Below are 72,089 nucleotides of genomic sequence, written 5' to 3'. Positions count from 1 at the left end.
AACACCTTGAACAGCAACAGCTCGACCAAACAACTGGGCACCATAACCTAAACAAGTTGGCTTATAAAATTAACTATCACAATCTCTTAAGTAGCCAGAGCTTTCTGTGTGACTTAACTGAAGTCTTTGGTTAAATTATTGTTTTACATTTTTCAGCAGTAGTTCCAAACAAAGTCAAATATCCCTCAGGGACTTTTTCAGTAAAATGTAACAAGTGAAGTTAGCCAGAAAAAAGAAACAGACCAAAAGTTATGTTTTTACTGTTTGCAGAGACACTGCTCAAAACTCTACTGATCTTCAAAGGATTGATTGCGTGATATTCGCTAAAGTAAACAACACTCCAGTCAGCCTAATTATTGCTGTCACCATAATAGGCAGGATGCCAGCAAAGATGGTGAATTTTCACAGGATGCTGGCTCCTTCAGCAAAATCAGACCCAAAGAAACTATATATTCTTCTATAGAAGAATATATAGACTTTAGGAATTAAAGAGGAGAAAGAAGGAGGCTAAAAAGGAAGAGGAGATGAAGAAAAAGGAGGAAGAGAGGGGAGGGGAGTAGAGGAGGAAGAAAGGGGGAGGAGCAGAGCAGAAGAGAAGAAACCCCTTGGGAGATGGAAGACTATTTTGAACTGGTGTGTGTGCGTGTGTGTGTGTGTGTGTGTGTGTGTTTTGGCCAATGCACTGAGTAATGGCTACAGCCTCGGTGGAGGGTGGCTGGCACTGTGAAAAGATCAGTTGGAGAAAAGCAGAGTAAGTTCTGCTCTTGCCTTTCCCCCTCCATTATCTTAGGACAATTATTGCCTGTGGGATTCCTCTCTGCAGAAATCTGCAACAATGGCAAGAGCATGGATGCAGGAGCCTTTGGAAATAAAATCACAGCAGAGCACAAGCCCATCTGGGGTGAGAAGGTGAAGAAAACGGATGTAACTAAATGGCTTCAGGAATCCACCATACCCACTGCAGGCACCCAGTTCTGGTGTTTTAAAACCCCGCCTCTCCCCACCCTTTCTCTTTGAGGGTTTGAAAACAAAGCCCTCATGGTTATTGATGAGTTACTGAAGGGTTGCTGGTGGGTGATTCCAAAGGAAATGGGTTAACTCTGATTTTTTAAATCCTAGGGCTCATATCCTTCTCTTCTTGAACTTACCACTGACTAGAACAGAGTTTCTCGAGTAATTACCGCACAAAAAGAAGAGGAATAACACCCTTTATTTGCCAATAAAAAACAAGGATCAAAAGAGTAAGGCAAATTGAAATCACACATGGGTTGTGTATTTTCTTAAAATTTGGATGTAAGTTGAAACAACTACTGGAAAGGTCAGAGAGTTCCCATCTATGGCATGATCAGCTTATTAGAAAAACAACCTGCAGCAGCTGAGGGAGAAAGAGAGAGAGAGGTGAACATCTAGAATTTTTTTAACCTCATAGTAAGAGGTACGCATGGAACCAAAAGGAATGGGAATGACTGTTGGGCGGACCAAACAACAGTGATAACCACATAGCATGTCTACTGTGGTGCCTTTGATGATGGAGAGAGGAGAAAGGGGCTAAGAAGAGCAGAGACAGTAAGGGGTCAGGGCTGCAAGCACTTGCCCTTGAACCCAGGTCTGTCTTACTCCAAAGTCAGGATCCCAGTGGCTATGTGGCTGAAGGGTGTGAACAGAGCACAAGATTTAGAAGAAGAAGGAGGAGAAGGAGGAAAGCAGAGAAAAGAGAAATTTGCGAAGTTAGAGGCCAGAACATGAGACACATCATTATCAACAAATTTCCCTAGAAGATTAAAATGGAAAAGTAAAACCATACTTGACAGTTTTGAAGATTATTGTATGTATATAGTTTTTTAAATTAATATAATTTTGCCACATGAAAATGAATTGTTAAGGCAGCATTTTCTTCTACTCCTGAAATCACACAGAGAAAAGAGGAGGAGGAGAAAGGACAACAAGAATAACAACAACAAAAGTATCTTTTCAGTAGAACTAAGAGATTTTAAAACACTCCATATGTGTAGGGTCTTGAAATATGCATGAGGTCGGTAAGAAGTCACACAAAAGGAAACAAAGAATTGTAGGAAGGCTGATCAGTGGCAGATCTTAGAATGTGCCAGCAAATAAATTTTCTAAAAGAGAAGGGTTCACTTTGAAAGGCAGAAGCTATATCCCTTGTTTTCAACAAGATTTGAGGGATAAATAGATATAGAAATAGGAGAAGGAAATCCGAAGAAGACAGGAACAATGGATCAGAACAAATATTTACAAAGATATATTATAAAAACTATAATTAAAAAAAATTCCTGAAATTAAAGAAGTTCCAAATCTTCATATTGAAAGAACACCATATGCCCTGGAAAATGACTCAGAATTTATTTGGATGTGAAGACATATCCTAATAAAGTTATTGTACTTGAAAGATAAACATCCCTTCAGACATCCCAGCCAAGATCAAGTTCCTAAGAGAGAAAAAAATCAGTTTGGACTTAAATTTGTCCATAGCGACATTCAACTCCAGAATAGGGTAGAGCAAGATGGCAAGATGTTTAAGAAAACGGGAACCAAAATTTTTATAACCATTCAAACTTTCCTTCCAAATAAGAAGGGGTGTTTGACATACAAAATAAGAAAAAGTACAGAAACAATAAGACAATCATAAAAAATTTTTTTTGCTGAAGTTAATACAAATAAATTTGCAAACATGGCTGAAATGAGTATTTTTTTCTAGGAAAATTTAAATATAATTTAAAATATAATTTAGGAAATTGATAGGTATGCATACAGCAAGCAGAGAAGAACTGCTCTACCTTTCATCCCAAAATACACCAGGATCAGACATTTCACAGGGTACAATGATTTTAAAGAGCAGGGTATTTCAATGTTACTTGTCTCAGAGCACAGAGAGGGAAGGGAAGCTCTCATATTCTTTTTATGAAATGCATGTAACCTCAATACAAAAACTTGATAAACACCTCCTGACTGACCTCCTCCTCTGTCTCCTCCTTCTTCTGCCTTTCTCCCTCCCGTCTCTCTCTCTTTCCTCTTGCTCCCCCCTCCCCAATTCTGACATGCATCCACACCACAATATTCAAACTCAGTAATGAATATTGGGGGGAAATTCTAAAAACAAATGTTGGCAAAGCAAATCCAGCAGCATACTGCAAGAATAATACCAAGAGTACCAAATAGTTTTTATTCCAGCTATGTAAGAATAGTTTGATGATGAAATCTATTAATTTAATTTATCAGACTGTGAGATCACACTAATGAAGGGTTTTTAATAGATCACATTAATAGGTCATATCATCTCTGTAGACACTAAAGGGCATTTGACAAATTCAGTAACCTTTCTTTATTAAAAATAATAATGGGAAAAGATGAATTATTCCTCAACACGATAAAAGAAAATCTATCTCAGGCCAACTAGTATCATGCTTATTGTAAGGAAAACACTGGAGAACTTCCTACAAGAGTCAGCAAGTGGACAAGAATGTCTTCCTTCACCACTAGAGGTACCAGTAAATCCATGATACAAGGAAAAATTACAGACAATTTAGAAAGCAGGAGGTAAAACTATAGTCACTTGCAGATAATATCATTGTAAATATTAAAAAACCTAAGAGAATAAATTGAAAAGCAAATGCATGCTTAAGAATAAGAAATGAGGGACTTCCCTGGTGACACAGTGGTTAAGAATCTGCCTGCCAATACAGAGGACACAGGTTCGAGCCCTGGTCCCGGAAGATCCCACATGCCACGGAGCAACTAAGCCCATGTGCCACAACTACTGAGCCTGCGCTCTAGAGCCCGCAAGCCACAACTACTGAGCTCGCATGCCACAACTACTGAAGCCTGCGCGCCCTAGAGCCTGTGCTTCGCAACAAGAGAAGCCACCGCAATGAGAAGCCTGCGCGCTGCAGTGAAGAACAGCCCCCGCTCGCCACAACTAGAGGAAGCCCGTGCACAGCCTCGAAGACCCAACGTGGCCATAAATAAGTAAATAAATAAATAAAAGTTTAAAAACTAAAAGAATAAGAAATAAGAATTCAGTACAGCGATGGGTATGCATTTGTTTAAAAATCAGTATCTTTCACCAATACAAACAAGACTCATAGAAAGATATAAAGAGAGGCAGAAAAAACATTAAAAGTAGCAAAAGAAATGGTAAAATAGGAATAAGATTACAAGAATCGTGTATGATCTTGTCAACAAAATAATTCATCAGTCGCCAATCTAAGAAAGAAATGAAACATTTGATTTGAGCCAACCTGAGGATTATAACCCAGGAGACAGTCTCTCAGAGAGCTCTGAGAACTGTTCTGAAGAGGTAAAAGGCGGGCCAGTAAATATGTGATTTTAGTGAAGGGGTGCATGAGTCAAGCACACATCTCAGTAGAAAGTTACTGCTCTTCTCAAGGAACAGATACCTTGGTTAATGGTTTTAGTGCTTTTCTGAGCATGGGAAGATGCAAGAAACGGGGTTTACAAAATCTTCTAGAAATATCTAATTATCTAAGTAACAGTTCTGTCAGTTTTCCCAGAGAACAATGTACCTCATCTTGATCTTTGCCCTGAATTCCTGTTAGGGTATATGGTAGGTCAGCAACTCAGTGGCTAATGAATCATCTTGTAGAACTGGACAGTGGCAAACATTCTTTATTCTACGATCCCTTCTGTTTCTGTCTTAATTTCAACCAAAGTTTGAGAGGCATTTTGTAACCAATTTGTCCCACGGAGCTAGGAATGTGCATTCCCAGGTCAGGTGAGGGTTTCATTGATAGGCCACTCACTGTGCACTCTGGTCTAGACCCTGTTAACAGCAACCAAATGCCTCTGGGCCACCTGTCTTACTAGTCTATTATGGTCCAAGAAACGGTTTCCTCTTGTTGCTTCTTCCCATATTTAGAGTTACACTATTATAATCATTAATCTTATAGAACTATATTTTTGATCAATTGTATCAAGTCATCACTGATTTTATCTGAGGCTCAGTCACACACTTGGTAATGCAAGAAACAATAATCTTATAAAATAGGCAGAGTACATTTATAAGGTCACAAGTAAGTATTTAAGCTAAGAACTTCCATTAGGTGCTGCACAGTTTCTTCCCAGGTAGTCTGACCCATCTGTTCTGCACCAACTGCTTTTTTTGTTTTTTTTTTTTTGGCGGTACGCGGGCCTCTCACTGTTGTGGCCTCTCCCGTTGCGGAGCACAGGCTCCAGATGCGCAGGCTCAGCGGCCATGGCTCACGGGCCCAGCCGCTCCGCTGCATGTGGGATTCTCCCGGACCGGGGCACAAACCCGTGTGCCCTGCATCGGCAGGCGGACTCTCAACCACTGCGCCGCCAGGGAAGCCCCCAATTGTTATCTTTAAGGGGAATGATGGCATTGTGCATAAAGTTCACTGAAGATGTCTGCACATACATCTTTGGTGAACTTTATGTAGATGAGGACAGGGTCATCCTGCCTTAAAAGACTGAGAAAGGAATGTTATCTTCTAAGGAGTTACATGGTCGGCGCCAGAAGAAGAAAAATTGACCTTTATGGTTGAGTAGGTATTTCTGCCATCGGGGAGGTCTGGTTAACACGTAATGCAGATGCACGATGCACACTAGAGGGGAAGAAAGAGGCCAAAAGGCAGAGAAAAAAGCTTTATGTTTAAATGTTTCTTGTCTTGCCTTAAAATGTGAATTTTTATTTCATCAATTCTTTGTAAAGAGAGATGTAAAACACTGGAAAGACATACCATTGGGCAGGAAGAAACATTCCTCTACCCTTCTAGGTTCTTCTGGCTGGTCTAAGAATTAAACTGATGAGAGACAGATTAACAGGAGAAAATCAAACAAAAGACCCAGTAAAATGGAGTAACTCACCAAAATGGCTGAAACCCTCACCTGAAATACCATCTTCCGCTAAAGACAAAAGGGAACCTTGGGGGCAGTGGTTTAGGACATCACAGAGGAGGAAGGTAATTCACATGGAGAGGGAAGAAGAAAAGTTTGGTAAAAAAGTGTTTGCTGGGCCTGCAGAGACAGTAGGACATAGAGTGAACTAGAAGACTGAAGTTTCTTCCTGAGTCTTTTGGGCCTTGATTGTTTTCAGCTCAGATAATCCACATACCAAAGAGACATTTTGGGGTGGCAAATTTTGTCCTCCTACACCATGTTCTTAATAGAAAGGTTCAACATAATAAAGATATCTGTTCTAATTAAGCTAATTTATAAATTTATTGTAGTAGCAGAAAATAAAACCAACGGGGTTTGGGGGAGACTGAAGGGACCCAGAACAAATCATTTGAAAGTTTATAAAGAAAGATAAACAAACAAGACTGATTAAAAATTCTTTGGGGGAAAAAAAAAAGAGTAGCAATGAGAGGTGACTAGCCCTACCAGATAATAAAACATATCACGAAGCTCCAATAACTAACAGGTACTAAATAGGCTGACAGGCAAATAAAAGAAATAATGAATTCAACAAGTGGAGTCCAGATAACTGCATTGCTATTGGGAAAAAACTATAATTGGCTTCACCTCTCACAAAATGTCAGTGTATATTATATGTATATATGTATAAAATATTAAACCACAAATGGCCTCAAGAAACAAGAATTCTTTATCACCTTAGGGTAGTGGAGAAGGCCTTTATTATTTGACTCAAAATCAAAAAACCATTAAAAAATGAAGTTCAATTCTTTAAAAAAAAATTAATGACTTTACTTGGGTAAAACTCACCATAAACAAATCAAAAAATAAATTAACAAGCTGGGAAAACTATTAACAATTCATCCCAGCAAAAGACTAATCACTCTAAAATATATAATCCCCAGAGATTTCTAAGAAAGAGAACAACAACACAAGAGAAAATGGATAAAGAATACAAACAGTTTATGGGAATAAAGATACAAATAACTTTCAAGCCTATGAAAGAATACATAACCTCACTCATAATAAAAGAATAGTATATTAAAACTACACTGAGGGCTTCCCTGGTGGCACAGTGGTTGAGAGTCCGCCTGCCGATGCAGGGGACACGGGTTCGTGCCCCGGTGCGGGAGGATCCCACATGCCGCGGAGCGGCTGGGCCCGTGAGCCATGGCCGCTGAGCCTGCGCGTCCGGAGCCTGCGCTCCGCAACGGGAGAGGCCACAACAGTGAGAGGCCCGCGTACTGCAAAAAACAAAACCAAAAAAATCCAAAACCAACAAAAAAACATGAGGTCCTGGATTAACTTATCACCATCATCGTCATCATCTAGTATAACTGATATCCAATAAACTACACATATTTAAAGTATAAAATTCAATAAATTTTGACATATGTATACACCTATGAAACCAGTCCCGCAACCAAAGGTACTGAACATATTCATCATTCCTAAAAGTCTCCTCGTGCCCCTTAGTGATCCATCTTTGCAGCCACTCTTCCTCCCCCAAACAACTGCAGTCATATGAATTTCTGTCATATGAATTCACTTACATTTCCTGGAATTTTATATACATGGAACCATATAGTACACATTATTTTGGTCTGGCTTCCTTTACTCAGCATAATTATTTTAAGATTCATCTTTGTTGTTCTATGCATCGAGTTCATTTTTGCTTATTGCTGAGTTGTAGTCCATTGCATGGAGGCTTTCTTAAACATTTTCTAAAACAAGATTTTCAGAGTTCACAGGAATGAAAGAAAAGTTCACACCAGCTCTGCATGAAGATATGCAAAATAGACCTCAGCAAAATTTGAAATAGATGCTTCACTCAAGTTCCTAAAAATCAGCAGAGCTGTTTATGTTGTGTTTATCCAAATGATTAATGAAGAATATGGATCACAACAATTCCTAAGCAGTGTCCCCTAACTGCGTTTCTGCTACTCAGCAGGAGACAGCTCCCAGTGGCTCTGAGGACCCAGAGGGTGGGAGGGAAGCAGAAGGGAAAAGCAGGAAGAGCACGGGTCTTTGAGTTCTAACCCAGCTGTGTGACCCCAGGAAAGTTACTTCCCATCTCTGAGCCTCAGTTTCCTTATTCATAAAATAGGGAAACTGGACAGTGGTGTCTCAGCCTTAGCATTTGTAGAATCTCTGAGCTTGACAGTGTCAGCATGTGAGCTATCTTCCCTAGGCGATGCTGGATCTCAGGCAGATCAAACCCACTGCCAAGCATGGGTCACTCTTCCTTTTCACCTCATGACAAGGAACTCAAACTGCCTAGTGAAGGTTGACTTCTTTTCAGTTACTGTCCAACTCCAAGGGGCTTCTTCTTTCAAAAGCCTTTTGCGGCCAAATTCCACTTATCCAGCAGGCTGCAGCTCCTGGCTTGGAGCCGGTCCTTGGTACAGAAAGAAGAGCCCTCTCCTGGCGTGTCTCAGATTGACACGACTTCTGACTCTGGCACAAATACTACTGCTCCGGCTACTTCTGCAAACTGCGCTACCCTGGGGCCAGCTTCCTCCGCTCCTGGTCCCTCTAAAGCTCGCCTCTCTTCCTATATTCTCCTGAGATTCAGCAGGGCAGCAAGAGCCAGGGCATGCAGAGGAGGGGAATACAAGTAACAGAAGGTATGGAGCTCAAGAGGCAGGGGCTGGATGGAGGTAGCCCTCCATCCATGGAGGAGTGTGGTCGTGGCAGAGATGGAGGGAGATGGCAGCCATAGCACCTTGGTGCCTCCCAGCTGCCGAAGGTCCACATCGTCCCACACCCACTCAGCAACTCGCTGCCCTATCTCATTGGGGCATCCCAGCAGCCTGAGGAAGTAGGCAATGCCAGTTATTATTACTCCAACCTCCACCCATTTCACAGAGAGAGAAACTGATGTTCAGCATGATTCAATGATTTCTCCCCAAACAGAAAATCAGGCAGCTCAACCTCAGGCTCTTCAGCCTCCAAGCCCTGGAGCCTCCCCTCCAGAGACATTTATTGAGCATTTTTCAAGTGCAAGATCCTTGAAGGAATCAAAGATCTGTAAGACATGACCTCTTCTTTCAGAGACCTTTCTCCCCGGCAGAGAAGGCAACTGCTTTGCTGGAAGGCAGAAAGTAAAGTCACTGTAAGAGGCACCAAAGAAACCCTCTAGGCGTGAGAAGGGGAAGCAAGGAAAACCTCGCTTTTCCTCTGGCCCCGGGGCAGTTCTGTGCTCTGTGAAGAGAGACAACTTGAGTTTCTCTTCTTGTTTTGAGTAGTGATCAAAAGGAATAGAAAAAAGAAATAAGCAAAAGATATTTAGAAGGAGGAAATGCTCTTGGGCCTTTGTCCAGAGAACTTCTGTTCACACGAACTTCCTTTCATTTTAATGCATTCATTCAATGCAAACCACTTAATGCATCCCAGCTGAAAGGGAGAAGGAGAGAAAAAAAGATACTGAATGACTGACTTTCCGTTTGGCAACCAAAAAAAGGGTTAACTTTGATTATATCTGTGGTGGAAGTAAGTTCATTGAATGGGGATGGTTGTTACTTTTTACCTTACACTGTTCTCTAGGTTTGAAATTTTTCCATGACCATGTGTTACTTTTATGTTGAAAGAGAAATCTATGTCTTAGTCTCCACCTCTCTCTCAGCTTGTTCTGCTGCGGGCTTATCATCTCACACTTGCAATTATTACCCTTTTGTAACAACTTCTAACAAAAGAGCTACTATTTACAGTTTTTGCTATGTGGCACACAGAGTGCTAAATTCTCTAAATATCCTCCTTATTCCTCACCATAATTCTACAAGTAGGTATTATCACCCTGTTTTTCCAGATGAAGAATCTGAGCCTTAGATGCAGTAATCTGCTCAAACACACAAAGTTCCTAAATGGTGGAGGCAGGATTAGAACCCAGGCAGAACTTGCAACTGTCCTAACTGGAATCACCACTACCATTCCCTGCTGCCACTTACCTTCTTCCACCAGATCTGATCACATCACCCCTTTGCTTAAGGTCTGTGGAACTCTCACCCCTGTCCCCCACCATCGCCTAAAGAATACAACCTAAGCTCATTAGCATGTCATTTCCAAGTCCAGTTTTCAATTCATCCATGTACTCATTATAAATCAACAAATAATAGCAAGGCCTAATGTTCATTTCAAAGCAATTTTCCATACCATCTCCCAAATCCCTGTGACATAGGCAAACGAGCAAGTGGTTCGAAGCAGCTTCAATAGCTTGTCAAGTGGTGAGACAACACGCCTTGACGTTCCTTCCTGGGTCACCCAGTGCTTGGAGCTTCCCACCATGTTTCTGGCATATCCTGTTATTTCATCCCTCTCTGATTTACGTGCTGTTTCTTCTTCCAGGTATGCCCTTTACCCCGCCCAGGGAATGCATACAAATTTTTCATGATTTCTAGTGTTCAGAGGACCTGTCTTTCTTTGGGCTCCCTTAACAACCTGTTAACACACCCCCAGTGTAGCACTAACTACATTAGATTAGATGCATTTGCTTGCCTGATTCTCCTTCCCAGTAGACTGTGAACTTCTCTAGAACAGAGATTATGGGTTGTGGGCATGGCCTTAGTTAGGAAGCTAGGATGGACTAGTGATGGAAGATGGAATGAATGAAGAAAAACTTGATTAATGGCAAATCTGTGTTTCTACTGCTTCCAGGATTCACACAACACTGAACCAGTATTTATCAAGAACGAGGCATAGTACTAGGGGCACAGATGAATGTTAAACAGGACTGAAATAGTAGTGTGTGTGTGTAGTTAGAGAGAGGAGTATATATATATATATATATATATATATATATACACACACACATATCCGTATATATACACATATACCTGAATATACATATGTATATATATACATATACACATATATCTGTATATATACATATGCATATTACATACCCATATATAATATATGGTAGATGTACGTATATAATGTCTCTATATATGTACACATATATGTCACATTTGAACATGTATTATATAGTGTATATACATATTATGGGTACATATATACATGTATAGGGTGTATAAAGTATGTTTGTACATATATAGTGTTCATACATATACTGTGTATGTTCACATACACATATATACTGGGCAAATGCATGTCTGCGTCCATATAACAGTGTGTGGACATATAGTTTGTACGTGGTAGGTACATAGACAGTGTGTATACATATGTCGTGCACTTATACACATTCACATGGCCTGTGCACGTAGAAGTGCCCACGTGTGCACTGGAATGCAATGCCAGCAGAGATTTAGAGGGTGCACCAGAAGATGGTAGGAAGGATCGTCATTACACACAACATAGATATTTTTTAATAAAATGAGAAGCACCTTGAGGCTGGCCTCCCTGCTGAGGAGAGCGTGCAGCCACTGAAGGAAGGAGAAACAGCTGGAGAATTGGGAAGGAAAACAACATAGAGAAGCATCACTAAAACCAAGCAAGAGCCACATTCTAAGAGGCTGGTGAGCAGAAACAAATACCTTAAAAACAAAGCCAAGGGGCTTCCCTGGTGGCGCAGTGGTTGAGAGTCCGCCTGCCGATGCAGGGGTCATGGGTTCGTGCCCTGGTCCGGGAAGATCCCACATGCCGCGGAGCGGCTGGGCCCGTGAGCCATGGCCGCTGGGCCTGCGCGTCTGGAGCCTGTGCTCCGCAACGGGAGAGGCCACAACAGTGAGAGGCCCGCGTACCGCAAAAAAAAAAAAAAGTCAAGGAGATGGAAAATCAAGCGTGGGAAATCTTTGGATTTGATCATTGGGAAGATAGCAGTGAATAGGGAGTGAAAGTCTCAGGAAGAGGTGGGAGTGGGATGACTCAGAGGTGAGGAAACAGAATCAGACAAACACAGACTTCTGGCTCTTTCCAACACTTTTTTTGGTTCCCTGTAGACAGGAGAGCTCAAACATCTGTGTGGACAGAAGGTTACGATCCTGGTACAGTCCCGGAGCTCACATCGTGAAGCATCATTTGTAGCAAACACAAATACAGTCCAGACCTCCAACCCACCTAGCACTCACACAGAGTAGCTCAAAATCTCTCACAATAGCTCTAGGAGGTAGGTTCTATAATTAACTACATTTTACAGATGAGGAAGCCAAGCACAGAGAGGTTAAGTAACTTGTCCAGTCACTCAGCTAGTTAAGTCCCAAGTCAAGTTTCCCCCCACACCCCTCCTGGGGCAATCTGGCTTCAGCATGTGTACTCTTCCCTGATGTGCAACGAGGGGTACAGAAAACAGAGCCTCTGACCTGCTTCATGGTTTCCCAAGCCCTGCTGAGATTAATCTGGCTTTCTCCCCTGCCAAGCAGAGGCTTTGAACTCATGGCGGACGCTGTGTTTGACAGGGGAGGAATAGCAGAGGGAGGCCATTTGCTGGTGTTGCAGGGTTTGTAGCTCACTGGCAGTTGTGAAGATTACCATAAGCGCCACCCAAAGACAGGTACAGTATACACTACAAGACCTAAGTTCAAGAACCAGCTCCAAATCCTAGTACTTTATCATCCGGAGCAAGTCACTTGACTGGTGCAGATACCAAGTCTCCATCCATAACATGAAAAAATAATGATAATTAAAATTAAAACTATAATAACTATTCTACGTCCCTTAGAGTGTAAGGAACAAGTGAAACAATGTGAGAAAGTTCGTGCAAATGTGCATTATTTTGTTATTATCATTGTTCTTCTTCTCTCAAAACTATCCAAGAAATTGCTCATCCTCTCCACCCCCCCCCCCAGTTCCACCCCCCAAGGTATGGAAAACTGCTAAGACATCCAACTCTGAGAAAGTGTTCTGAACCCAAGTAATTCCCACGTGTACAATTTGTCCTAAATGGGAAATTCCCTTACACAGTGAGGCATTATGACCCATTTCAAAAATTCTCTGGAAGGGAGCTGTAACAAATCGTCATTATCCAAGATTTGCAGACTGCTTTTGCATGCCTAAAGCTGCTCAAAGCAACTAATAGAATATATTCTACCCCAGCCTGTTCATCCCCCTTTTCTTTCTCTGCTCACCGTTTGGCTCACGATAATAACACACTACCTCCAGTGAGGCATTCTCCCCTCACTACCTGCGCTTGCGAATTTCACTTTTTATTCTTGATATAATCTTTAAGTCCCAGCATGGTCCTGCTGTGGACAGAGGAGGAGGTGACTTCAGCAGAAGCCAAGAGGGCACGCCCATTGGGAGGGAATGTGAGAAAATCAGAGGGGCAGCCAGGCACTCTGATTGCATCTTGCAAAGGTTTGGAGCACCGCAACATATTTCTAGGGAGGTTCATTTGGCAGAGTATGGATAATATCAAGTCTTTAGATGGGTTTTTTTTCATCTTTAAACAAGATAGTTTGGTGCATATGTTATGAGCCTAGAATTCCATGCAAAGCTGCCTTTCTTTAGATCTTTTGTCTAAAGTGTCTTGATTTTTTAACTTTACCCTATCTATCTAAACGGTGTTCCAAAGATAAAATTAAAACAATTATGCAGCAGCAGAATGGGGTACATGATGGGTGACAGGTGTGCAGTCAGTTATAGGCACATTTACTGTCACAAGTAATCTATGAGAACATCTGGGACACAATCAATCTCCTTTTGCAGGTGAGGAACTAGGGATCCAGGGCCAAATTTCACTTTTCTCTTTCTTTGAGAAACGAGTATGCAGTTTGCATGTAAGTCTTCATAAAGAAAAGTGAACATACAAAAATCGCAGATTGCAGAGACAATGTGTGATGGTCATTTGTATTAGATGGCTTTATGAAAAGGGGGGGCTCACTCATAATCCCTCCCCTACCTATCAGCCCCTTTAAAGCACACACTTGACTTACCAGTTGTGCAAAGCAAGGCACTTCACTAATTCTACTCATCCCCCAACACCACCTTTTCCCCCCCAAATAATGCAATGGTGGCCCAGCCCAGTGTTAATCTCTCTGTAAAACTTAACAGAGTAAGTTTTATCAGTTTTCTGTTACACAGAAATCAACTAAAACACATCCAGAACAACAGTGTTTTTCCCTCTGTGAAATCTCTAGACCCAAACCAACAAACAGATCCCTTCTCTGACCTCCTTTCCTACAAGCTTCCCCTCCCCCAAACCTGCCACCACCAGATTCCTCTTTCCACAGCTGGGCTGATGTAGACTCTGAAGAGCACCTGCCATCCCAGCTCCCTCTTCTCATTCCAGTTTCTATCAGTCAAAATGCCAGAAGCCAGTACTTGTTTGGTTTATGTCCTTTTTTTTTTACTTTTTTTCAAGCATAAATAACGTTTCCTTCGATATAAATATACAGCTCTATGAAAACAAAGAAAAAAAGGTACAATAATCTTAGCCACTGTCCAGCAGGAACATGTTTCATTGTTTACAGAGTCACAGATCAGATTCTCCATAAAAATATATTATTTTAGCCTAGTTCTAGGACACCTTCAAACAGAGTAAAACTCCTTGTTCTACAAACAAAACCTTTCAGAGATTATTTAAATACGCCAGTGATTTTGGATACTTTGTAACCAGATATCAAGGCTATTGAAGGAGGCTAAAATTCCACATCAAGAATATAATTGTTGGTATACAAACATTACATAAATTACTAGATTGTGAAAAATACATCAGATTTTCTCTGTAAGTTTCCAGCAAATAAAACGGAAAAGCAACCTCAAGGGTGTCTCTCCCGATTCAAGGGTGAAATGCACAATGTCTGAGGTACACCCACCCCTCACCACAGCACCCACTACTACGCCGGGAGGGGTGCCTGCATGTCACTTGGCGCGAGCAGACCGCAGAGTTCCCAGTATTTTGTCCCAGTGTGTGAAGTAAGGGGCGAAGTTGCAGGTAAACTGGGAGTGATGCAGGTCGTGGTGTTCCACGCCCCCATACCACCCGAAAGGTACCAGTTTGTGCGTGGACCAGGGGAAGTCGTAGCCCGAGTGGTCCTCCACCGACAGCCAGATGTTGACCACGTGGAAGGTCAGGACAGTGAGCGGGTGGCACTGGAGCAGCAAGACGTTCATCGTGTCAAAGAAACCCAAGGAAAACAGCTCCCCGACGCTCATGTATTGCGTGGCCAGCGCGAACGGGGCCGAGTTCTGGTGGTGCATCTTGTGGAAGGTCCGGTACAGCCAGGGCACCTTGTGGTGCAGCACGTGCCACACGAAGAACTCGGTGTCAAAGAGTAGCAGGCAAAGCACGACGTGGCGGACCAGCTGGAGCAGCTCGGGGGCTTCGGGGGGCAGGAGAGCGGGGCTGGCCGCCCAGTGCAGCAGTGTCATGGGGAACACGAACACCACGTGCTGGTAGAGCGTCTGCCCCAGACAGGGCAGCAGCTGCCAAGCCGACGGCGAGAAGTCCGGGTGGATCTTGTAGCGCCGTAGCGCGGGCACCCAGGGGCACAGGACGTCCAGCACCACGAAGGGCAGGCAGAAGCCCACGTAGATGGTGATGGAGAAGAAGACGGGGAAGAAGGGCGACTGGATGAGGGCCTCCCAGGTCCTGAGGCGGTCCCAGAGGGGCTGCAAGAACAGCTGGCCGGAGCTGCAGAGGACGTGGAGCTCGGAGCCGTTGTGGCTGCTCATGATGAGGTGGTGTCTGGCAGCGCCTGCCGCTCGGGTCCTACCGACTTTTCTTGGGGCTTTCGGCCCCGCCCCGAGTGATGTCAGCCGCCGTTTTTCTCCCCTTCCCGGCTTCGGGGAGCTTGCATAATTAAATAATCCAACAGAGTTGCGCTTAGTTGCTATAAATACTCATCTACAGCTGCATTTAATCGGCATTCGTGTATGCAGTTACGCAACGGCACGCAGTACTTTCTACGCATGCAAGATTACGTTCTGATTTTCTAACTGACGTACAATTTACACTCGATACCATGCACAGATCTTCAGTGTAGAGTTTCTACGAGTTCTGACAGCTCAATTCATGGATCATCACCATTCCCAAACAAGATGAAGAATATTTCCATCATCACCGGAAAGAGCTCCTTTGCAACCAGTGCAGAATTACTGGTGTTTTTTCATGCATACGTTAAATTGCGTCTATGTGTTTTAATAAAGATTCAAGTGTAACTGCATTAAAAAACAAAAACCTTTTAAGAGCCACGTATCTTTCGTATTTCGGATCTTTTCTTTCTGCTCTCGCCGTATTGATCTAACCAGCAGTGATCAGCAAACTACCCTTTTGCAGTTAACCGCGGGTCTTGGGCGGCGCGCGGCGGCGAGCAGCGCAGGAAATCAGATTGGCGGGACGGGAACCTCCTCCAGTTTCAGTGTCTCCGGTGAGGAGCTATGCCCGCCAGCTCGCGGACTGCTCCAGATCCCACCTCACGCAGACTCCCCCGGAGGAGCCCCCAAACCTGGCGGGCGGGTCGTCCCTTCGCGGCGCGCCGGGGTCGCCCAGACCAGCGACGAGAACCTGGAGGCACGGATGGAAGAGAGGGGACCGCGACTGTTATCCTTCACTTTACAAAAAAAAAAAAAGAAAAAAATAAGTCAAGGGCTGGATTTAACATCCAGAGCCTGCCCAGATCTGGCTAAAAGCCGCTGCATCTCAATTTGGGGTGGAAGCAGTGAAATCAGTAAACCACCCACTTTGAGAATCAAGGGAATGTTTTTGCATTCTGGAAGCCTCCGGGGAGGCTGTTGATTGAACAGATGATGTCACGCCCTCCCTACCTTTCCCTTGCTGGCTTCGCGACGCCAACTTACCCCACGTCCTTGACGCCTATTCCCCCAAACCATCCCAGGCTCAGGGAGCCCACCGGCGAGGCCACGCTCACCTCTGCGTTTCTCCACCATCAGCTGGAGTCGACTGGCCTGGACTGAGCCTGAGGAAGTCGGTATTAAGAGAGCTCTGCTGGGTCGGGGCGGGGGCAGGGGGTGACCCCAGAACTTGCATGAAAAGCAACCTCCGCGTTTGACCCGGGGGCCAGACACAAGGGACGCCTAGAGGATAGAAGTTTGGGACGGAAACTTCGAAGCCAGGGATCGCTCCTAACCCTAGCTTTGCCTCTTCTTGCCTCACAGACAATGAGGATGGGGCCAGCGACTCTCTCCATGAAGCTTTGCGTATTCTTATCACCCCTTCGTTTCCAAAGGGAAATAACAATAGTAGCCACCGCATGAAGCTACTGCAAGCATTAAATGAGAAAACAATAACAATAATGTTAAAGTTACTATGTAACGTCTGCCAGGCATTAACTAAGTGTTTTACTTGAAGTGATTTCATCCAGTCCTTAGAAGAGCAGGGTTTGCCACACCGCCAAGATTATTATTGCCATGGTCTTACAGAAGGAAAAGTATAGTGCCTGGAACAGAGTTACAGAATGAGACATATTATTTTAAATGTGTACTCCACATTTTACCTAAAGAATAATTGAGGAAGTTTTCATTTAACATCAAATAAAGTTATGTAAAGAGAAATAAAAGATAAAAAGCCATATACTATGAGGAAATAAGTACAACAAAAATATAGACCAATATATGGGCCTAAAATAGATGATACGTAATAGTCCAATTCATAACATATATATTAATATATGATATATATGGGATGTTTTATGTGTATGTATACACACACACACCCCTATAATAGGTCAATTCATAATTCAGAACCTCCTTGAACTGCCACTAATGGAATATGGATATTCCTTAGATGCCCATTCTCTGGAACCCCCAGCCTCTGGCCCTACTGCAGCCTTTTTTATTTTTTTTAAACTCAGTTGGCCATAAGAATATTACGATATTCTGCTTGTGTCTTGATCAGATAAATGTTCAGAAGCAGCTCTGAGCTTCTTGACAGCCAATGCGAAAAAGGAAAGGGGGTGAATTTTCTAATGTTGCTTGGATATCTGGATGGTAGCAGAGACAGGTACCATGCAGGGCCTTGGCTTCCCTGCTGGGGGGGTTTCTCCCAGTTAGACAGCCTGTCCTTTCTAGGCTTCTCTTCAATCTTCCCCCTCCTCCACTGCTCTTTGCAGTTCACCTTTAGGACAACCCAGGCACTTTCTCCTTTCCCATTCCTGGCAGACATCACCCTACCTTTGAATTTTGTGTAACTTATGCAGCAACTGAGAGAGAAGAGGAGGGCTTTTTCTCCTTTACTTTTTTGGGGGGATGTTGGGGGGGGGGTGATTTTTTAAGAAGAAGTTTGAGAATTACACCACACTATTGAATGTCTCTTATGCCATTTCCTAAGCCTTCACTCTTGGGCTCCTCAGTGCTCCAGAGGGACCATCAAAGCTCACTTTCCCACACTTACAAATGAATTCTGCTCAGAAGTACGATGTCACTCAGATTTGCCCTCCACAGACATTAAGTCAACCTTCAAATTTCCGTTCAGCACATGCTGTTCTTTTCTTTGGCTTCAGCTCTCGTGCTTGAATGCTTTGGAATCTCTCAGATTTAAGTGGGTGGCTTCATTTGCTTAATTTGGATTTAGCTAATAGATTGCTATCAGGACTGCCTCCTCTGAGGCCCCAGCCTCAACCATCACGTTCTTTTCCTTACTTGGTTCTTCCATCCTCTATCCCTAAGCCTGTTAGAATATGCTCCATAAAACCCTGAGCAGCAAGACCTGAAGCCACAGCTTCAGCCTGCTTGGCCCAGGCTCTCCCCTCTTACTCGCAGCAGCACTTTGAAGAATAGCCACCAGCTTCTCTGCCTTTCCAGCCCATGAAGCGCCCCCACCCCAGGACAGAAGTCTGTGTCCTCCTATCTACAAATGCAATTGTCTTGGGGAAAGTGGTCAGTTAAAATCTCATCAGTTGTCCACTCTCTCGTGGAGGATGCTGAAACAGTAGGCACAACATTTTGACCGATCAAAACCAGCACCACTTAATGGACCCAAATAAAACTGAGCCCTATTTAGCCTTGGGTTAAGTGGTGCCATTTCCTGCATTGGCAAACATGCACCTTTAAACACTTTAAACTTACACAAAATTTAGTTAATGGCTTGCTAGATGAATAGGTCTTTTTAGGGCACAGGGTCTATGGTCTAGGATTTTTTTCCCACAGTGGCAAGCATCATATGAGGTTCAAAAGATATCTGTGTGAACTCAATGCTCATTTTAGAAGATATTGGCTTTAAATAGAGGCTTAAAAAGGAATCATTTTTTTCTGGGGCACTGGCTGATATCATTTAAGTCTATTTACTTACTGGGATTACTGGGGTGGTTTTCCATAGAAGGGGGTGTTTACTGACTTGTGATGGTATTAGGATTTTGGCCGCACTATTTCTTGTGCTTCTCCAGTTGGTTTCGACTTCTGTGTGTTTTTATCTTGGCATGGTCTTTCGGACAGAGATCCAATCACTTTTCTGAGAGTACACCAATCGGGTCTGTGCATATTTAACACAATCTCAAAGCTATTTGGTACCAACTCACCAAAAGACAACGTGTAATGCCCCCACCTCCCCACAAGAAAAAAAATAGAGGATGTAGTTGGAAAAACCCTTTACCAATGACACGATTTCTCTTTTTGCATGGCCTTTACGATTATTTTTTCTTTCCATAATTAGGTGAGACTGTGTTGGCATCTATCTAACCGAAACGATTATTCCTGGGTATCAGAGATGAGAAGTGTTTTAACATTTTACAGCTGTAACACGTAAAACTCATAGAGGGTGGCGCAAACTCAAAGATCAAAATCTAATCCCTCCTTGTAAACATGAAGACTCAGTCTCAGAAAAGCCAAGACTAGCTAGGGTTCAATAGGAAGTAAGAGCCAAACTGAGAGCAGAACTTGGTCAGTGTCAATTTCAAGGTAGGTACCTCTACAGGAGGAGTTTGGTGTTGGAGTGCGGCATCGAAGTTCCATTTATAGGGCAGTTTACAAAAGACTCAGAAAACAATAATTATCAACACCAAAACAGTAGGGGATGCTGATGAACTTGGTGGGGGGAGGGTATAAACTCCCCCAAGAGAGTCCTTGATGGCCTTATTTGACACAGATGCTGATACATACTTGGTTTTAAAAGTGTTCTCTTTATATTTTGATCCATCTGTGTCACATGTAAGTGGGTGCTTCTACTGACATTGTTGGAACTCTCAACAACCTGCTTAAAATACTTAAAGCATATAAAATCATCCCCATTAAAAGGCATACCGTTGCCTGTAAAGCAGAGAAAATACTCACCTTACCCGCCAAAGGGGTGCTGTAAAGATCAAAGCCTTATGAGAAGGCTTCAAAACCCCGGAAGGCACAGTGTAAAAATGCAAAGTATTTGTTTTAGTACTACTAAACCAAGTTGGTAGAGAAGGTTTTACTTGTTTAGTTTGGAATTGATCTTGAAATCTGTACCTTGCACAGTACAATAAATAATAAATACTCTTGAATGAATCACTGACAAACTTTTTAAAATCAGAATTATGATAATCTGATGTTGCCTTTCAGGGGTCACATTTTGAAAATCTCTCCATATATCAAAAAAAAAGAGTTAAAATTACAGGATACTTTAAAGGCATACATTTAACAAATCAACACGTTTCATACCCACAAACACAAAATAATCATTGTTTGGAGATAATATCAACAGTCTTAATAAGTGTGAAGCCTTGGTTAAAGCATTCCCCACTTCCTCCTCATGTCTGAGGTCCTGACCACTCTTAGCTATTAGGCAAGTTTTTATTTTCATGTCCCATTTGGGGCACAGTTATTCTTTGAGAACATTTTTCAGATATTACGAATTAGGCAAGAATTAGTTATAATCCTGGACAGAAATGACCACAGACATGGTTGGTCTTATCAGTCCTCAAATTACCAGTTGCCTCCTAAATCAGCAAAGTTCTCTGCCTAGCCCAGAAAAGGTTAAGAAGCAGACCCAAGCGCGCCCCCTTATGGCGAATGAAAAAAATGACTTCATTCTCAATTGTGACTTCATGTAGTGGCTTTACGCAAGTAAACACAAGATCTTGGAGTTCCAAGTTGACGGAATATTAACTAGAATTCTCCTTGCCCTAGAGGTCTGTGGAGATCTCTGTGCTATGCTCAAAAGAATATATAGCAAACCCAGTGGAAAAGAAGAGAGTCAGAAGTCCTCCCAACCTGTTACAGGACTTCTCAAGGTACAAGGTCCAATCTTGTTCTGCACTGTCAGTCAACGGTGAAACAAAGCTACATGAATGCAGCTAGGGTTGTAAGGATATAAGAGCCTACACAGCTGCATCAGGAGCAAGAGGCCAGCAACAAAGGCAAATGCGCCGTGTAGCCCAACTATAGCAAAAACCACCATGCAACATCTCCACCTCTGGACTGGCCCACAGACTGAAGAAAAATCCCCAAGGAAGAGTTTGGGAAGGAGGTGAAGAGAAAGACACTCCAACAACAGGTGGACTCTATAGAATGTAGCCACTGCTCATTCATTCCCGTGGTCTGAGTGGCAGATTTACTGACCACAAGTTCTCAAGGGCATCTGAAGGAGACTCCATGGCAGCAACCAAAGAAGGGAAACCAAGTCACCTAGGACACAGAAGCCATTCTCTGACGAGCTCTCTCCCACTACTGCTGGAAAACAACAAACAAAAACAGCCACTCACTGTCCTGTTCTTTCTGGCCCTGACCCAAGAATCTTGTACCTGGTTGGCCAAACCAGTTTGCCTTGGTCAAAGGAGAAAGCATTGTTCTTTCTTGAGGGGGACATAAGGCCAGTGGGGAGAATGGCATCCTCCTGGGGACGTATATCCTTCGCATCTAGTACAATTTTACTCTTTTCTTTACAATTTCACTTTAGTTGCCATGAAAAATCAGAATCCACTTCAGACCCTCCCAGATGTTACTTGTGCATCTAATTTCATATAGCTAAATGACAAAGTCCATCGCTTGTCACACATTCTGTCAGTCCGCATATATTTATTAACTCACTAATATTCCAGGTATTGTGTTAGATTCTGGGCATACAGAGATAAGTAAGATATATCTTCAAGCTTACAGAGTAGTGGGAGAGATCACATTAGACTCCTAAATCTATGTTTTGGGGGCCCTATGGCATTGTCTCCGCCAGCTTTGGTTGCTTCATTCGTCCAAGGAGAGCATTTGATGGACAGTCCTTGAATCCAGGGTCGCAGCTGCAGCCACTACCTGCAAATGGGGTTAATCAGGGCTCAGTCTCCACTCACAGCCTCGCTCAGTGGAAACTGCGGATTTCCAAACCATCACCCACCCCCCCTCAGGTTTAAGACCACTCTCCTCCCCACGGGAGAGGATCAAAGGTTGGCGGGCAGTTTGTTTGATTAAACAAAAAAAGCAAAAGCGTTTCTTATCCTAACTGGAGAGAACTGGGCATCTTCAACGGCATAATTTTCTTGAATATAAAAATACAAAACGCCTGGGAAAGGAAAACACGTATATTTAGAGAAATTAAGCAAACAGATTTAACATGACTTGACAGTAAATGTCTCCAGTCTGGCGTTCACTGATACTTCCTCATTAGATTTATCATTTCATTATAGAGCCGCCACGGGGCATCCAAGCCCCAGATGAAGTCAAGATGCTCCCACTCAGGAATGTGCTTGTGGTACACCAAGTTGGAGATCTGGGTCAGTAAGACACTGACGTCGCTGACGTCCGCGAGCCAGTCCTGCCCCCCACTCCAGACGGCGGTCCGCACCAGCATGTCTCTCACATTGTAAGAGGGAGGGTAACTCTGTAATGAAAACCCATAGAAAGCTTTGTCTTTGTTGTTTTAATTGACAAAAATACAATCCCCAGTAAACACTGATCAGTAAATCTGATCTGAGAATCAAAGACTAAAGTTTGAAGATCACTCTATTTCCTTTTCAAGTTGCTATTACCAGAACAAAAAGAAGCCTAACCCACAAGAAAAGAATGCTAGCCGTCGAGCTGTTACCCTGTGTTGGGCAAGGTAACGAGTTTCATCCCCTGGGAGGAAGGCGTCATTCTCCCAGGTAGTTGATGCCAAGCTGTAGAACCAAACCAAGTGGTTGGGAAGGGGCTTTGGAGTCATATCCACACCTCCCTTCCCTCTGGGGTGTGACCCAAGTCACAGAAATTCCCTAAGCCTCTGTTTCTTCCTCTTTAATCATCATCACATCTATGTCACAGGGATATTCTGAGAATTAAATAAGAAAAACATGAGCAGAGTGCCTCCCATTTTAGAGCCCTTAGCACCCAAAAAGTGGTCAATTCATGTGTATATGGAAGAAAAGGTTTAGGCAACGTAATTTGGCCAAGGCCCCCCAGCCACCAGGTAACAGCCCTATGGGCTTGTCTGACTCTTAAGGTCTGTGTGCCTGATCACTATCCATGACCGATGACAGAGATGACTATACAGAGCCAGGGAAAGGACAAGGTCCAAAGCACGAACCAGGATGCTTAGGTTGTTCTAGAACTGACTGGGGGAAAACAAAGGCTACCTAGTCAACCCTCCCGACCATTTCCCCTGGCACCTGAACCCAGCCAGAATCCTCATAACTCAGGCTGGCTTCCTTGATGAGTTTTCAGGGCCCATTTTAATTCTAAAGACTCTGAAGACTTTACCTGGTTGTAATGAAAATAATTCTTGGCACTACTTCCCCAGTCGAAGGCTTGAAACTTCTGCAATTTAATAAGCTAGACAGAAGATAATTGGAGAAATAAAGTTATCTAACACAGAAATCTGATATAGCATCACAGGTTGCAAGAGTTAGCTACCCCCTCAGATACCAAGTTTATACCGATACCCAGATTCACTCTTAATTCCCAAACTGCAATTTAAAATAAAACGGCATAATTTTGCTCTCCTTTCCTAAATGACTCAATTTCTCACTGTGTGATTGGAAAGTAGCTATTACATGACACAATAAAGCAGCTACACATATGTGCTGTAAATGATCCTGGATCAGCATTGCACCCGTTGGATAAACTTTACGCTGATGTTTTTTTTTTGGAATTTGAATCTTAAACTTTTCCAAAGAGTTCACTATCTCACTTGGGAAAGAAATACATATTACATTTAACAAGTGATTAATATATTAATGTGTATTTATATGGATAAATATATTTATATTAGTATGTAAATACATTAATTGTATATATAATTATATTACATATAATCTCCATCATATTTCCTATATATCCATCCGATTTGACTAGTTATATTATTTAATATTTTACGAATTTAATTCGTTTAACACTTTTTCTTGAGTACCAGTACCAGTAAAATCACCAAATTGTACTGTACACTGAACAATTCCGATCAGTTGAGGATACTAGAGCCATGAAATGATATTGTATATGAAATTTAAATGTATGCTTATTTAGGATAGCATGATAGAAAAATATGAACAAAAAGTCACTTATTCATAAATTTTTAAATAATGCAAATCCATACCTCCTCTATATCCCCCAATTAAAAATATGTCAAGAATTAAATCCAAAATTGGCGAACCAAATGAATTGGAAACTGTTTAATAAGCTTTGGCCAGAGGGTGGCGTCTGGTAAACAGGAAAAACCTAGGCATTCTTTGTCAGAACTGCCTTTGGCTTCAGTTCTTATCAATTGCATAAAATTCTACTGGTTTATACAATAAACAACAGTGTGAGATGAGGTACTACAGGGGGAATGTTTAGCATCCGCATTTGCCATTGCAAATGACAGATATTAATACCTGCAGCACATTTAACAAGCAGAATAAGGTATGAATTTACAGCACCTGTTAGTGCATCTCTTCCCTAGCTCTAAATGCCAGTGAAAATATATCAATGCAAGTTGTTCTGCCCCCATAGACAGACACCAGCTTGTCACTTTCTCACGTATGTCTTTGGCTTTTATATAAAGCACCCAGAGTGAGTGGAGAAACAAAGGAAAGACGTGCCGAGTGTTCAGGCTAAACTTCCGATTTGACTTTGGCGCTCAGCGTCATAGGACTTCAAACTACGCCCTTGAAAGGGCATCTCAGAAGGAGGGAAATGTGAAGAAGACTATTCATAGCAACAAAATCCTGCGAATAAGCTAACATCCAATGACAGATACTTGGTTAAATACATTATATCAATATACACATGGTATGCCACTGTCGTAAATACAAATATAATACAATAGAAAGAAAAACTGTTTATAAATAATACTAAGTGGAGAAAAGTCAGAAAGTAAAATTGAACATGCACTATGGCTATACTTAAGTGGTAATCTTATGTGGATAAAGGTCAGGTGGAAATGCTCATAATATTAGGAGAGACTTTAAAAACTGTCTCTCCTAGTATTATAAGCATTTTCACCTGACCTTTATCCACATATGAATATTTTAAGTTTAAGTTAATTTTAAACTATTTAAAAAATTATTTTAACATCTTGTTGGTAATGAAAATGTAAATAGGTTCAACCTTTCTAAAGTACCATACATATTTGGAAGTCTTAAAGAGATGCTTACCCTCTGATCACTAAGTCTACTAAGACTGTATCCTAAGGAAGTCATCTGCCTAATGTACAAGGACAGATCTCTAATTCAAGAATATTTATCCCAGAATGTTTTATTGCCAAAAACCCTATCATAGTAATAATAATAATAAATTCGAACAATAAAAAGTTGTCCTCAGTTACAAATATTTTTAAGTGTAGTTATTGACCTGGAAAAGCATTTCTGATTAAGGCAGAGGCTGCTATTTGCCCCCCAGTACCCATTCCTGCCTTCTTCCTTTCAGTAATAAAATTTCTAAAGTTTTTGCTAAGCACATGGCTGCCAGGGTAGGAACCATATCCCTCATGTGCCTTCTTCCTGGAGGCTGGAACTGCCATGAACGTGACCCAGTTTCAACCAGGCAGAAGAGGCCAGCGCCCCAGAGATGGCCAAGCTATAGTGCAGAGGGGACGGGGTCACTGCATGACTTCCCACAGCAGTCACAACTCCTCCACGACTGTGTGCCACTGATGTCTGGACTGGATTCTGAGGAAGGAAACTATTTATTTAGATGCTGCATTTTAGGGTCTTTTTTTTTTTTTTTTTTTTTTTAATTTGTTTATTTATTTATTTATGGCTGTGTTGGGTCTTCGTTTCTGTGCATGGGCTTTCTCTAGTGTGGCAAGCGGGGCCCACTCTTCATCGTGGTGCGCAGGCCTCTCACTATCGCGGCCTCTGTTGTTGCGGAGCACAGGCTCCAGACGCGCAGGCTCAGTTAATTGTGGCTCATGGGCCCAGTCACTCCGCAGCATGTGGGATCTTCCCAGACCAGGGCTCGAACCCATGTCCCCTGCATTGGCAGGTGGATTCTGAACCACTGCGCCACCAAGGAAGCCCCATTTTAGGGTCTTTGATACAGCAACTTAGCCTGCACCTCAGAAATACAATGCTGTTTAATCAAATAAAAAATAAAATTATTAAAAAGTGCATGTAGCATAATCCTCCTTCTGTAATGGAAACAATTATACCAAAAAAATGATAAGATTACAGTGTAAGCATTCAGGACATGCCACCCCAAAATATGCCGCTTTGGCATAATGACTATTTTGAGTTAAAGGCACTTGAGAAACAGAAGATATGAAGAGGACGCTGACCTTCCTTTTTCTTTCTAAAAGGAGAACACAAAACTCCCATGTGAAAGAAGCCCTCCCTATACCAGGAGGAAGAAACGTGCTCATCACCAGAGTCTAAAAGAGGAGGCTGACAGAAATTATACAAAAAGACCTTGTGAAAATAACTCTCATGTCTTGTAAGTCTCCCCATATATTTTAGTTACTTTTCTAAAACTGCTACCCTTTGTTCAACCTAGTATCTAAGCACTTAGGCCTAGTTACTTCTTTGGGTCTTCATTTTTGTGAGGGCTCCCATGTACACGTAAATGAAATCCATATGCTTTTCTCCAGTTAATTTGTCCTATGTCAGTCCCAGTCAGAAACCCGAAGAGAGTAAAGGAAAAATTTTACCTCCCCTATAATACGCAAATACTAATCGTAGTTATCCCTGGTGGTAGACATACAGGTAATGTATTTTCTTCTTGTACTCACATATTTTTAAAATTTCATAATGAACATATATGTATAACAAAAATTTTACTAAGTGTCTCTTGCAGTGTTTTGGAGAGCCTAGCTAACGTATATTTTGCATTTTTTTTTTTTAAGCAGCAGGATTCAAACAATAGAGAACATCAGATCTTACAAGGTGCTTATTAAAATACAGATCCCAGAGCCATACCCTCAGGAATTCTGATTCTCAACAAGTCTTGGGTAGACCCAAGAAACTGTATTTTTTTATAGCACCCTAAGTAATTCTGAACAGCTCTGTAAAGATATGTTAGGACCGGCCTTCTTCAAACAGGAGCAAGTAGCTGGGCTCTGGGCATAGCTGGCAAGGGGGCTAGAGATTCCGGAGGGTCTCTGAAACGTGTGAGGCTTATAAAGAGAAGAAGATGATTTGTAAGCTAAATTAAAAAAAAACAGTGAAGAACTAGGTTTTAGAACTTCGAGAACTGAATGCTAATTACTTATACAAAAGATCCATTTCAAAATTTACTATGAATAGAATGGCCTTTAAGGGCACCCCCAAACTCCTGCCACGGAAACCTCCCAACTTCACATCTGAATTGTAGCCCTCAAGCCTGCCAGGATTCAGGCCCCGCACACCCTCAGTGGAAGCCTCTCCCAGCAGGGACCAGGGCTGCTGCCCCAGCACGTCCTGCGCAGGCAGAGAGTGGCAGTCCCTGGCTGGCAGCCCTTGGCCAACAGCCCAGAGGAGGGAGAGTCAAGAAGATCCTATGAAACAGCTGCACAAAGCAACCATTTTCTTAACAAAGGGATGACACAGGGAGCACAAGAACAAAGGGCAGGGCTGACTTCTGCAGGGAATCTGGCCTTCAGAAACGTTCGTGGTGCACATTGCAATGCAGTGAGGACCTAAAACCACGTGGTCACCACCGGGCCTGAGAGCGGTGCTCCGATCCACAGCCAGCAGCCCCTGACCAGTCAGCTGCTTGACAAAAGGGCTGGAATGGGCTTCCCTGGTGGCGCAGTGGTTGAGAGTCCGCCTGCCGATGCAGGGGACGTGGGTTCGTGCCCCGGTCCGGGAAGATCCCACATGCCACGGAGCGGCTGGGCCCGTGAGCCGTGGCCGCTGAGCCTGCACGCCCGGAGCCTGTGCTCCGCAACGGGAGAGGCCACAACAGTGAGAGGCCTGCGTACCACAAAAAAAAAAAGGGCTGGAACAAGAGCAGGGGCCTGGATTGCAGCCAAGCCAAGAGCTCTAGGCAAACCCAACGCCAGTGCGGGCCTGCAGCACAAAAGGCTGGAGGACTACCGTGCTGTGACATGCAACAGGGTAGTCTGACAGCTTTGGCCACCACATTCCCAAGGGTACCTGAAAGGCTAGGGCTGGCGGTCACCTGTGCTCTGCTGAGGCATGGGGCTGCCAGCGTGGGCCGCTCAGCATCAGCCTCCAGCTCGGCTCAGTCGTCCTCCACACAGGGGAGCACTGACTCTTGAGGTGACAGAAACTGGACCTTACTGAAAAATGTCCATTAGGTAAGAGGGTAAAAATGCTCAGAAAGATAAGGCTCTTCTGATGGCAGGGCATACAGAGAAACAAGCGGCTCTAGATGGAGAAGTGCCTGGGGAGAAAAGTAGGGGACTGAGTGGACGCTTGGGGGTGAACATCTGAGGACTCCTGAAGGTTTCGGGACATCCCTTCAGAGGTAAAGGTGTGCTCCTCAGCACGTCATGAGCTACCTGCCTTCCAGATGCCCCTCTTCTAGGCCAAACTCTGGTACTGAGTCCCTGACGCTTAACACTAGGCCTTACAGTCACTAATGGGGCTAAAAGCCTCAGGCCGGGTCCTGCCTGGTTCCATAGGGATAAGCCCAAGGAGAGGTAACTGATAGCACTCGCAACTGACAACGTTCCTGGGACAACTGAGGAAGGATACCAGTGATGTCCCGGGTCAGAGGTTCCCAAATCCAGTTGGGCAGAAGAATCTAATGGGCAGAATTTTTTAAAAATATAAATTCTCACCACTCAGCACCAGAAAGAAATGAAGTACTGATGCACATGACAACTTGGGTGAATCTCAAAATAATGATGCTGAGAGAAGCCAGACAAAAACAAATATATACTGTATGATTATATTTAGACAAAACTCTGGAAAATTCAAAGTAACCTACAGTGACAGAAAGCAGATGGGTCGCTGCAGATGGGAGAGGGTGGAGGGGTTCTCCCATCAAGGGGGGCTTCTGGGGGTGACAGATACGTTCACTGGTTTGATTGTGGTGATGGCTTTGCAGGTGTATATCTATGGCAAAACATACTACCTTGTACACTTCAAATATTGTAGGTCACTTATACCTCGACAAAGATGTTTAAAAAAAATAAAGGTATACACACTGCAGTCCAAATGAATTAGAATCTCTAGGGATGGGACACAGGAGGCTTTGTGTTTAAAAGCCTGGATTGTAGCTAATCCAACAGCTCTACCACAAACTCAATATCCCTTACTTTTTAAAAATAATATTATATTAAAAAGTGTACTTTTAAAGGCAACTCACATGATTCTGATACAGGCAGTGACTGCCAGTCGTTTGAAGATTGCTGCCCAAGGCACTCACTGCATCTTGGTTTGACGCTTAAATGATGAGTTATTTCATATTTAAAAAGAATTTTGGGGGAAAAATTATACAAAAACATGTCCTGAGGTAGAAAAAGTCCCTGACATATTGTCAGGTGAAAAAAAAAACAGCTATAAAAGAGTAAGAAGAAAAGTAAACAATCTATTTCTACAATTATGATTTCTATCTATATCCTTAACCACTTCTTTCTGAAATGATACGCAGCAAGAGATACGGAGTAGAATGCAGAGACATTTTCTATCCCTGGTACACATTCTCTATCTCTGTGTGGGATTACAGAACAATTTTATTTTTCACCTTATGAGAATTTTTATTATTATACTCGTATGTAATTTATAAATTTTGTAGAATGAACATGCATACTTTCGTGATGTGTGATCATACACTCAAAACTCTATTTTAAAATTTAGTGTCTCTTACTTATATCCTTGACTGATTTAGCTCTGTTTCTCCACTGATGTTTCAGGCATACAATGTTCATAGGTTAATGCTGAAATAGCAGCTTCTATCTCCAAAGCTGCTCTAAAATCTTGCTTTCTGGAGCAACACAGAAATAAAATAAATCTGGGACTCAGTGAAAAACTGACAGAGGGGAGGGGGAAGAAAAGAACAAACAAGTCAACCCCAATAGCTGTTTGGTGAACTCACACCGTAGTACAGTCTGCCCCAGGGAGGATAACACAAGCGACATAAAGATAGTGACGGGAGCCCAGGACTCAGGAAGGAAAGCAGCTCAGATGTGTAAGCAGACTACCTTTCTATTTGCTTCATGGAATGCACAGAACTTTCTAAGGCCGATGTTCCACAAACCCCCCACTGTACTCCTGGAATGCGTACCTGGCTCCAGTGTAACATATTTTGCACAGAAGTTCCGGCAGGAGAGTGTGTGCCATACACAGCCACTCTAGACTGCAAAATAAACATGTGGAAATAAAGAATGAAAACAGCCTGAAGGAGGCATTGATAATAAACACAGTTTGCACCTTGAAGCATTAAAAACTACAGAGCCACAATCTCAAATACGTGAGATTAAGAGCAGGAAAAAAAGTTCTTTGACTACAAATACGTCCTGTAAAAATATGAATAACCACACATACACACACAGAATACACATGAAGGATATACAGCAACATGGTAACCGTGGGGCTGTATTGGTTGAGATTACTGCTCATTTCTATTTTCTTCTTATTTTTCTGAATTTCCAAAATTTTATATAACAATCATACCTTGCTTTTATTCATCAGAAACAAGAAAAATTAACATCCCTTAAAAATTCCCTAGAGCCTTCGTTCCAGAATTTTAAGACCTGTTTTCAAAATACAACATGACAAACTACGAATGTATTTAGAAACACCAGCACATTGCTGGCCAAGGGTTTACATTTTATAAAATAAATAAATAAATGTATATATACATGGGTGGGTATGTGCCTGTGTGTGTGTACAAATGGCCATTCCAAATTTAAACACATTTATAGTAATTATTTTGAAGAAAAAGATCACTATAATAAATATAAATATTGCAATTTAAATGATGACCGATCTCCCTCATTCCATAGTTTCCGCATAGGTACAATGTAGGAAGCTGACAACGGCTGGCCTGAGGTTAGCTGCAAATGGTGTTCCAGGTACCTGCCAAGGTTGATTCTTATACCCGTTAAATGAAAGAGCCTTTAGAGCTCTAATGAGGTCATTCCTGCCTCTCCCACACCCTCCAACACAAAGAAGCACATTCACAGATAAAATAAAATCACTGACAGTTTAAAGAAAGTGTTATTGTAAACATACATACCATATTTAAATTTCTCTCATTAAATCCACACATAACAAAAAAGACATTTCCGCAAAGCTCCTCCAGAATGACATGAGTACAAACATGTGTACTCAGCCACTTCACAAACGTACTCTGGGGAAGAAATTCTTTAACCCCAAATAAGTCCTGCAAAATAAAAAGAATATCTCAGCATTTCCTTCTGGTGTATGGCCTCCACGTCCCACCTCACAAGCAGACACATGCCAACCGTGTCCACGGATGGCCTCAGAAGAGAAATGGCAACCAGTGGGCATTCAAACTAGGACACCTGTGTGATACGTTTACTAAGGCAATAGCAGATATTACAGATGTGTATTTAAAGTCTCAAACGAAAAAAAGAAGGCAAAAAATCACATAGGTCCACAGAAGACTTTTACAGTGGGAGGGGGCCTGAATGATCCCTGATCCCAGGGCCATCCCCAAAGTTTCATCTGACTTTGATGGATTGCTAGTGACTTCTGAGAAAGAGTTGAAACTGTGGTCGGTCAGCAATGTGTCTGCTTAGGACACATACATCTGATCCGATGCTATTGGCCAGTGGGCCAAATCCTGCCCACTGCCTTTTGGGGTTTTTTAATACTTAATACAAAATTTACCATTTTAACCATTTTTAAGTGTTCAGATCAGCAGCATTAGTACATTCACATTGTTCTGCAACCATCACTACTATCCATCCATCTCCAGAACTCTTTCAACATCTCAGACTGAAACTCTGTACCCATTTGAACAATAACTCCCCATGCCTCCTCTGCCAGCACTGCCTGTTTTTATAAAGTTTACTGGAACACGGCCATGCTTTTCTCTATACACATTGTCTCTGACTGTTTTCACAAGACAAAGGCAGAGAACTTCCCTGGTGGCACAGTTATTAAGAATCCACCTGCCAATGCAGGGGACATGGGTTCGAGCCCTGGTCCGGGAAGATCCCACATGCCACGGAGCAACTAAGCCTGTGCACCACAACTACTGAAGCCCACGTGCTCTAGGGCCCGCGAGCCACAACTACTGAGCACATGTGCCACAACTACTGAAGCCACGCGCCTACAGCCCGTGCTCCGCAACAAGAGAAGCCACCGCGATGAAAAGCCCGGGCACCGCAACGAAAAATAGTCCCCGCTCACCGCAACTAGAGAAAGCCCACGCACAGCAACGGAGACCCATCGCAGCCAAAAAAAAAAAAAAGACAAAGGCAGAGTTCAGTAGTTGAAACAGAAACCATATGACCCACAAAGCCAAAAATATTTATTATCTGGACCTTTAACAGAAAACATGTGCTGACTCCTGGTGTACATCAGACCTGACCAATGGCCCCTGGACCTGTGCTCAAGTATTCCTGGGGCAATCATTATGCCCTCAAGGCAGATCGTCGTGTACATGTGTAATAGGAAATAGGAAAAAGATCTTCTTTATAGTGAACCCAAATTTGTCTCCTTATAATTTACCCTTTCGTTGATGCCTACCCTCTGGAGGGACAAGCAGAGTGAAAAATTCAAATGCCTACAAAGGCGGTTTTATGGGTTGAATTGTGTCCCTCCCGAAAAAGATATGTTGAAGTCCTAATTCCCTGTATCTCAGCATGTGATATTATTTGGAAATAGGGTCTTTATCAAGGTACTCAAGTTACATAGTTGGATACTGTCTACACTGAAACAAAACAATACATTTCTCTCTGGACCTATATAGGTATACAAATTCACACACAAGGTCTATAGGAAAAGACCCCAGGCTGAGCACGGTGCTTAATTCTGAGGAAGGTGCTAGGAGAAGCCTTGGTAGTTGAAGGGTACTTTATTTGTAATCTCTGAATTGTTTATAATGAAAATCGAAGGTTCTGTTATCCAAGGTATTTAAAATACATGTGGTTAGAGGGGCCCACATCTTACCTGCCTGTCTGATCACTGGTACAGAGAATCCCATCTTAGGTGAGAGTCAGATTCTGAGGTCAGAGTATAGTCTATATGTCCTGTGAACATACTTCTTAAATGGCCAAGAGACATGTGTAAGTATATATTTCTGTACAGGATTTCATATGTGTGTGTACACACCTATCATACATAAAACATAGATAGTGCGTGCGTAACAGACCATCTGGCCTTAGCTGGCTCTCAACTCCTCATAAAAACTGCTTCCTGGGCTTCCCTGGTGGCGCAGTGGTTGAGAGTCTGCCTGCTGATGCAGGGGACACAGGTTCGTGCCCCGGTCCAGGAAGACCCCACATGCCGCAGAGCGGCTGGGCCCGTGAGCCATGGCCACTGAGCCTGCGCGTCCGGAGCCTGTGCTCCGCAATGGGACAGGCCACAACAGTGAGAGGCCCGCGTACCACACAAAAACAAAGAAAACAAAAAAAACCTGCTTCCTCCTTGAGCAAATCCTGGAGGGTTCACACATTGAGCTCCGATGAAGTTACTGGCCTCTGCTTAGGGGCCATATAATAAAATATAATAGATCACCCTCAGTGTGGTCAGGGTTGGGCATGTGGAATAGCACATCGCCTGTCTCCCATCTGCTGCCTACTCCTAGGCACAGACCCACCCTATGGAATAAAGGGCAACTTCAGGGAGGTTTAAGGTTTAAGCTATGCTCTCCTTGTAAGGTGGGTGGGGATTTGCACTGACGTGTTAGCCATGAGAACAGGGAGTTCCAGTGTGGAGTTAAGGACACCTTCCCTGGCTCCCCCGGATCTGGAAGTAGGGGTGAAAGGGGAAAGAAAAACCACGGAGAGAGGAAAACCCACTGTTCCACTGATAGCAAAACACAGGGGAGGAAGACACACCTTCTTCCTCTATAGGCCAATTCTTCAGAAACAAAAAGGAAATCTGTGAGGGAAGGGAGTGGAGGTGGGGGGAATCCAAGTACCTTAATGAGAAGATCTGAAAATCGTCCTAATTTAACTAGCGGGCTAGTAGCGAACTGGGCTGAGGTCACGGGAGCCAGGGCAAAAAACATTTTAATCTTTTTGGCCAGCTCCGGGATCCGTGAAAATGCTATGAAACCTGTGGGAACAAAAGGAAAATAAGAGAATTCCATCTTCTGGGACTTTTCTCTGAAAAGGCAAGGTCAGGCATGCGTGTCGCCTTCTAGTGGCAATCTGAGACCTGTGCAAGCAATGCCAGGAGGCAAAACTCCTGAAACGAGGGTCTCTGAACTCCTATGTGCACAAACACTGAATTTGATTAAACCAGTAAATCAAGTTTTGCTAAGTGCTTGTTTTGATTTTCAGCCTACATATGCACTGGAAGAAATCCGGGTTGCTAGAATCAGATGTTTCCCGTTCCTTTAATGATGTAAGCCAGGGAATCGAAGACTATTCCTAACAGCTCCACCCCACTGTGTCCATCCCCTACTGCCCCCCCTCCATCACCAAGAATGATGTACGAAGGTGCTCAATGCAGTCGCCAAGGACTCGAAAGGAACTTACATATTTAGAATCCTCTAGCTTCAAAATATCTTTTAGCTTCCTCTCAGGTCACTTCTTGCCTTAAACTTGGCCCCAGAATGTCAATTTTGAAAGCAGTGGGGCAAAGGACACCAATGGACAGGTCATGGAAGAACAAATATAGATGCAGAAAATACTTAAGTCCATTAATAAGGAGGGCAATTACGTCCATGTTACTTGTTGCTTGAAGCCTCTCGAGGTTACAAAGAGGAGTGGTAGTGAGGGCAAGGCAGCTTAACTACGTATAGGGAGACACTTCAAAGCATTCATACCTTTCACGTCACAGTTGTCTTCTAGGAATGTATTCTAAGAAGATTGTGTGATAGGAACACAAAGATATGAGTCATAGGAAACGCCAACAGGGGAATTAAATAAATTATGGGACAGGTCTCTGGTACCTAATCAGAGGAACTCTTGTTTGCTCGAATTACGAGCATTTTTTTTGGCAGCGGGGCCGGGGGGGGGGGGGGGGGGGCGGGTAGGCCACGATGCGTGGCTTGAAGGATCTCATTGCCCGACCAGGGATTGAATCCAGGACGAGGCAGTGAAAGCTCAAAGTCCTAACCACTAGGCCACCAGAGAACTCCTGGCAATTTTTATTTTTTTAAAACTTTGCTAAATTTTCTGTTTCTGTTTACAATGAACACATAATACTTTTATCATCAGCATAAATTAAAAATATATATGACTTTACAAAATTATTTGTAAATAAAGTGTACTATGGCATCCTTGGAGCTAGCTTTATTCCACTTCACTTTAAAAAATCAGTGTATTTCCTTGTTTTCTTTATAAAAGTCTCTGCACTTATACAACTTCCTGTTTTCTACTCTCTCACATTCCCATATCACTTAACTAGGAAAATATGTAATAGGCTGTGGTTTACACTGATTCCTTCAATCAAGGGAACCATACACCATGTTCATCTATTTATGTTTGTCTGAATTTCCAGAGAAGACTCAATATTACCAAAATTCTTTGCCCTATTCATTATTTCTGCCTGGCATTAAAAAACAAACACAAAACTCTATCTGAACATTATTTCTTTTATATTTCACTTTTAAGAAGGAACAAACAGTAATAAAACATTATATCAACCTCCCATCTTTATTTTATACATACCTATCGTGGTGCCTTGAGAATGACCCACATAATACACTTGTTCTTGGCCAGTTTTATTCAGAATGAAGCTAATTGAAGCTGGTAGGTCATAATTTGCCATCTCATCGTAACTGTAATCCAAAAAAGGAAATTTTTCATTGAGACATTGCATGCAAGCACAACAGCATACAAGTGTGCTGCTTGATGAGTTATCACCAACTGAACACAGCTGGGGAAACCAGCCCCGAGCACAGGGAACTGAACATTACCAGCACTGCAGAAGCCTCCCTGGGCTCCTTGCTAACCATGCCTCCCCAAAATAACCACTATCCTCCTTTCTTAAACCATAAATTAGTTTGATCCATTTGGGAACTTTTCTATGAATGGGATCAAACAGCGTGTATCATTCTGCATCCGACTTCATCTTTGCCGTCACATACAGCTGTCGGCTGGTCATTGTGTAAATACATGACACTTTATTTGTTCACTCACTGCTGATGGGCATTTGGTAGTTTCCAATTTCTCGCTGTTACAAATAGTGTAACAACAAGTATATTCTTGGAGATGCCTTTGGTAAAAGCTCTCATTCCTGTGCTTCACGGCCTCGGGTAGGTTCTGGTTTTACAAATGGGGAAGCAAGCCTGAAGGAGTCATGGTGCTGACTTTCTCTAATGCCTGGTACAGAGACACAGCCCTGAACCTGTACGCATGTGTACTGACTGTAACCACCACTTGCGCTCTGCCAGGCTCTGTGCCAGCCTCTTTCCTTGTGTCCTCTCCCTTAAGCCCCCAGTGACCTTATGAGAAAGGTATTTATTATCCCCACTTTACAAAAAGGCAACAGACACAGGGCTTATGTCACATGCCTAATATCATGCAGTGATCAACTGGTAGAGCCAGAAGTAAGAGAGAGAAGAGAACTTCTAGAAATAAGAGGAGTGGATACTTGCAGGACGTGTTTACGGAGGAAGGGAGAAGGGTATGGTACACAATTTACACAGCGACACCCGCACCACCAGGAATGTCAAAATAACTAAAAATCCCTTATTGAATGTAACCCATAAATGTAATCATTTATTTATAATTTGCCTTACTGCTACTTATTAAATTCCTAACAAGGCATAAAACCTTTCATAAACCATTAGTTTCCCATCATATGATCCTGAGTTTCCTGTCCTCCCCAGTGTCTATGTTGAGAGTACCAAGGAAAAAGACCCCCCCGTCATAATCAATTCAAAGATACCTGAAGGCCCAGAACTCATCTTGGTCTATGGAGAGGGTCTTGTGTTTCCGAGACCAGGTGTTTCCCCTGCTGTTCCCCATCCACACATCAAAACCCGCGTCTGCCAGAATGAAGCCCAAGCTGGTGTTGGGCAGGTTTGTGACCCAGTTACTGGAATCTGCCAGCAAGCCATGCTGCAGGAACACAACTGGTTTGGGACCTGGAAAGCAATCATGTTTAGGAGTTAGCAGCACTAAGCTTCAAAACAAACATGGTATCTTGCTAATCAGAAAAGTCACAAAAGATCACAAAGCAAATAATGAAACAGAAACAAGACTGAGGTAGCATTACCATTCCGTGGTAACTGTACTATATGTACTTGTGTGAAGGGCGCTTGGGAGCTGTACGTTTTCCTTGGGCACATTAAGACACTTCTCACGCACCCAAGGTGCTCTGGGGCTGGGCCATGAGGAAGACGACTGGACCTTAAAAGACCAGGAAATCAGGCTAAGCAAGAAAAGACCTCGGCTACATATGGGGAGCAGTGGGGCAGGACTGCCTTGTTCCAAGAGGCACTGCTGCTGGTCACCAGTCAGAGAGAAGGAGCGTGGGCACTGCGGTGGCCCCTGCTGGGGAAAGGAGAGTTAGAGCGAGGCAGAAGGAGAGCACAATGGGGGCCAGATTCCTTGTGCTGGTTCCAACCTGTGCCTCTTCAGACACTTAGTGAAACCTGAGGCTGTGCAGCCAACTTCACAGGGCAGAGTCCTGAGAAAGGAGGACGGGTTTCAGTGGGGGTGGGAGAACCGAGGAGGGGAGAGCAGGATAGAGAGTGGGGCAGCCAGGCCAGGACTGAGCTGGAAGGGGGGTCAGGTGCCAGTTTTCAGGGACCAGGAGTCAGCTGCCTACCTTTTCTTTCTTTTCTTTTTTCTTTAACATCTTTATTGGAGTATAATTGCTTTACAATGTCGTGTTACTTTCTGCTGTATCACAAAGTTAGTTTCAGCTATACGTATACATATATCCCCACATCCCCTCCCTCTTGCATCTCCCTCCCACCCTCCCTATCCCACCCATCTAGGTGGTCACAAAGCACGGAGCTGATCTCCCTGTGCTAGGTGGCTGCTTCCCACTAGCTATCTGTTTTACATTTGGGAGTGTATATATGTCCGTGCCACTCTCTCACTTTGTCCCAGCTTACCCTTCCCCCTCCCCATGTCCTCAAGTCCATTCTCTACATCTGCATCTTTATTCCTGCCCTGCCCCTAGGTTCTTCAGAACCATTTTTTTTTTTAGATGCCATACATATGTGTTAGCACATGGTATTTGTTTTTCTCTGCCTACCTTTTCCTGATGGGGAATATTTCAAATTCCCCTGAAATCTCTCTGCACTTCCCTCCCTAACCCCACAGAAGGCTTCAAGGGAGAAATTTAGGAGTTGGCAAGTTGAAGATATACCAGGAAACTCTTTAAGCATCACCAACAAATAACTTCTGGATTCCCACAGGCAATTAGGAGCCACTGACACTTTCCCAGGAGGTGAGCGTAAAGCCCAGGAAAGTGCAGGCGGCCAACTCAGGCATGTGCCCACCATGCACGTGTGCTAATTATGGTGGCTGAGGGGCTTCCAACAATACCTGCAAACACCCCCACTGCAGCCCGTACCTACCATTCACCCCTGCACGAGGCTTAAAACATTCCCAGACCCCTCGCCCTACACTCCATTGAAGGGTTTCCCAAAGTTCCTATATTTTCCCTGTACATTGAACTTCCATGGACTTGGCTTTGCCTAAAACAACCACTACTGCAATCCAGGTTATAAAGAGTCTCTGTTTAATAGAAAAAGAAACAAAGAAAATATGTTTAATTACTTTGGAATTTAAATAAACTGTTTACATTAAAGGGTAATCTGTGGACATCCATTAACTCCATGCCACAATCAGCTGGGTACCTACAAAATGAAAGTAACTGCACAAGGACAAAGAGAACACACCTACACACACACACACACACACACACACACATGCACGCGCGCGTGCGCACGAGACCATGCAGACCCCAGGGTGACAGCAAAGCCATCCAGTGTGTGTCGGGGGAGGAGGTGGTGGAGAAAACTCAGTGATTTGTTAAGACACCTGTCACGGGGGAAGGGAGCGGATCGAAGTCACTTGTTTTTCTAATTCTCTTCTTGTTTGTTGGGATTCCCCCATCCCTCACTTCAAGCTGAATATGAAAGCTCAATGAACAGATAGAAAAGATGGCACCAGGTAGGAAGAAAATAGTGAATCTGTTCTTGAAAAGCCAGGTGTTTTCAAATCTGGAGGATCCGGGCCAAGAGCTGCAAAGCATATGGCAGACCCCACGGCTTTCTCGTGGGAAATGCCAGGAGGGGAGGAAAGGGGCTGGCATGGAAAGGCACATGGCTGAGAAATGGCACCTCGGCAACCTCAGGCCTCTCAGCTGTGTCCTACTCATTCATCTGAAGAGTTTTTACTGAGAATTCTACTGTATAATAAGCAGTGCACTAGAAGTTAAAAGAAATCGAGTGATTCAAAACACACGTTACATCTTGTATAAACCTGTCCTGGTACCTACCATGTGTTAGTCACTGTGTTAGATTCAGGGACACAAAAGTGAGTAAGCCATGCTCCCTCCCCCACGGAGCTCCATTCTAGTGAAGGAGACAGACACACGATTACCTTCTAGCCCAGTGTGGAAAAGGTCAGACCACCACGCAGGAAAGCCCAGAGGAAAGAGAAAAGTACTCAGCCAGGGGAGTAATATTCGAGCCGGTTCTTAAGTAAGAGACAGACTGCCCCACAAAGGGTTCGGGTGAAGAAACAGCAGCCTGGGTTGGCAGAGAACTGGCACTGCATCCCAGGCTTCAGCCAGATGGGACCCCAGAGTGTACTGTAAAATGTAAACGCTCCCTACAGGAGTCTGATGCACAGGCAGCTTGGGGAACCGCTGGTAGGGCATGGTGCCTTGTCTGACCTGGGCATAGAGGGGATATGAAGGACTTCTTTCAGGGGTGCACATCCTTGCAGGTGTGGCCAGCTCCCTTTCCTCCCAGAACAAAAGGGGCCTCTAAGGAGGAAGCTGCAGAGGATACAATCCACTGGGTTTCCCATGCCCGTGATTCCATTAGACATGATGGGCCACCAACAAAGAGAAAATATGAACAAAACCCATCCTGGGATGGAAAATGGGTGTTAAACTGCTTGTCCCTTCCCTCTGGCACTTAGCGAATGCAAAAGGGCAGCAGAATAGACAAGGGCACTGTGACGGGCCTACCCACATGTCTGCCAGCTTCTCCCACCTGCTCCTAAGAGGGGGGGAGTGGGGAGAAAGGAAGGCATTATGTCATCTTTCCCATCCTGCCACCAATCAAGGATTTAAGGATTTGCAGGAAAAAGAAGTTTCTCTCTAGGAGGGTTAAACCTACTGCCATTCACACCTTCCAGTGAATTACTTTAATCAGATTTCTTTTCATCCTGCTGAGAGAAGCCGATTGAATTAACAGCTAGCTATATTATTATGTACCCCTGTGCTCTAAGGCACTGTGCTGAAAATCCTATGAAGTTAGTACTATCTCCATTTAACAGAACAAGAAATTGTGGCTAACAGAAGTCAAGTCATTTGCACAAGATTGGATAAGAGCTAAAAAGTGGGGGAGCTGGGATTCGAATCTACATAAGTCTAATGCCAGGGTCCATGCTCTTAGCAGTTTTGCTACGGGAAAGGCTAACAACAGAGAGTCATTCTACAACGTACAGCTATGGGAAAGGCTAACAACAGAGAGTCATTCCACAACATACAGAGGCCCTCAGGGAATGACAAGCCAAAGACAGAAAGCTATTTTGGAGGGAGTTGGACCAAGTGCTTGGAAGAAAGGAATCTCTAGTAGATGGATGGAGGAGACAGAGAACAGGAGGCCAGGCCACGATATGCAACCTTGCCCTCTCAGGCAATTCTTCCAAGGACCAGCCTAGCCCACACACTCCAGCACCTGCAGCCTGGTCTGTCTTTGAGTAACAAACCAACAGGTCAGGACAAGGGCTGCCTTTCCTGCTGTGCCCTGCAATTAGCTTGTCCAAACTGGCTGTACGAGGGCTGGGGGCTGAGGGAAAGGCCTAAAAGTACCTTGGCTCAGAGAGGGCAAGTGAATTCTTCACAGTCACCTACGTAGTTAGCACAGAGCCAGCAAAGAAATGCAGCCCGGTGACAGGCCGCCACGGCGCTGCCTGCCTGATGGGGCCAAACATGGGTGGAAGCCAGGAGGGGATTACTCAGCCTCCAAAAATGAATCTGCTGAGCCCACAACCTCACAAGAGGAAGATGACCGGGTGCACGGGGAAGTTCCTCCTACCTCCCAAGCACTGGCCTTCTCTACCAGGGCAGTGTCTGGACAGGCCTCCAACTTGCTCAAAAATGGTGTGAGAAATCAGCTGAGGTCCAACAAAGAACCAAAAGAAGGAGGAAGAGAGGAGGAGATCACAAAGATCAGCGCGTTGGCATGAAACAGACTTTGGTTCTTACTGGATATGTAACCCTTTAGAATTTACTCAATCTCTCTGGAGTATCGATGTCCTTTTCTAAAGTGGGGATGGTACAATGGCTGATAAGTAATAGTGACTCACAATAATAATAAATGTACAAATGTAATAAATCATTACTAGAACGCAAGCTCTGTGAAGAAAGACAACATGAAGTGGCATTCTTTAGCCGAGAAAAGGCTAATGGCAAAAGGAACTTGGCAGACGTGATTAAGGATCTTGAGATGGGGTAGCATCCGGGATTATCCGGTGTGCCCAGCGTAATCACAAGGCTCCTTCTAAGAGGGTCAGAGTCAGAGAGAGACTGGAAAATGCTACCCTACTGGCTTCGAAGATGGAGGATGGGGCCAGAAGCCGAGGAATGCGGGCAGCGTCCAGATGCTGGAAAAGGCAAGTGAATGGATCTTCCCCAAGTGCCTCCAAAAGGCAGCCCTACGAACACCTTGATCTTAGGACTTCTGGCCTCCAGAAGAGTAAGGTAATAAATTTATGCTGTTTTCAGCCACTAAGTTTGTGGTAGTTTGTTACACCAGCAGTAGGAAACTAATACAGTTGGGGACGAGTTTTCACCCCCATTTTTCAGATAAGGACTCTGAGGCACAGTGTGGCTAAGTAACCTGTGCAGAGTTGCACAGCCACCAATCCCAAACCAGGACTCAGAGGCGGGCAGGATGTCTCCTGGGCCTGAAGAAGAGAGAGACCTGGCTGCTTGCTAGTTTGGCAGGAGCCTGCATGACCTAAAATCTTCTAGAAAAGCTTAGAAGACGGGCTGTAAGTGGCATAAGGGCCCCCCATCTCCTTCTGCAAAGGCAGGTTCTAGACAAAATGGCAACAAGGACCTGGCTTATGGTGCACACGCATCCCTGGCACCCCATACTGAGTAATGCAAAGTCGGGATCACCCCTCACTTTAGACCTCCCTGCAGCCATCCATGGGATTGGACAAAGCCAAAGTCCAAGGGCTGGTTCAACCACGCCAAAGATAGGTTGTCGATCACCCAAAGAGCCAGGGCCCTGGGGACTTCCTGAATCTGCCCTGACTACTTAAGACAAACTCTAGGCAGCACTGTGGCATCTGGTGGATTTGTGTTATTATTACTATTCATCAGTAACAGCTACCTATCACGCACCACGTTTCACATGGATTACACTGTTGCAAAGAGAGCTGTTAAGATCCACCCCCACGTTACAGATGATGCCTGGAGAGAGAGGTTAGGTAACCTGCTCTGAAACAATCACCTAAGCAGTGAGCCAGAACTGAAACCCAAGTCAGCCACATTCTAAAGTCCTTGCTTGTAACCACTACTCTGAAGAAAACTTCATTCAAAAATAAAGAGGTAGGGGACAGGGGGAGTGCTTATAAATATTCCGTTTGTACGTGGCCACTTCAAATCAAGCCAAGCACTATTTCCTAAAAGTGGCTACATATCAAAATCATCTGGGGGCACTTCATGCACATTTCTGCCCTTGGTCCTGATTTAGGGAATCAGGAAGTCCCGAGACGGAGCCTGGAAATACTTATTTTCGGCAGGCTCCCTCAGCTCTTCTGATGTAGCCCATCCACAGCTGTGTTGAGTGGATTCATTAAAAGGGGAGCATGCCCAGTCCTCTGCTGCCCCAGGCTGGCCCAGAGAAGAGGCCAAGCAGACGTGGAGACCCCGGGCCCGGCATCCAAGAGGCCCCTAAAGGTAGTTCTAGGGCCTCCTACCCCAGAACAATCAAGAGCGGACTTTTATTTATCCACAACAGGGGACGACTGGGTGAATTTTTGTAGTCTAATTCTAATTTTGAAGAATTGGCCTCAAAGACAGCACAAAACACTGTCAACAAATAACATTAGTGGGAAGGCTCGGCCACAACACCTTATATTCACTGGAGGGAGAAATAAGGAGAGGCTTATCTCCGAAGCACTCATCACCAGGAACTTAAGCAATGGAAGCTGGTACGCAGGTTATCTAAATCAAGCACTTTGCACGCTGTCCCTTGATCAGAGACATTGCTGCAGTGCTAAGAGCCCAAGGGGCAGACATGCCATCACAAGCCATGGGAATCCTGCCTTTACTACCAACCACCAGCTACTTTACAATAAGCAAGTTAATTAACCTCTGTAACCTTGGTTTCCTCCTCTGTAACAGGGGGTAATAAGAGGCCTTACATCCAAGAGCTGTGTGACAAGTCATGTGACAGTTCACAGACTGCAGCACATGGCCCACCACAGGAAGCGTTCAGAAAGGCATGCAGACCTTGCCACTGCCCAGATCACTGCATTCACATTTCATAGTCACCCTGCTGGAAAGGGGGTGACCCTCGGCAGAAGGAAACACAATAGTGCCGTGATCACAGAGCAGGGAAGAAAAACACCCCAACCTCAGAATGCCATTCGCCCCACCAGCCGCAGTGGTGGTCACTTGGATCGCTAAGCAACAAGAAGGCAGCAATCGGTCCGTCTCATTCACTGCAGCCTCCGTGGCACCCAATGCTGAGTCTGCCACGTGCTGCTTGCTCCAGGCAAATTTGATGAATAAAAGCAATAATGAAGGAATAAAGGAAGGAAAGAAATTAAAAAACACCCAACAGCACATATTCACACACACAGAGATACCCACCCCACATATACCATGTGCGCTTTCCAGGGCACTGCCTTAATTAGTTTACTGTGTACCCAGGATGACACCACGCCATTTATGTTATCCTTCCTATGTTACAGACAGGGACCCTGAGGCATAGAAAAAAGAAATGATTTGCCCAAGGATGTAAATACAATTAGTATATGGTGGAACCGGGAACCATGTGATTACGTGACACCAAAGTGCTTGTTATCTCCATGCCAAACTGCCTTTCTGCTTCCCCTGCCCTTCTCTGCTACCACAGCCTGCCTTCAAACAGAGGTACGGTGACTCTGAGCTCAGGAAGATCCTTAATTCAACGTGCTCTTGGGCAGGGAACATTAGAAAGTGCGGATGCTTTGGTCAACCCAGTCCCCAGGAAGACCAAGACTGTAGAAGCAGGTAGACTGAAGCCTTGGGCCGGAGAGATTATCGAGTAATCAGAAAAGGTTTGGGCCCTCCGAGAGCTCATGGTCTAGCGGGGAGGACCGAGGTTATAAGCATCACCCCTGACAGAATACGCTATTATTTATTGTCTTACCTGTCTTAACTGCTATGAAGGAAACACACAAAGAGCTATGAGAATACGTGGCCAGGGGTCAGCCTGAGCAGGTGTGAGAGCTGGGGAACTCCTCGCTGAAGCGACATCGAGGTTAGGCAGCAGGCAGGGAGGGAGTACTGGAGGAGGGAGGGGTGCCGGGCACAGCGCTCTCTTCCTTTCCACTCTGACTCTTAGCCCCAGCTCCAACCTGCCAATACGAGACAGCTGTGCTGTGCAGTTGATGCTGCCTCGTGACGCTCTGTTACGCAGAGGGTCTGAATACAGTCCCCTGCCCGGTGTGCCATCAAGGTCCAAGTGAGCCTGGGAGTGAGCTCAGGGAGCTAGAGTCAATAAGCCCGGGCACTGACTAATGGCCCTACGTCTGTCCAGTGCCACTGGGAGGAGGGGAATTACATCCCAGCTGATCAAGGCCTCTGTTTAGCTTGTTAGAGCACTGCGTTTAGGAAATGGTTTCCTTAGGAACCACGTACAAGGGAAGAACAGAAAACCCAGAAATTGGTCAGAAACCTAAAACGTATAATCAAAACAGAGGTTTTTTTTTTTAAACCATAGCCTGATGGTCTTTCCCCCCCGAAACCTAACTCACAAGCCACGTTGTGAATTTTCAATTATGACTCAAAAAGTTCAACGGGCAACCCCACGGCAAAGTTCAAAAACCCTGTTTCTGCATGAAGGCAATTACTCACACTCCAGAATGCACTTCACTCACCAGACCATCAGACACATACTGCTTTTCAGACATAAATGTTCCACGGTTGGTGCTTTTTTTGATGATTGCTTTATTTTACAGTTTATTTCCTAGTTAGGCAGAAGTAAGTCGGCCTCGCTGTTACTGTTGCTATTTTATGTATTTTAGGCAAGGCCTTTCTCTATTTCTTTGTTTTAACCAACTAAAATAAATACGCTGACTATCATAGGATCAAGTTGCTCAATACTTACTACATAAGGCCGCACACTCCAGTTCAAAGAACACTGAACCCGGAGTCAAACTGGCTGGGCCACTAACTTTTGACCTAAAGCAAATCCCCTTCCCTCTTTGAACCTAACAGTCACGCCCAGTAAAATGAGAGTGTTGCTCTAGAACCTGGGTTCCCAAACCCAAGGATTTTCCTTTGGAATCCACTAGAGAGTTATGTTAAAAATGCAAGTTCGGGCTTCTCTGGTGGCGTAGTGGTTGAGAGTCCGCCTGCCGATGCAGGGGACACGGGTTCGTGCCCTGGTCTGGGAAGATCCCACATGCTACGGAGCGGCTGGGCCTGTGAGCCATGGCCGCTGAGCCTGAGTGTCCGGAGCCTGTGCTCCACAATGGGAGGGGCCACAACAGCGAGAGGCCCGCGTACCGCAAAAAAAAAAATGCAAGTTCTCCAAACTGCCGGCCCAGGCAGGACTCTGAGATCCTTCTAGTGCCAGCATCCCGTGACTTTCTGAAATAAGGCTGAGCAGATTAAAATATAACCACTTCCCTATAAAGGGTGAATTTCTGAATTTCAATTCCCTTATTGGAGGTAGTGCAAAGTAGGGGTAGCTCAACACTTGATAGAGAAGTTTGCTTAACATTGAGAAACAGCCCACATACACTCCACAGGTCACTAACAGTTTTCTAAATACACATTTCAAGCTTCCTAATTAGTAGAGGTCTGACCAGACAAAGAATTGCCTAAATCAGGGGATTCTTTAAAACAGTGTGGTATTGGTACAAAAACAGACATATGGATCAATGGAACAGAATAGAGAGCCCAAAAATAAACCCACACACGTATGGTCAATTAATCTTTGACAAAGGAGGCAAGATTATAAAATGGGAAAAAGACAGTCTCTTCAGCAAGCGGTATTGGGAAAGCTGGACAGCTGCATGTAAATCGATGAAGTTAGAACACATCCTCACACCATACACAAAAATAAACTCAAAATGGCTTAAAGACTTAAACACAAGACATGACACCATAAAACTCCTAGAAGAGAGCATAGGCAAAACATTCTCTAACATAAATTGTACCACTGTTTTCTTACGTCAGTCTCCCAAGGCAATAGAATTAAAAACAAAAATAAACAAATGGGACCTAATCAAACTTACAAGCTTTTGCACAGCAAAGGAAACCATAAAAAAATGAAAAGACAACCTACGGAATGCGAGAGAATATTTGCAAATGATGCAATAGACAAAGGCTTAATCTCCAAAATATACAAACAGCTCATACAGCTCAACAACAAAAAAACAAACAACCCAATCGAAAAATGGGCAGAAGACCTTAGTAAGACATTTCTCCAAAGAAGACATACAGATGGCCAGTAGGCACATGAAAAGATGCTCAACATCGCTAATTATTAGAGAAATGCAAGTCAAAACCACAATGAGGTACCACCTCACACCAGTCAGAATGCCCATCATTAAAAAGTCTACAAATAACAAGTGCTGGAGAGGGTGTGGAGAAAAGGGAACCCTCCTACACTCTTGGTGGGAGTGTAAATTGGTAGAGCCACTATGGAAAACAGTATGGAGGTTCCTCAGAAAACTAAAAATAGAATTACCATATGACCCAGCAATCCCACTCCTGGGAATATACCCGGACAAAACTATAATTCAAAAAGATACATGCACCCCTATGTTCATAGCGGCACTGTTCACAATAGCCAAAACGTGGAAACAACCTAAATGTCCATCGACAGATGAATGGATAAAGAAGACGTGGTACATATGTACAATGGAATAAAAAAGAATGAAATAATGCCATTTGCAGCAACATGGATGCAACTAGAGATTATCATACTAAGTGAAGTAAGTCAGAAAGAGAAAGACAAATACCATATGATATCACTTATATGTGGAATCTAAAATATGGCACAAATGAACCTGTCTACAAAACAGAAACAGACTCATAGACATAGAGAACAGACTTGTGGTTGGCAAGGGGGAGAAGGGGAGGGAGAGGGATGGACTCGGACTTTGGGGTTGGCAGATGCAAACTATTACATTTAGAATGGATAAACAACAAGGACCTACTGTAGAGCACAGGGAACTATATTCAGTATCTTGTGATAAACCATAATGGAAAAGAATATGAAAAAAGAATGTCTATATGTGTATAACTGAGTCACTGTGCTGTACAGCAGAGACTGGCACAACACTGCAAATCAACTCTACTTCAATAAAGACAATTTTTTTAAATAAAAATAAATCAGGGGATTCTTTACTGAGTCCACACACCCTCTGCATCTTAATATAAAATCTGTGTGTGCACAAGTGTCTATTTTATTTTACTAGAGAGAGGATCCATTGCCTTCATGCACTTCAGAATCCCAATTCTGAAGACTGCCCGATATATCTCTTAATTAGGCCACCCACGCGGGGAACCTGGTACTGCTGGCTGTGAGGAACACAGAGGTGACAAAGACACAGCCTCTGCCTTCAAAGAGTGGCTGCAGGGAGGGATGGCGGGGAGAGAGAAGTACACACGTGAGTTAACCCCGAAGCAGAGGAAGAAAAACACCTCAGGAGGGGTGTTAGCAAGGCATCTGGGAGTTTGGAGGAAGTGTGTCTCCTTCATGCTCAAGCAGCATGGAGAGTTGGCAGTTAAGCTGGGTGGGGCTGGAAGGACAGAAAAAAAAAATGTTTTTAGGAACGCATAGAAATAAAGATGGTGGGCAGAGTGAACACCAATCCAGAGGGTTGTGTCACCAGCTGAGGCCCAGGGAGAATTTAGCAAAAGGGAAATAACTCATTTGGATTTCAGCATGTGAGACAGCAGTTCTTTGATACTTATCACAGATACAACTTCAGTTATACCATTTGCAATCTGGCTATGGTGCCAATTTAAACCTGTGCAGTTGATAAATGATAAATGTTTCTTAGATGATGGGTAAACACAGCTGGCAACCAGTGGTTCTCAAGCACTCCTCATAAACCTTGTGAAAGAGGTATTCTATCCCATTCTACAGAGGAAGTCACCGTAGACATCAGAGCCCATAACTGTGATCACTAGTTTGAGGAATCATGAAGTTCTTGCACATATCCATGGTGAACTTCAAAGGTCCACTGCTGTATAAAATGAAGGTGAACAGTAAAGACAACAGCTAGGACAAAATACTAAGGAATGGTGTTATCTTCATTTATGAGGCTCATGAAGATTGCTGAGTGGCAATATCATATAATTATACCTGGGCTCTACGAAGCTTAATCCTGCAAAACTACATAAGACGGATGAGAACAGGGAGGTAGGCAGAAAGGAGAGCAGTTGGCATGGGTAGAGGAGCCATGTGGCCAAGTCCCGTGATCATAAAAGACTTCCAGTGATCCCCAAGTGAGGCTCTACATACAATCAGAGGGGGTCACTGAGACAGGACTGAAAGATGCTCACCACACAGCTTTTTTTTTTCTTTTTTCCTGCGGTACGCGGGCCTCTCATCGCTGTGGCCTCTCCCGTTGCAGAGCACAGGCTCCGGACGCGCAGGCTCAGTGGCCATGGCGCACGGGCCCAGCCGCTCAGCAGCAATGTGGGATCTTCCCGGACGGGGGCACGAACCTGTGTCCCCTGCATCAGCAGGCGGACTCTCAACCACTGCGCCACCAGGGAAGCCCTCACCACACAGCTTTAAACTAAGGTTCCACAAGGAATGTGGTACCTATAAATAAATAGCGGAGGTGACACCGGCAAGATGGCAGAATAGGAGATCCCCAGCTCTAGCCCCCTCACAGAAACTCCAACTTAGCAACTATCCACAGACAAGAATTTCTTTGTTAGCACCCCTGAACCCAGGGGTAAGGTTACAGCATCACAGAAGAACACAAAAACTGAGAAAAACTACATTAAGAAGGGTAAGAGGAATAGCTTCACTTCATCCTTGATAAATGAATAATGTTTTAATGTATCTTGTAATGACTTATAAATGGTACAAATGTATGGCATTATTTTCTTAAAAGCATTAACTTCTTAAAAGATAAGCAGACTGAATTTCCCTATTCCTGTTTTGAAATTCTTTCTCTCTCTCAGGTTCTAAGCTTATTTCAGATGGCCAAGTAAATGGTCACAAGAGCATAAGGTACAATGGCGGCCTGGCGAAGAGAAGAAAGAGCTGAACTGAAGCCATATAACAGGGGAGCCTAGAGAGGACCTGACAGCTCCTCCAGGATGGGAGTCAAGAGTGACTATGCAGTTTCTGGTCTAGGTCCAGGAGGACAAGGGTGTGATTAATAGAGGGGGAAGTCAGGAGAGGAAGGGGCATGGATGAGCTGGGTTCCATGTTGGGTGTGAAGGATTGTGTGTATTCTTTTTGTCTATCTGGCTTAAATAAGCCAAATTAGTACCACTGACAGCACTGCTCCTGAATGGGAGTGAAGGACAGTGCAGAGCCTCAGCTCCGCGCTCTGCCTTGGACCATGGAAATGCAAACCATCAGAGAAACACCTATGTAGTTTTCAGGAGAATCACAAATTCCTTTAGATAACTAAGTCACTCGTCACAGATTTCCTCCGAAACTCACCTCTGAGCTTAGCTCACAGCAGGTGTTATATACATACCACTGATCCTCTACAGGGAGGCCTCTGCAGAACAGAGGAAAAGGGTGGGGACTTAATGCTATCACCAGACCTAGTTTAGAGTGCATTCAGTCTGTTCCCCATTCTGAAAACCAAGGGTATCCACTGCTCCAATCCACACACCCCTGCCAATAAATGAATGAATATAGAATATAACCCGTAGAACCAGAGAGTGATAAAGACTAATGGGGAACTTTGAGATCATCCCAGCCAATCGACTGTTTTTACAGATGAAGAATCCAAGGCCTACAGAGGAGAAAGCACAGAAGTATTTAGGGGCAGGCGGAATTCTCCTGATTCTTCTTCCAACCACCTGAGAGCAAATCAAAAGGATGCTCGGGCTTCCCTGGTGGCGCAGTGGTTGAGAGTCCGCCTGTCGATACAGGGGACACGGGTTCGTGCCCCGGTCCAGGAAGATCCCACATGCCGCGGAGCGGCTGGGCCTGTGAGCCATGGCCGCTGAGCCTGCGCGTCCGGAGCCTGTGCTCCACAACGGGAGAGGCCACAACAGTGAGAGGCCTGTGTACCGCAAAAAAAAAAGGATGCTCACTTCCCAGGGCATAGCACCTTCACCTGCAGTGGCTGAGATACATACCATAGGGCATCTGGCACTATATGCTTTAATTGCTGTAGGAAAGAGAAGCCTAGAGGTGGATATAGAAAAAGAAGAGGAGGCACATTCTCTAAGCATGTTTTTACTGTGGTTCCCTGCATTTTTTAACAATGGCTGACACTACTAATTATTAGTCAACTAACCACTTTTAAGAGAAATAATATCAATACGTATTTTTCTTTATATGGGATCCGAAATCTGTATACCAGGTTTATTTCTTTTAAAAAAAGGGAAGGAAATCAAGATCATATGTTCACTCTGAAATAAAATATGTTTTGTGTGTCTTGAGCAGAAGAAAAAATAGAAGCCCTTGCTGTAACTCATTGCTCACTCTGTAACATGCTTTTAAGAGGATCTGTAAATCATAAAACTCTCAAGAGTTAGAAATTAAATTTCAAAGACAGCATTGGCTGTCTTGACCAGGTAACATTACTGAAAGGCTCATTACAGCTAGAATTTATAGCAGAACAACATGGATAAATCAGATTATATTAAGAGAAAAACAGATAATGATACAAAGCTCACATTAACACAGAGGGCTTTTAAGTTTGCTTTGAATAAAAATTTTCTACTTACATAAAATTTTAATTGAAGAAGAGATAGTTATCCAATTACCTTAATCTCACCTTAATTTCCTAAGTTTCTAAAATCAGAATATGTTAAAAGAAAAAAAATAAGCTACATCTGGAGAGATGATTGACTAAGGATCAGATTCTTATTCTGATATCTAACAATTTCAAGTAATCTATCTAGAAATTCCTCAATCTGCATTGGAAACCACAGTTTTGCTTGAGTTATAAGAAAAAGAAAAAATATGTATATATTTTAAGCCAAAACTATAAGAACTTTCATATATTGCTTATGAGAGTAATTACCAGAACAAGACCACATGAAAAGCAATTTAACAATATCTACCAAAATCACAAATCCATATATCCTCTGACCCAAAAATTCTATTTCTGAAAATGTATCTTATAAATAAACTTGCACACATACAAGGTTACTTACAGCAGCAATATTTGTTAATCGAAGACTAGAAAGAGTCTAAATGCCCGTCAACAGGACACTTGTTAAATAAATCATGGTACAGTTATACAGTGGAATACTATGTATCAGCAGAGATAAATGATGAAGTGCTCTCTGTATTGTATGGAAAAATCTCCAAAATATTAAGTAAAAAATTCAAGGAACAAAAGAATGTGCATTATAAGCCACATTTTATATTAAAAGGGAAGCAAGGAAAAATAATAATTTATGTTTGCTTCTAAAGAGATTTTTTTAGAGAGAAAGAAATTTTAAATGAAGAGATTTTGGGAAGATACATAAAAAACTGGGGAGGTGGAGAATGAGATGGGAGGGAGGTATTTCACTGTGTATCTTTTTATTCTCTTTGATTTCTGAACTATGGGAATACGTTACCTATTCAAAAAATTAAGTAATTTTCAAACAGCAAGAGCTATCTACTTAATGCTCAAACCATTTTATTAAATGAAATGCTTCCTTATAACAAAGAAAGCAGAGATTTTAGCATATCCTCAGACAAACCTGACCTTTGAACCTTTAAGCAAAATATGAAATTAGATGACTCTTGTCCTTATTTCTTTAAAAGAAGAAGTGTTTTTTTTTTCTAATTTTATTTATTTATTTATGGCTGTGTTGGCTCTTCGTTTCTGTGCGAGGGCTTTCTCTAGTTGCGGCAAGTGGGGGCCACTCCTCAACGCGGTGCGCGGGCCTCTCACTATCGCGGCCTCTCTTGTTGCAGAGCACAGGCTCCAGATGCGCAGGCTCAGTAACTGTGGCTCACGGGGCTAGCTGCTCCGCGGCATGTGGGATCCTCCCAGACCAGGGCTCGAACCCGTGTCCCCTGCACTGGCAGGCAGATTCTCAACCACTGCGCCACCAGGGAAGCCCGAAGAAGTGTTTTTTATACACCTTGCATAAATGTAACATGTTGAGTACTTTGGTCTAAAAAATAATCCCATTTCAATGTTTTCAAGTTAAATCTGAACTCGGTTACTGACATAAAAAAAGAACCAAATTCCAGCAATGCTGTTAAATTTTCAGAGCTCTCCTTTCTCACCACAGAAAACACCCATACCTCTGTCAGAATGGTTCTTCCTCCCGTGGGGGATTCGGTTAAGGCAAAGAATATATCCATCTTCTGTCACAACTAGGTGTTCCTCACTAGGGAATCCCCAGTGAGAGATAATTTCACTCTGTGGAGCCAAGGAGAAGACAAGGTGTCAATGACATTCTCCAGGTTTTACTTAAGAAATGAATTGTTACTGAAATTGCAGTCTGCTCAATCTAGTAGCCAACATCCCATCGCAAAAGTAAATCCTCCACTTGTTTTACCTCTGTGTTCTACTCATAGATGTTCAGCTAAACCACTTTAACATGTTCTACACCAAGTGTGTCTTATTTTACCATAGCTTTGGGCTTCTTTGTTTCCATCCTGGCTCCCAGGTACAAATAAACACTTCTTTCTTTCTTTTCTAAATATGCCAGGTACTACTGTAATCTACCATTTTCCTTGTTTTAAGAGACCCCATCCTGGGAAATGAAGCATAAAAAGTATTAATCTGTTTTTAACCAATGGACCAATAAAACTACACTAGAATGTCAAGGTAGAGTTGAAAAAGAAAAGATAAAATGATTGTGATAGCATACGCTATTTGTTTTTCTCTTTCTGACTTACTTCACTCTGTATGACAGACTCTAGGTCCATCCACCTCACTACAAATAACTCAACTGCGTTTCTTTTTATGGCTGAGTAATGTTCCATTGTATATATGTGCCACATCTTCTTTATCCATTCATCTGTCGATGGACGCTTAGGTTGCTTCCATGTCCTGGCTATTGTAAATAGGGGTGGGATAGGGAGGGTGGGAGGGAGAGGCAAGAGGGAGGAGATATGGGGATATATGTATATGTATAGCTGATTCACTTTGTAATAAAGCAGAAACTAACACACCATTGTAAAGCAATTATACTCCAATAAAGATGTTAAATAAATTAATTAAATGATTGTGGTAATCATTTTACAATATATACATAGTGCAAATCATTATGTTGTAGACCTTAAACTAATACAATGTTATATGTCAATTATATCTCAATAAAACTGGAGGGAAAAGAGGAAAAGTAAGGAATTATGATCAAATTCACTACTCCATAAGGAAAGATCCATGGGGCAATTAATTGTTTTTTGTTTTCTTTTTTTTTAAACTGAGGTTATAGCTGATGTACAATATTATATGTTTCAGCTGATGTACAATATTATATGCAACACAGTGATTCACAGTTTTTAAAGGTTAAATTCCATTTATAGTTATTATAAAATATTGGCTACATTCCCCGTGTTGTACAACATATCCTCGTTTATCTATTTTATACATAACAGTTTGTACCAATTAATCCATGGGGCAATTGTTAATTGGGAGCTCAGTGGCATATGGATAACTCAATTGTCCAGAAGACTTAGCGTAAATAAGTACTCATTATTCTCTCTATCACAAACACTTGAAAGGATTTAAGTTTATCATTCTTACAGGAAAAAAATTTTTAAATAAAAATGCTTTTAATTTTAAAAAAACTTAAAAAGAAAAGATTTGGGACAAGAAATAAAATGTAACCTTAAGACCCAGATATCAGGTCATACTCTCTTGGCTGACTATAAATTTATCTCCATCTCCAAGGCTGCCTGATTCTTCAGTTGCGTCACTGCATCATCTGTTTTAAAGCTGCTGTTTTCTGTAGCAACATGTACTTTCCTGATATTTTATGCCTAAATAAGGTATCGCCAGATTTAATTGTTTACTTAAGATTAATAACTTTGAAATGTTTTCATTACTCGAGGGACTATTTTTGCTTATGTGTTCTAACAAAGTTTTTTTCAGATACTTTGATTTTTGTATTGAACTATGGACATTGGTAATCTGTCCTTGTTCAGCGCATTGAGTATTAACATTCTTTCAAAGTTTTGACACTTTTTTTTATTGTTGTTTAAACAAATTCAGTGAGACTTAAAAATGAAATGAATGTATAAAAATATCACTTATCTTACTAAGAAGTATATGTTTTAACAGCAAATGAGGTTTGTAAGATACACATTACCTTTTAGGTAAAGTCCAGCTAGCTGAATCTAAGATTCGGAGAACAGGAAAAACATAATGTGATATAAAGAGAATAGAGTTTGTGGCTTCGTGTAGCTACATAACTGGATTTCAGAAAATAATTAACATTGATCACAGATGCGTTTTTAAAAACAGATGACTTTGAGAAACTTACCACATTCATATTTGTTTCAGGATCCACAGGTGCCAGCTTCCCTCTGGATACCTCAGAATGCAGGGTCCCAAGGACCAAACAGACCACCAAACACCAGAGCCACATTTTCATTCTGTATAAAACAGTCTGTTGTTACTTGTCTACACAAAGTTTTACTACACAAAATTATGTTGGTAAATAATGCTCCCATACAAAGTTCTGAACCAGGTTTAGGTCAGGTAAAAGTTAGGTAAAGGGCAAATAGAGAACAAATGACTCAAGCCATACCTCGAAGCAAAAATTGAGGAATTCTTTTTTACTGGGAAACCTCCCACCCGCCACCCCCAGTTAATATGTGACATTTGGAGCCCAGAACACCCACTCACCTCCTCACCAGGTGGTTAAACATAATGTTCCCAGAGAAATAGCAGAAAGAAGGACTCAGGAGAGAATAGGTTGAGAAAAAGGAAGATCCCCCAAATTCCAGAGCCTGTTAACCTCCCACCTTTTCCTAATTGTAATTTAAACACTTTTAAGTTCAGCGATATGAGTTCTTGCTCCCACTAGCTATTCACTTCCCTTCGTGCATAAAATTACACCCAAGGGAAAAAGTGTCATGAAAGAAAAGAGAGCTTGCAAGAGAAATAGAGGGAAAGAAGACCACCCCTCTTTGCTTCTGAGACCCTCCAGCCATCACCAAAGACCATCTAGTTTCTGGCAGTGATGGCACAAAATCATAGTGTAGCAAAGACCTTGAAGATGGATGTTAAAGGCAAAATGAAGTGACTCTTCCAAGGACACCCAGATGGTTAGAGGCAAAGCTGAGACAACAGCCCAGGCCTCCCACATTTTTTAAAATAAATATAATCATTCAAAAAGATGCATGAGTGTATACCCATACAAAGACTTGTGCAACAGCCAAACACTGGAAAAACCCAAATGCCCCTAATGGGTGAATGGGTCAACCTATTGTGATATATACATACCACTCAGCAATAAAAAGGAATGCACATAAAATAACATGGATGAATCTCAAAACAGTTATGGTGAGTGAAAGAAGCCAGACCATATAAATAAATATGTACGATTTCATTTCTATAAAACTCTAGAAAATGCAACCTTATCTCTATTGACGTAAAGCAGATCAATGGCTGCCTGGGGAGATGAGGGCCAGGAGCTAAGCATTGCAAAGGGAAATCTTTTGGGGGTGATGAACAGGTTAATGATATTGAACGTATCACAGTTTCACATGTGTATACATATCAGAACATAAAACTGTACATTCTAAATATGCCCTGCTATTGTACGTCAGTAATACAACACAGCTGTTTTTAAGACTTGGGCTTAAACTGAGTATTCCACAAGTCTTAAGAAATTGGTTCTCAGAAGATTGCAAAAGTGAACTGACTCCCTTCTGTCGGTGCATCTCTTGATGGTTCTACAGTGATTTCTCCCAGCAGTGGTGAACCTGGAACTTCTAGACAGGAGGGGATGTTATCTTGAGTCTCTACTGGCAAAGCATGCCCACTGTGCTTACTCATAAGTTTGTATTTCTCTACAGTGGTTGGGAAGGGCTGTACAGTTCCGGGCTACCTTTTATTATAAATATAACCTTCCAAAAGCCCATTATTACTCGGGAATAAGGAGTATATTGAAAAGAAAAGTGAAAGTCTGTAACCACAATTTGAAACAGTGAAGCCTCTGGCAGTACCTGCGTTTCCACTCAGGCCTATCCTCCAGGACCTGGATCAGCTGTCCACAATGGAAGCTCCAGGAAGATAACAGCTGAAGCCACTCAACTGGAAATGTCACCCAGCTGATTTTTCCTTCCAACAAAACACTAGTTTTTCAACCTACTAGTCCAGTAATTGTCATAAGGATGAGGATTGAGAAGTTCAAAAGAGAAAAAGCCTCCTCCAGGATGCATGCAATGTGCTTTGCTGGGCTCTCTTAGCAACTTTTATCTCAATCCTTTTTATACTGTAACAATCCAATTAAGTACTTGTCTGTCTTCATTTTACCCAGCCCAAGGGCAGAGCCAGCATCTGAGTCAACTCTGAACCCCCAGGACCTAGCAAAGTGTAGATGCACAAGACAGATTTTGAAAAATGGGATTGGGGCAGTCCAGAGTTCAGTGGCTGAAGAAAAGCTCCAAAGCAGCTTGTCATTCAGCTTTCTAATAATAACAACACCACTAATAATTTCCGCTCCCATTTAATCTCCTGCTATGCTCCAGACTTCCGCAGGCAGCGCTTCCGACCTACTATGTTAATTACGCCTCCGCCAACTCTCTGCAGTACCGTTAAGTCCTTTTTCCAGGAAACTGAGCCTCACCCAAGTTAAGTACTGGAAGCAAAATGCCAACTGGTTAAATAGTATCGCCAAGATATTCACCAGGACCGATGTCAAACCGTTATCGCCCACACCTTGACTAACAAGTTAGAGTGGTCTGCAGGCTGCCTGGGGGAGTTAATAGGAGTAAAGGACAAGGAGGAAGGAGGTGAGGGAAGCTGGGAATCAGAAATCCTGGGTGCCGCTGCAGCCCAGAGGTGACCGCGCCTGCCCAGGAAACCCGAGGGCACCTGGGAAAGGGCAGGCAAATTCAAGACAGCCCTCAATTCCTGGGTCACCGCGAGATGCCTCGGGCGACCACCTGCAGAAGAGGCATGCATAGGTGCTCCAGGTAAGACGCGCCGGAGACCAGCGCAGAGAGTCCTGCCGGCGTGCGGAGGCTCAGGGCCGGCTGGAATGAGCCTTGGAAGCGGTGCGGGGCCCTGGCCTCAGAGCCCGTGGGGGGAAGCCGAAGCTGCGGCACCCGCACCTGGCAGCGCAACGGGGCCGGCACTCACCTGGAGCAATCCTCCCGGGCCGCTGTCCACAGCCGCAGTGCCAATTCGCGGGGCTGGGTCCCCGGCTGGGGCCTGGAGGGGGCGGTGACGGCTGGACGCCAGGGCCCGCTCCCGCCTCCGGCTACCAGCGCCCCCAATCAGAGCAGCCGGCCGCCGGGAAGTGCCGCGGAGACACCGCCCAGGCCTAGCGCCGCCGCCGCTTCTGAGAGGGTCCTTCGCTGAAGCGGAGCATGCGCCATGGACCAAGAGGTGCGGCGCCCTGCGGCCTGCTCCCCGGCGGAGTCGATTACCAGCTACACCTGCAGGCCGCACCCGCCCGGTCTCCTAGCGGCTGCCCCCGGCTCTGCCCCAGGGGCTCTTGCAAGGGCCGCCACTCTCTGCGCCTAGCACGGAAAACATAGGCTCTACAGATGAAAAGAAATTATATGCTACGTATAAAGCCCTTAGCGGTGTGCCTGCTGCAAAGTAATCTTACTGTACATTTTATTTTTATTGCTAAGATGCCTAGCATTATTAAGACACTAGGGGTATAGTAGCCAAACAAGAGCCCTCTTCTCCTGCTTACATTCTAATGGGAAGAAACACCATGAATAAATTAAAAAATGAGGTAATGGAAAGTGCTATGAAGAGCAATAAAAAACTAAAGGGATAATGAAGGTGGGTGCTATGTTATGTACAAGGTAATCAGGAAAGGACTCTCTGATGAAGTGACACCGAGCACAAACAAAAAGGAGGTGACTCAGAGCCATGTGGATACTGGGGAAGGAGTATTCTGAGATGAGAGAATAGCAAATGCAAAGGTCCTGAGGCAGGAATATTCTTAGTAGGTTCTAGTAAGCGAAATTCGGTCAGCGTGGCTGGAACAGAATGCATGTGGTGGAGAGTGGTAGAACATGAAGTCCTAGAGGTGCCTTGGGGGCCACTTGTAACGACTGCTATTTCTTCTGACCAAGATAAGAAGCCATTGGAAGGTTTTCAGGAGAAAGGCAACAAAACCTTGCCAGTCATATCATTTGTAAATATTTTTCCCCATTCCATAAGTTGTCTTTTTATTTTGTCAGTGATGTTCTTTGCTGTGCAAAAGCTTTTAAGTTTAACTAGATTCTCCCTCCCCTTTTTTTGCTTTTGTTTCCTTTGCCTTTGGAGACAGATCTAAAAATATATGTATATATTACTATGATTTATGTCAAAGAATGTTCTGCCTATGTTCTCTTCTAGGAGTTTTATGGTTTCAGGTCTTACATTTAGGTCTTCAATCCATTTTGAGTTTATTTTTGTATATGGTGTGAAATGTTCTAATCTCATTGTTTTGCATATAGCTGTCCAGTTTTCCCAGCACCACTTGTTGAAGTATCTTTTCTCCATTGTATATTTTTACTTCCTTTGTCATAGATTAATTGGCCATAGGTGCGTGGGTTTATTTCTGGGCTCTCTATTCCATTCCCTCTTAATAGTTTAACTGCCAGACGGCCATTTTTCACTTTGTCATAAAGAAGGGGCCAATTGAGTCCTGAAGGAAATGGGGGAGCTTGCCCTGTCAATATTGGGGCAGGGGAGCCTTCCAGGTGGAGATTCAGAGGGTGGCAGGGGTAGAGGTAAGGATGGGGAAGTCCATCATGTATGGCCACATAAATCCTTGCGAGAACTTTGGCTTTTACTGATTTGAAAATGCTTTTGTTGTTTTATTTTAATATTGCTTATTATTGAGTTTGTGGTTGTTCTGTGATACACTTACATGATATTTTAAAACAATGAAATTGTGCTTATGTCCTTAAACAATTTGTTTGCAGTGCCTTCTATACCCCTTGTAACATTATAATACACAAATTTCTGTTGGAGTTCTATAACATATTATCATTTTAAAAATGATTCATGGTTCAAAACAAAACAAAAACCAGACAAATGAAAAAACAAACAAACAAAAAAACTCAGAGGAGCTATTAAAGTAGAGAGAGAGAGGGCAATTATACTTTTTGTCTGTACCATTCATTTCATTACAGAGAAGGAATCTACCAAAGAAGAGAAGAACCAGGCTAAATCCCTGGGATCTTTAGGAGAAAAGAAGGCCTGAAAGGGAGCAGACTGAGACCTGAGTAAAGGCCACAGTGGTCAGCAGTGCTGGGTTCTCCCACAAGATCCTGGTTACCCTGTAAACCCTAGAAATATGGAAATCAGTGTCAATACTAAGTGCCAACCAATTGTAGACAACCAGGCCAGTCTCACAATTACTCTCATAAGATTAGTCTTTCCAAGTATTGCAGAATTTATTTGCATTTTATAGAAAGCACAGATCTGAATGTAGTTAAGGAAGCAACTATAGACAGAACTAGCAGATGCAGCATTAGCTTTAAAAGATGTTCTGTACCTTTATATCTGCTGGCTTGTTCCTTTTTTGTGTAGGCAACTTTCTAGAATTTCTCCTTATTCTCCACCTCCTCCTCCAACCCTTTCCCTTCCTGTGTGAGTCAGAATTGAGCTGTCAGAGCAGAAAATTAAAGCCTCTCTCCTTGCCTCAAATTTAGAAAAATATATATTTATTTTTTGTTTTTATGAAACTTTTATATGTTATCACCATCAATCATGTTGGGTACAAAAGAAGAAGGCAGCTGCCGCAAGGGAGTGGAAGAGTGACCCGGTCATGCCTTGTGATGCTTGACTATAGACACACCTTTTCTGCAAGTCCTCAAATGTCTGTTCTGCTCAGACTTGTGAAATAGTTCAACAGTTTACGAGAAGGGCCTCAATATTAGAGGACTGAGAAAGCAGGGAAAGAACTGTGTTATTATATTATGCTTTATGTTATCTTGAGTGGAAGATAAGGAGTCTATACAAGTGTTTCTTTTTGTTTGTTTGTTTGTTTTTGTTTTTTCTGTTTTTGCGGGATGCGGGCCTCTCACTGTTGTGGCCTCGCCTGTTGCGGAGCACAGGCTCCGGACACTCAGGCTCAGCGGCCATGGCTCACGGGCCCAGCCGCTCCATGTGGGATCTCCCCGGACCTGGGCACGAACCAGTGTGCCCTGCATCGGCAGGCGGCCTCTCAACCACTGCACCACCAGGGAAGCCGTATACAAATGTTTTGGCTCAAGTCTGTCTCAGCTTCTATTTTCTGTTTCTCAGTTTCTATAGAGGGCCTATCTAATGATCTCATAAATCTGTTCCAGATGAAGAGCTGTCTATAAAATGCTCTATGATTCGATGACCATGTGTGTCACAAGGTCTGTAAATTGCTCTGAAAACTGCTGTGAGAATTACTTTGATATAATTACTTATGACAGCAAGATTGCAAAACTTCAGAGAGCATTTTGATCACCCTGCAGCATGCTTTACAGATATCTCTACAGCTAATCTGTCTAAAAGAGGAAAATAAGGAATGGAGAATAGAATAATGTGCAGGTGGCCATGAACATGCAACTTAAAATATCTTAGTTTGTAACCATCAACGTTACTCCTACGGAGGATGTATTCTTATACTAGCTTCAACTTTCCTGCTCATGTGGTGTATACCCAAAACGCTCAATGTCAGCTTTTTGAAAACAGGTATCACGACTTGTATCAGTTTGGATTCTAACTAGGACACTTAAAATGGGATGATTGAGAGAGCTGATTTACAAAGGGACTATTTAACAGTTGTTGGGTAGGGGAATCACAAAACAGCACAGCAGTTAGCCATCACTAGGCCCAAAGAGATGAGATGGCTACTGGAAAATGGAAGGAGAGTCTCATAGAAGGCCCCTTGAATGGAACAGTACCCTTCAGTAGACTGACATAGCACTTAGCCTCTCAGCAGGGAGAGAACCAGAGAAATAAACCCTCTACCATCACTGTCTCTCTCCCTTCTTCTCCAAAGTGCTCCCCACTGACAAAACTCAATCAGTAGCTGGAGGACATAGGAGCCTGTTAATATAGTCTATTCCATAATCCTTCCACTTCACAGGGCAGGATGGAAAAAGATGAAAAATGGAGCTAGATTGGCGAAATTCAAGATAATGTTCACATGATCTTTCTACACTCTATGCTAGCAGAGGGAAGTAGGAGGAAGCCCAGAATTGTGGTTAACAACGCAGACTCAGGGATCAGACCTCCCAAGTTCAAGCCAGTATCTACAACTTGGTAGCTGTGCAAACTTGGGGAAGATTTTTAACTTCTTTCTGCCTGTTTCCTCATCTGTAAAATAAAATTAGTAGTGTCTAAGACCATTTCAAAGTTTAGACAAGATAAAATGTGTAAAAGCACTTAAGAGTTATTTGTAGTGAGGTGGATGGACCTAGAGTCTGTATACAGAGTGAAGTAAGTCAGAAAGAGAAAAGCAAATACCGTATGCTAACACATATATACGGAATCTAAAAAAAAAAAAAATTGGTCATGAAGAACCTAGGGGCAGGATGGGAATAAAGACACAGACCTACTAGAGAATGGACTTGAGGATATGGGGAGGGGGAAGGGTAAGCTGGGACAAAGTGAGAGGGTGGCATGGACATATATACACTACCAAACGTAAAATAGATAGCTAGTGGGAAGCAGCCGCATAGCACAGGGAGATCAGCTCAGTGCTTTGTGACCACCTAGAGGGGTGGGATAGGGAGGGTGGGAGGGAGGGAGACACAAGAGGGAAGAGATATGGGGATACATGTATATGTATAGCTGATTCACTTCGTTATAAAGCAGAAACTAACACACCATTGTAAAGCAATTATACTCCAATAAAGATGTTAAAAAAAAAAAAAGCACTTATAATAGGTCTGGCATATAGCACTAGATAAATGTTGGTTAATTGTTTGTTTTTTTTTTAACATTTTTCCTTACAGTAAATTCCTTTCTATAAATTCAGTTTATTTGCTTATTATTAATGGCTTTTAGTTATCATATAGGTTCAATATAATTCCCACTTTGGTGCGTATATATCTAACACTATTCTTCTCTGCATACCTAATTTTACAAAAATGGCCTCATACTATACATATTATTTAGTTGTCTACTTTATTCCCACTTAATATTGGAAATCTTTCTATGTCATTCAACATTTAAAAAATCATTTTTAATGGTTGCATGTATGATTTTGTCATTTGGAGATACAATAATTTACTAACAAATCCCCTTTGTTGGATGTTTAAGTTATTTCCATTTTTAAAAACCAACATCAGGGACTTCCCTGGTGGCGCAGTGGTTAAGAATCAGCCTGCCAATGCCGGGGACACGGGTTCGATCCCTGGTCAGGGAAGATCCCACATGCCACGGAGCAACTAAGCCCGTGCACCACAACTACTGAGCCTGCACTAGAGAGCCCGCAAGGCACAACTACTGAAGCCCGCGTGCCTAGAGCCCATGCTCCACAACAAGAGAAGCCTCCACAACAAGAGAAGCCACCGCAATGAGAAGCCTGTGCACCGCAGCCAAGAGTAGCCCCCGCTCACCACAACTAGAGAAAGCCCACGTGCAGCAACGAAGACCCAACGCAGCCAAATAAATAAATAAATTTATAAAAAAAACAATATCAGCTATTATGCATGGTAATTCCGTTAGGATAAAGTCTTTGAAATAAAATTTATAGGTCTAACAAAGGTTCTCCTTTAAGGATTTTTCTTATTTGTTCTAATATTTTATTCTTCTTTCAACATTGTTTAAAGATGCCAACATAGGGACTTCCCTGATGACACAATGGTTAAGAATCCACCTGCCAATGCCAGGGACACAGGTTCGATCCCTGGTCCAGGGAGATCTCACATGCCATGGAGCAACTAAGCCCGTGCACCACAACTACTGAGCCTGCGCTTTAGAGCCTGTGAGCCACAACTACTGATGCCCGCGCGCCTAGAACCCGTGCTCCGCAACAAGAGAAGCCACCACAATAAGAAGCCCGTGCACTGCAACGAAGAGTAGCCCCCACTCACCGCAACTAGAGAAAGCCTGCGCACAGCAACGAAGACACAACGCAGCCAAAAATAAATAAATAAAAATAAATTAATTCAGAAAAGAAGAGATGCCAACATATTAGACAAACAAATCTTTGGTAATGTAAGTGTTAACTTCTCTGGAGACAACCATACAGCCCTTTAAGATGACATGAAAGTGTGTATAAGTGAGACTGAGGTTTCTGCAGCCTAGAGGTTTCCCTCTCTTTGGGGGTAAATTTAAAGTGACATATTGGCAAGACAATAATTCAACTGTAGCTTTTTTTTTTATGGGTAAGCACTTTATTTATTTATTTTGGCTGTGCTGGGTCTCAGTTGCAGCACGCGGGATCTTTAGTTGCGGTATGCGAACTCTTAGTTGCAGCATGCATGCAGATCTAGTTCCCTGACCAGGGACTGAACCCCGGCCCCCTGCATTGGTAGCGCAGAGTCTTACCCACTGGATCACCAGGGAAGTCTCTCAACCGTAGCTTTTGAAAATATTTCCTTTCCAAACGTTAACATCCGGTAAATGAACATATCCCCTGTTAGATCAAAGAACTCAACACAGGAAAAGCACAAGCATGGGTACTCCCTTCACCTCCGTGCATCATCTTAGACCTTTCTTAGACCCCAGGCTGCTCCAGGAAATTCTGGTCACCTAGAAAGACCCTTCACCTCTAGCTCATGCTAAAAGTACTCCTTATTCCGAACAAGATGAAAGATAACATTCTTCCTAAGGGAAGGCAGAAGGAGGAAACACATTTGTTAAGCATTTCCTGTGAGTATTTTCCTAAGTACTTCACATCCAATATCTCAATAACCCCTTGCAAATGTGCATAAAATTCTCTAGACTGCTCACTTCTTTATCCAAAAAAGAAGGATGTTATATCTTTCTAATTCATTTTAGGTGACTCCTGGCACAACTAAGTATCTCACTGAAAGACAGGTAATAAGTAATATCTGATAGAGATGAGAATAAGTCAAAAAGGACTCACTTGCTTTCATTTGGCTTAAAGAAAAAAAAGAAAGTACTCTATTATAAGCAGTACTCAGACCAATGCATGATACAGTGCAAAAATTTAATACAATGTGGTTAAACACAATATTCAAGCACAAGAAGGTCATCTTCTGACAGATGAACTGGGCATTTTTTCAACAGTTTCCTTAGTGTAACTTTATAAAATTCTTGCCTTCAAAAGTGTCTGGTGTCTTGATACTTGTTAAAAAGTCTGATATAAGACAACCACATCTCAACAGTGAGAGATTTAGGAGATCATCCTAATGCCCGTCTTCAGAATACATCATCAGAGAACTGATCACCATCTTCATCCCTTACTTCTTGGTATTTCCCCCAAAGTCTACCCTCTGGATTATTAGGTATGCATTTTAATATTCGATCTTTCAGCTAATCTTTGTCCTGGGATCTTGGCTTGCATCTCCTCACAACTGTCTCTGCTCTTTCTGAAGTGCCAAATATCCTTCTAGGAAAGCAGCCGTGTAGGTGTACAGTGACGTGGTAGAAGTCCAGCTGCTGTGATGCCATTAAGATGCTTCTTATCCTTGTGCTTCCTTCTTCAGAGAAAACAGGAGGCCCTCTTCTCGCATAATGACAAAAGGGAATACATTTGTTTTAAGTTTTTGTGGTGAGGGCGCTGGGTTTTGGGCCCAAATTCCTAGCACTTCCATGAATGAGGCTCCTTCTGAGTTCCACTACGAAGGCCTATCCACAGGTACAGTACTTGTGTTCTCCTCTGAGTGATTTTTACCTTGTGATCCTTTGTAACCTATCAATAAACAGGTTGTCAGAGCTGGAGTATCTTCTGCTTCACTCGAATGTCGATGCTGAGGGAGGTACTCACTAGCTTCATAAGAGGAAGGCGCGCGGGCCCTGCAGCTGGAAGGCCGGCTCTCTCCCGCTGAGGACTCGCTTTTGAAGTCTCTCCACCGTTCGTGAAGGGGACGAGTGGTCCCTGTTTGTGTGAGGTTGCTTTAGATGACCGGCTGTTATCTGAGGAGGAACAGCCAGGAACGGGTCATAAAATGTCGCGAATCACTGTCAGAATTCTGGGCCTTAGCCGGGTCCACATCCTCTCCCGCAGTGGCTTTTCGCCTTGGTGCACGGTCTACGGGTTGAAACAGTTCGTGTTTCCTCCAAGCTCCTCACGTTGTGCAATTTGGCCACAGAGTTGAAGCTCTTTTCACTCTCGGCGGGCAATTTGCAAGTGATCTTGTCGTTGTCAAAGCCTCGCCCAGCGCTTCAACGCCTCCCAGAGCTCTGCCGGACTCGGCGGCCCGAGTCCAAGGAGCTGGGGCTCCAAGCGGGGACACGGGCGCGAGGCTGGTGGGCGACGTACAACTCGGTTCCCCGGCAGTCCCGCCGCTCGCGCCCATCGCTGCCGAGAAAGACAAATACCGTATGCTAACACATATATATGGAATCTACGAAAAAAAAAATGTCATGAAGAACCTAGGGGTAAGACGGGAATAAAGACACAGACCTACTAGAGAATGGACTTGAGGATATGGGGAGGGGGAAGGGTAAGCTGGGACAAAGTGAGAGAGCGGCATGGACATGTATACACTACCAAACGTAAAATAGATAGCTAGTGGGAAGCAGCCGCATAGCACAGGGAGATCAGCTCGGTGCTTTGTGACCACCTAGAGGGGTTGGGATAGGGAGGGTGGGAGGGAGGGAGACGCAAGAGGGAAGAGATATGGGAACATACGTATATGTATAACTGATTCACTTTGTTATAAAGCAGAAACTAACACACCATTGTAAAGCAATTATACTCCAATAAAGATGTTAAAAAAAAACAAAAAGGATGTTGATTCGTTGCAAAACCGCCATCTAGAAAGCCAGTCACGATTTAAACTTCCATCAGAGATCAATTATTGCAGGATTGGATCATATTTTGGGCACCTATTTTGCAATCTATTTCATATTTGAGAGAGGACAAATTTTTAAAAATTTCTTTACCAAAAATTGAGACTAAGTCCTAGTAATGAATCTGCAGGTCCAATTTGTGATGGAAACTGGATGTGATTACAGAGTCGCTGAGGTGTTAAGATGTGAGGACCTGGGCTTAGACTTTGGAGTCAGAATTCTGGTCTGTCATTTGTTAGTTGTGTGGTCTCAGTGCCAATTTCTTTCTCTTTAAAGAATTGCTTAACTACGTCTATGCAAAGGGCAGATGGATCTTGGGGACAGTGGATTTTAGTCAACTTAATGAGATGGTCACGTCAGTTTAGCTGCTGTTCCTGCTTTTCATTGTTGGAGAAAATTGACCCATTCTGGGGCAGGTAGTATGCAGCTATGCAACTGGTAAATGCTGTAGTATCTATTCATGTTAGTAAAGACCAATAGAAGCAGTTTGCTTCCAGCTGGCCAGACCGGAAATTCACCTTCCCTGTCTTATCTCAGGGATACAGCCCTCTGTCACTGTTTCCTTCACAGAGACTAATATTTCTTCATTTCCCAAGACATCATGCTGGTCCACTGTGATGCTGATGGTATGCTGCTGATTTGGACATGGTAAGCAGGAAGTTGCAACCATTCTAGACACCTTGGTAAGACTCATGTATATCAGTGGGTGGAAATAAGCCCCTTAACATTTCAGAGGTCTGCCACCTTAGTGACGTTTCTAGGAGTCCAGTGTCTGGGGCATGTTGACATGTACTTTCCAATGTAAAATACAAGTTGTTGCATCTGCTCCCTTCTACTGATAAAGAGGCACCAAGCCTAGTGGGCCTCCTTGGAGTCTGAGACAATGTGTACCCCGTTTGAGCCTGCTACTTTGACCCATTTTCTGAATTATCCTAAAGGCTGCCAGTTTTGAGTGCCCACAGAGCAAGAGAAGGGTCTGCAACAGGTCTGAGCTGCAGGCAAGCTGCCCTGCTACTTGTGCCATATGACCCAACAGATTTGAGATGCCCAAAGTGTCTGTGACATATAGTGATGCTCTATGGAGCCTTGTCAGGTAAATCACAGAACACACCTTTAGGATCTTGGAGCATAGCTATGTCATCCTCTGCGAATTACTATTCTCCTTTGAGGAACAGTGTCTGGCTTGTTCAGGACTCTTAGTAGAGATTGAATGAATACTTGACGATAGGCCATCAAGCTACATGTGATTGACTACCCATGATGAATTGGGTGTAGCCTGACCAATCAAACTATAAAGTCGGGTGTGCACAGGAGCTCTCCATCATCAAGAAGTTCTGTAGATGAAACTGAGCCCATGTAGGACCTAAAGACACAAGGAAGTCCCACAAGCAAGATTCCCATGACCCGTATTCTTTCTACATTGCCTTTTCTCTCTCAGTCCTCACCTATGGCCTCATGGGGAGTTCCATGTGACTAGCTGACTGAGGAAGAGATTATTTGGACCAGTTTATACATGGTTCTGTATGATATGCTTGGTACCTCCCCAAAGTAGACAACTGTAGCACTCTAGCCCCATTTAGGGGTGGTTCCAAAGGACAGTGGTTATGGGAATTTCCCCTAGTGGAAGAGCTTTGAACAGTTAACCTGCATGTTAATCTTTCCAAGAAGGAAAGATGTCCAGAATTAACAGATCTACATTGACTGTGGCTCCTTTAACCTGGAAGCTGAAATTCCTAAGTCACCACTTTGGGCTCCTTATTCCAGTAATGCAACAGCATCAGAACTTGGGTCAATGATTGCCAGCTTCCTTTTTTTTTTTTTTCCTCCCCACATCTACACTCCCCTTCCAACTCAGGTCCAAGCAGAGAAAGCCAAATACGTTTCTTAAACCAATCACATAAGATGTCCATCTCTAGTTAGTCCTCCTCCAGCTTCCCGGTGCCAGCAGCCCCCAGTCTGGGCTCCTGGAGCCTTCCCTTTCCACCTGGGAGCTTCCCACTGCTCTGTCTGCCAGGGGTCCCCGCCAAATGCAAGTGATGGTGGCGACTCCTCTGGGCACCTCTGAGTAAACAGCTGTGTGTTCTCACTGGAGTCGCCTGTGTTTATCTTACAGGGCATCGCGCCTCCCCAGCAGGTAGAAAAGAAGAAGAGCAGGGCTCCAGGGAGGCGCCGGGCCTGGCTGCGGTTTGGCTCCAGGTGGGGGAGCGCGGCCTCAACTTGGAACAGGGCCTCCTCTAGTCCCCGGGCGGGGGTTCTGGAGGCGACGCTTCTGGAGGCGTGGAGATGGGGGTCCGCGTTTCAATCCCCTAGGTCGGGAGGCCGCCCTCCCTGCTCGCGAGTCCCAGCTGCCCGCACAGCGGCTGGTCCTGGTTCTGCTGCACCGGCAGCTGCTCACGTGGGGCATTGCCTTGCCCCGCATCGTCTCCTGCCCCCGCATCCTCTCCTGCCCCCGCATCCTCTCCTGTCCCCGGATCCTCTCCTGCCCCCGCATCCTCTCCTGCCCCCGCATCGTCTCCTGCCCCCGCATCCTCTCCTGTCCCCGCATCTTCTCCTGCCCCGCATCGTCTCCTGCCCCCGCATCGTCTCCTGCCCCCGCATCCTCTCCTGCCTCGCATCCTCTCCTGCCCCCGCATCCTCTCCTGCCCCCGCATCCTCTCCTGTCCCCGCATCCTCTCCTGCCCCGCATCCTCTCCTGCCCCCGCATCCTCTCCTGTCCCCGCATCCTCTCCTGTCCCCGCATCCTCTCCTGCCCCCGCATCGTCTCCTGCCCCCGCATCCTCTCCTGCCTCGCATCCTCTCCTGCCCCCGCATCCTCTCCTGCCCCCGCATCCTCTCCTGTCCCCGCATCCTCTCCTGCCCCGCATCCTCTCCTGCCCCCGCATCCTCTCCTGTCCCCGCATCCTCTCCTGTCCCCGCATCCTCTCCTGCCCCCGCATCCTCTCCTGTCCCCGCATCCTCTCCTGTCCCCGCATCCTCTCCTGTCCCCGCATCGTCTCCTGTCCCCGCATCGTCTCCTGCCCCGCATCCTCTCCTGCCCCCGCATCCTCTCCTGTCCCCGCATCCTCTCCTGTCCCCGCATCCTCTCCTGCCCCCGCATCCTCTCCTGCCTCCGCATCCTCTCCTGCCCCCGCATCCTCTCCTGCCCCCGCATCCTCTCCTGTCCCCGCATCCTCTCCTGTCCCCGCATCGTCTCCTGCCTCGCATCGTCTCCTGCCTCGCATCCTCTCCTGTCCCCGCATCCTCTCCTGTCCCCGCATCCTCTCCTGCCCCCGCATCCTCTCCTGTCCCCGCATCCTCTCCTGTCCCCGCATCGTCTCCTGCCTCGCATCCTCTCCTGCCTCGCATCCTCTCCTGCCCCCGCATCCTCTCCTGCCCCCGCATCCTCTCCTGCCCCCGCATCCTCTCCTGTCCCCGCATCCTCTCCTGCCCCCGCATCCTCTCCTGTCCCCGCATCCTCTCCTGCCCCCGCATCCTCTCCTGCCCCCGCATCCTCTCCTGCCCCGCATCGTCTCCTGCCCCGCATCGTCTCCTGCCCCCGCATCCTCTCCTGCCTCGCATCCTCTCCTGCCCCCGCATCCTCTCCTGCCCCCGCATCCTCTCCTGTCCCCGCATCCTCTCCTGCCCCCGCATCCTCTCCTGCCCCCGCATCCTCTCCTGTCCCCGCATCCTCTCCTGCCCCCGCATCCTCTCCTGTCCCCGCATCCTCTCCTGTCCCCGCATCCTCTCCTGTCCCCGCATCCTCTCCTGCCCCCGCATCCTCTCCTGTCCCCGCATCGTCTCCTGCCCCGCATCCTCTCCTGCCCCGCATCCTCTCCTGCCCCCGCATCCTCTCCTGCCCCCGCATCCTCTCCTGTCCCCGCATCCTCTCCTGCCCCCGCATCCTCTCCTGCCCCCGCATCCTCTCCTGTCCCCGCATCCTCTCCTGTCCCCGCATCCTCTCCTGCCCCCGCATCCTCTCCTGTCCCCGCATCCTCTCCTGTCCCCGCATCCTCTCCTGTCCCCGCATCGTCTCCTGCCCCCGCATCGTCTCCTGCCCCGCATCCTCTCCTGCCCCCGCATCCTCTCCTGTCCCCGCATCCTCTCCTGCCCCCGCATCCTCTCCTGCCCCCGCATCCTCTCCTGCCCCGCATCCTCTCCTGCCCCCGCATCCTCTCCTGCCCCCGCATCCTCTCCTGCCCCCGCATCCTCTCCTGTCCCCGCATCCTCTCCTGCCCCCGCATCCTCTCCTGCCCCCGCATCCTCTCCTGTCCCCGCATCCTCTCCTGCCCCCGCATCCTCTCCTGCCCCCGCATCCTCTCCTGTCCCCGCATCCTCTCCTGTCCCCGCATCCTCTCCTGCCCCCGCATCCTCTCCTGCCTCGCATCCTCTCCTGCCCCCGCATCCTCTCCTGTCCCCGCATCCTCTCCTGTCCCCGCATCCTCTCCTGCCCCCGCATCCTCTCCTGTCCCCGCATCGTCTCCTGCCCCCGCATCCTCTCCTGCCCCCGCATCCTCTCCTGCCCCCGCATCCTCTCCTGTCCCCGCATCGTCTCCTGCCTCGCATCGTCTCCTGCCCCCGCATCCTCTCCTGCCCCCGCATCCTCTCCTGTCCCCGCATCCTCTCCTGCCCCCGCATCCTCTCCTGCCCCCGCATCCTCTCCTGCCCCCGCATCCTCTCCTGTCCCCGCATCCTCTCCTGCCCCCGCATCCTCTCCTGCCCCCGCATCCTCTCCTGTCCCCGCATCCTCTCCTGCCTCGCATCCTCTCCTGCCCCCGCATCCTCTCCTGCCCCCGCATCCTCTCCTGTCCCCGCATCCTCTCCTGCCCCCGCATCCTCTCCTGCCCCCGCATCCTCTCCTGTCCCCGCATCGTCTCCTGCCTCGCATCCTCTCCTGCCCCCGCATCCTCTCCTGCCCCCGCATCCTCTCCTGCCTCGCATCCTCTCCTGCCCCCGCATCCTCTCCTGTCCCCGCATCCTCTCCTGTCCCCGCATCCTCTCCTGTCCCCGCATCGTCTCCTGCCCCGCATCCTCTCCTGCCCCCGCATCCTCTCCTGCCCCCGCATCCTCTCCTGCCCCCGCATCCTCTCCTGTCCCCGCATCCTCTCCTGTCCCCGCATCGTCTCCTGCCCCCGCATCCTCTCCTGCCCCCGCATCCTCTCCTGCCCCCGCATCCTCTCCTGCCCCCGCATCCTCTCCTGCCCCCGCATCCTCTCCTGCCCCGCATCCTCTCCTGCCCCCGCATCGTCTCCTGTCCCCGCATCCTCTCCTGTCCCCGCATCCTCTCCTGCCCCCGCATCCTCTCCTGCCTCGCATCCTCTCCTGCCCCCGCATCCTCTCC

The 72,089-nt window shown here is 44.5% G+C and overlaps 2 protein-coding genes across 2 annotated transcripts; both read right to left on the bottom strand.

Moving 5' to 3' along the window:
- Positions 1-14,670: 14,670 nt before the first annotated feature.
- Positions 14,671-15,483, bottom strand: CH25H (cholesterol 25-hydroxylase). The gene has a single exon (XM_065894934.1). The coding sequence runs from the start codon at positions 15,481-15,483 to the stop codon at positions 14,671-14,673; it is 813 nt and encodes a 270-aa protein (XP_065751006.1).
- Positions 15,484-22,124: 6,641 nt separating this feature from the next.
- Positions 22,125-58,029, bottom strand: LIPA (lipase A, lysosomal acid type). The gene is made up of 10 exons (XM_065894550.1): positions 57,995-58,029; positions 55,167-55,278; positions 52,975-53,092; positions 37,032-37,230; positions 35,810-35,919; positions 34,111-34,247; positions 31,234-31,380; positions 30,280-30,351; positions 23,395-23,466; positions 22,125-22,540 (listed from the first exon to the last, which is right to left on the bottom strand). Exons 2-10 carry the CDS (start codon positions 55,275-55,277, stop codon positions 22,307-22,309), a joined length of 1,200 nt encoding a protein of 399 aa, XP_065750622.1. The 5' UTR covers position 55,278; positions 57,995-58,029; the 3' UTR covers positions 22,125-22,306.
- Positions 58,030-72,089: the final 14,060 nt, after the last annotated feature.

Source organism: Phocoena phocoena, chromosome 16, assembly GCF_963924675.1.
Source record: "Phocoena phocoena chromosome 16, mPhoPho1.1, whole genome shotgun sequence".
Lineage (NCBI taxonomy): Eukaryota > Metazoa > Chordata > Mammalia > Artiodactyla > Phocoenidae > Phocoena > Phocoena phocoena.
This window is presented reverse-complemented; position numbering and strand designations above follow the sequence as displayed.

What these genes read in the sequence shown, in the direction of transcription:
- LIPA (XM_065894550.1), bottom strand. Translation starts at nt 55,277, where the DNA reads ATGAAAATGTGGCTCTGGTGTTTGGTGGTCTGTTTGGTCCTTGGGACC. An exon ending in CTGAAACAAATATGAATGTG is followed by an intron (nt 53,093 to 55,166) that starts GTAAGTTTCTCA and finishes TTGGCTCCACAG; the next exon opens with AGTGAAATTATCTCTCACTG. An exon ending in GATGAGTTCTGGGCCTTCAG is followed by an intron (nt 35,920 to 37,031) that starts GTATCTTTGAAT and finishes TTTGGATTACAG; the next exon opens with TTACGATGAGATGGCAAATT.
- CH25H (XM_065894934.1), bottom strand. Translation starts at nt 15,483, where the DNA reads ATGAGCAGCCACAACGGCTCCGAGCTCCACGTCCTCTGCAGCTCCGGC.